The 72089-nt window shown below is 34.9% G+C and overlaps 3 protein-coding genes across 3 annotated transcripts; 2 read left to right on the top strand and 1 right to left on the bottom strand.

The window, feature by feature from the left end:
* The first annotated feature begins 11669 nt into the window (after positions 1–11669).
* LOC108994372 (ankyrin repeat-containing protein At5g02620-like) lies at positions 11670–17807 on the top strand. Its single transcript, XM_018969540.2, has 5 exons — positions 11670–11696; positions 13815–13878; positions 14845–15514; positions 15769–16304; positions 17158–17807. Exons 3-5 carry the CDS (start codon positions 14851–14853, stop codon positions 17788–17790), a joined length of 1833 nt encoding a protein of 610 aa, XP_018825085.1. The 5' UTR covers positions 11670–11696; positions 13815–13878; positions 14845–14850; the 3' UTR covers positions 17791–17807.
* Positions 17808–24610: 6803 nt separating this feature from the next.
* Positions 24611–25671, bottom strand: LOC108994319. Its single transcript, XM_018969457.1, has 2 exons — positions 25558–25671; positions 24611–25303 (listed from the first exon to the last, which is right to left on the bottom strand). Exons 1-2 carry the CDS (start codon positions 25669–25671, stop codon positions 24611–24613), a joined length of 807 nt encoding a protein of 268 aa, XP_018825002.1.
* Positions 25672–59531: 33860 nt separating this feature from the next.
* On the top strand, positions 59532–60170 carry LOC118349432 (ankyrin repeat-containing protein At5g02620-like). Its single transcript, XM_035693852.1, has one exon. It carries the CDS (start codon positions 59532–59534, stop codon positions 60168–60170), a length of 639 nt encoding a protein of 212 aa, XP_035549745.1.
* The last annotated feature ends 11919 nt before the right edge of the window (positions 60171–72089 follow it).

Consider the following 72089-nt stretch of genomic DNA (forward strand, 5'->3'; position numbering starts at 1 on the left):
ACTTGCGCTGATATGCCGTCTCAAGGTAGTTCAGCGCCATCAACATGCAATCTGACAGTTTAACATTATCTGACTCGAATCCTCCTGTATAAAATTTTATATACTATATTCTTTTCCGAATTTCATTCTTTGTGTAAATGTGATATATTCCATCTATTTTTTATCATCTTTTTTAAAAAAAAAAAAAAAATTAATGACTGATGGTGGGATGATGGTGACTATAAAGCATTTTCCTTTTTTATATGTACCTATTTATTATTTGTAGAGTACTATCACTTTTCATTTTAAATTTTGTCATTCTAGTCATACTATTAATGTGGCATCTATTAAGTAATTTTATATGTCTATAATTAATGTGGCACCTTGGTCACTGCCTCTCACATTGGCACCATATCTCTTTGATCTTCTCTACATCTTACTGATGTTTTATGTGTTCCATCATTTACATTTAATTTAATCTTAGCCAGTAAGCTCATTTCTACTGATTCTTGTTGTCTCATATTTGTCTCTGATTTTTGTTTCATCCAGGACCAACTGTCATGGAGGACGATTGGTTTGGCTAAACGACATCATGGCCTTTATCATTTGCTGCCACCCTCTTCATCTTGCACATACTTTGCTTTTGTTTCTGCTTCTTCAACAACTTTATGGCATAGAAATTTAGGCCACCTTTCTTTTTCTCGTTTATTATCTTTGAATAATGATGTACTCAATATTTCTATTTTAAAACATGAGCATTATAATGTTTGCCCCTTAACAAAAGAACAATGTCTTTCTTTTCCAATCAGCAAAATTTCTTCTACTTTCTCCTTTGAACTATTGCATTGTGACATATGGTGACCAATGCCACTTGCTTCTCACGATGGTTCCAAATATTTTTTAACCATAGTGGATGACTTCACACGTTGTACATGGGTCTATCTCATGAGTCACAAATCACATACTCATTCTTTATTATCTTCTTTTATTAAACTCATTGAAACCCAATTCTCTTCCAAGGTTAAGATTATTCGTAGTGACAACAATCTTTCTTTGCTGACAATGGTATCATTCACCAACGTAGTTGCACTGCTACACCACAATAAAATGGTATAGTCGAATGTAAACATCAACATCTCCTAAACGTTGCCCATGCCCTTCGGTTCCAATCCCACTTACCCATACAATTCTGGGGTGATTGTATCCTCGCAGCTACTTACATCATCAATCGTGTTCGAACACCTCTACTTTCTAGTCGTTCACCCTATGAAGTTCTTTTTAACTCCAAACCAAGCTACTCTCATATTTGAGTCTTCGATTGCCTTTGTTATGCCCCTACCATTGCTCATAACAGGTCCAAGTTTGACCCTTGTGCCCAAGCTTTTGTCTTCCTTGGATACCCATTTGCTACTAAGGCTACAAGGTTCTTAATTTACAGACCAGACAAACATTTTTATTAAGGGATATACACAACAAGAGAGGCTCGATTACCATGAGACATTTTCTCCGATTGCCAAACTTGTAACTGTCAGATGTTTACTTGCTATTGTTGCTACACATAATTGGCACCTTCAACAACTCGACGTCAACAACGCATTTCTACATGGGGATCTTCATGAGGAGGTCCACATGACTCTTCCTCCAAGGTTCACTCGACAGGGGCAGCACTCAGTTTGTCGCCTCAAGTTTAACTGAGAGTAATAACTGTAATATGGTAAGAATTAAATATTGCTCCACAAAAAATAGAGTGATAAATCAAAGTTTTTTTAAAAAACATACAATAAGTTTTTCTTTTCATTGAAATATGGCATTTTCACCCTCTAAGGAAAAAAGAAAAGAAGAGCAGGAAAGGCAAATATTCGAAGTAATAATTAAAAATTATCGGGTTATATTTGGTAACAAAAGGCTTTCAGAATTATCTTTCAAGTCCACCAAACTTTAATCAAGTAATGGGTCCAATTTGTATGCTTGTTTGTTTATCGCAATCGAAAGGGAAAAAATAATTGTAGTCGTGAGTGCGCCGTGCAATCACTTTGAAAAAAATAAATAAATACGGGAACCGCATGAAAAAAAAAAAATTAATAGTAGACCCCACTCTTTTTCAAAGTGACTGCACTGTGTATGCGCACTCTACGATTGTATATAACATTACTTATGTAAGATTTTTTTCTAGTCTTCTTTTTCTTTCAAATCGTTATTTTATTTTTCACAATGGAATAATTTAAGTTCTATTGTAATTTAAATTATATTTCGCTTTAGTAAAAAACTAATATGACTTTACACCCATCCACCTCCAACATAATTCACTTACCTACAAGATAATACTTAAGTGCCCAATAACTATTAGCGGGAAGGAAATGCTAGCTAACCTAATAGTCTTGCTTATGATTGGGTTTGATGCAATTTTGGGAATGAATTGGTTAGCTTCCAGTTATGCTAGTATTGATTGTTTTAAAAGGGAAGTGGTGTTCCCTCCTCTTAAATGAAAGTCTTTCATCCTCTTCTAACCACACCTGCCGAACCCTCTATTCCCAATCCGGCCTTTACAACATGGACTATGAAAGTCAACTTATTCTCAGTGCCATAAACTCTTTGTCAGAAACCATTCTCACATATGTTACGAAATGCACAATTTCAAGGCAAGTATGGACCTCTCTTAAATGAATGTTTACCTCCTCCTTTGTACTTGCTCCATGAATTTACACTATCAACTCGCCACCCTCAAGAAAGGAAACACCTCAATCTCTGACTATTTTTTACAAATTCACCATTCTTGCCAATACTTTCGTTGTTGTAGATCAACCCTTAAATGATTTTGAACTTGTTTCCTTCTTGTTGGCGGGTCTTGGACCTAAATATGACTCATTTGTCATGTCGGTCACCACTAGAGTCGATCTGATTTCATTGGAAGATCTTCATGGCCATTGTATGAGCTTAGCTTGGAACATCACGGGCCGTCTATTGATCTATCCCTTGCCGGTGCTAATGTTGCTACTTGCACCAATGGTTCTTGTGGTGGTCAAGATGGTCAATTTTCCAGCGCTGGTGGTCGTGGCTCTCACTTTGGCTCTGGTCCTAGCTTCATCGGTTCTTCTCGAGGCAAGGGGTATATCCTCTGGTCTGAAGCTTGTCTACCAAGTGTGCAACCGAACAGGGACACTGCCCTTCGGTGCTATCACTACTTTGGTGAGTCCTATCACAGTGATTCTCCCTCCAACACGTAGGTCTATTTTACAGCTCCCTTGCAACAATCAAATAATAATTGGTATTCGAAATCAGGTGCATCTCACCATCTTACATCTGATTTGGCCAACTTGAATGTCAACTCTAAAGAGTATAATGGATCTGAGCAGATCTGCATCGATAATGGTAATAGTTTACCAATCAAGCACTATGGCACAACTTGGTTAACCACACCTAATATCTCTTTCCTTCTCCATAATGTCCTTCATGTGCCTTGCATAAAGAAAAGCTTACTCTCTATTCAAAAATTTACTACTGATACTAACATTTTTTTTTTAATTTCATCCCCACTGTTTTTTTTTTATAATTTCATGTGCCTTTTTGATTGTGAATGACCAGGCCACTAGGAAAACTCTACCACTCAGGCCGAGTAGGCATGGGTTCTACACATTATCTAAATCCAGTAAAGATTGTTCCCCTGTTTCCTTTGTCTAGGAACGTACTTCTTTTTCTCAATGGCATTCAAGGATGGGTGATCCAGCATTTTGTCGTTTCTTGTCTCAATTTTCTCTTCCTATTTTGTCAGATAATCACAGGTTCTCGTGTCCCACGTGTCTTAGTTCTAAGAGTAAACAACTCTCATTTTCTGAGTCATGTAAAATTGGATCTCGTTATTATGTTACCTTTTTGGATTTTTGTACACATGGTTTTATCCTATTTCTTGAAAAAGTGAAGTCACCAATGCTTTTCTATAGTTTCAACTTTTCATAGAACATTTTATTAAGTGCAAAATTAAATCACTTCATTCAGATTGGGGTGATGAGTTTCGTCCTCTATCAATAATACTTGCCTCCCTTGACATTTCAACCAAACGCGTCTTGCCCACATACACTTCAACCAAATGGTTCCATCAAACGCAAACACTGTCACATTGTTCAGACGAGACTTGCTCTTATTTATTACAACCATACTCTTCTTGAGTTTTGGGACGTTGTCTTGCATATTGCTTCTTATCTCATTAATTGCATGTCAACACCTCTTCTAAACCATGTCTCTCCTTTTGAAATTTTGTTCAAGTGTTCTTCGGACTACTCATTTCTAAGGGTTTTAGCTGTGCATGTTGACTTAATCTTCGTTCGTACAATAAACACTAACTCCAGCCCCGTTCCACTTTTGTGTCTTTCTCAGGTATAGTTTGAAACACAAAGGCTATAAATGTTAATATCTTCAAACAAAAAATAATAATTTCCAGAGACATTGTTTTCAAGAGTATGACTTCTCTTTCCAACTCAAACCCAAATCTAACTTTAACCCAAATCTTGACCCATCTGCCATCTCCATTCCATAGGTCCAGCCCATGCAACTACGGTAAGCCCGCGTGGTACGTGACTCTGTGCAAGCCGAATCATCAAGCACATCAACAGCTTCCACTGATTGATTCCTCTACGCCTCATATCTCTGTTTCTCCCCAAACCAGAAAATCCCTAAACACTTTCGCACCTTCAGCTCCCATCACTACCACTTGACATCACATGATCATTCGTTCTAGAAACAATATTTCTTGACCCAAAACTATACTGATAGCTCTATCTGATACTCAATTGTCCAAACCTCTCCTTGCCGAGATTGAACCTACTAATATCGAACCAATGTGCTACATGACAACAACCAAATCACCAGAGTGGCATGCTGCCATGAACAAGGAATTCAAAGCACTCTTAAAAAATGGAACGTGGTCTCTGGTTCCACCCCATGCAGATCGAAATGCCATTGGTTCAAAATAGTTTTTTCCATAAGAAGCAAGGCCAACAATGAGATTGAACGGTACAAAGCGAGGTACAAGGGCTTTTTGCAACAATCAGGTATTGACTGCTCGTAAACATATAGTCCAGTGATCAAGCTAACAATGGTACACCTAATTCTCACTATTACTGTTTCATTTGGAAGGTCAAAAGGCAAATTGATGATCAAAATGCCTTTTGACATGTATCTTTGTCTATAGAGTTTTATATGACCCAACACCCTGGATTTGCTCATCCTCAATGGTTTTATCATGTGTTCAAATTACACAAAGCATTATATGGTTTAAAGTAAGCCCCTGAGGCTTGGTTTTCTCACAACTAAGCAATAGATTATTGAACCTTGGTTTTCATGGTTCTTGGTCTGATTCATCTTTGTTTATTCATATTTCAGGTAGCAACATCATATATTTTTTAATCTATGTTGACGACATTCTCATTAACGGGTCAAATAAGAATGCAATAGATAGTTTTCTACAAGCCTTACATTCTAAATTTGTAATTAAAGACTTGTGATCTTTGAATTTCGTTTATTACTTTTAATTAAAGATAGTTTATTACTTGTTTATATTCTTATTATAAGGATAAGCAAAAATAAATGAGAAGCAAAAATAAGACTATAAAAAAACCCAGTTTAATCTTCTTTCTTTTCAAGATTAAAATCCAAAACTTTAAAAATTTTGAAAACATCTCATCTTATCATTACAACTTTTCCAAATTCCCGCACAAAATAAAATAAACAATTCAACTTTTTCAAATGTCAAAACAAAAATAATATTAAAAAATATATTCTAACAATATTTTATTCAACTTTTTAACTTTAATCTCAATTCATCTCATCTCTAAAAAAAAACGAGGTAAAAGAGTCTACATCATTGAAATATTCCATTTTAGTTATCTTTTCTTTTAATAATACATATTGCATAGCTTCAAGAGAAGCCTAATTGAGTTACAAAGTTGGGGACAATAACCCCGTTTGGATGTTGAATTGAGTTGAGTTGAGTTCGTTATGAATAGTAGTAAGTTGAGATGATGGAGTGAGTTTTGTGGAGCCCACCTAAGATGAGTTTAGATGTGTTTGGATGTTAAGATAAGTTTAGATAGGACTAAGCTCTGACTCTGATGGAGTCGGAGGAGTAATTTACGACCTTCTTTGGTTGGAGGAAATTTTTTTGACTCCGACTCCGAACGGAGGTCGGAGCTCCGACCGTTTATTCGTCTAACTCAAGGCCATTTTTCAACTTCTGAGCTCACCAAAGCCCAATTCCAAACCTAAAAAAAAAAATACTGAAAAAATAATAAAAAAACCTTAAATACAATAGTTCAAAAACTAAATAACATGTAGCCATAAGTTATAACTGTCTCATTTATTAAAACACTGAACACTGACTTAGAAATAACTACATAAATACTAAATAGTAAACACTGTAACAGTTAACAACATGTGTACTTGTGCTGCAAGGATTTCACTCAATGGTTCATTGGTCATACCTGAAATGAAGATAGAAAGTTGCAATCAATACAAGGAAAAATATTGATAATAAAAAATTGAACATAGTAAAAGTAGAATTTGATTCTCACCAATAATGGGGGTTCTCCATAGTCCATAGTCCCTCAACTTCATCCCAACTCTCAAGGGGTGTCCGTCTCAAACTCTCAATCACCGGCAATTATGTTAGGATTCACGTTGGACGATATTCTTCGCTCGTCTGAAGGATCAGTGCCTTGAGAATCTTGCGGTGGGGCGCGTGGTGGTCACTGGTCTCTAGAGAAAAATAGATCGGCATTTTGCCCTACTTTAAAAGAAAAACACACAAAACTAGAACAAAAATAAAAGAAAAAACTAGAGAGAAAAGGGACGAGGGATGAGGGAGGGAGGAGCTAAAACTCCAACCTCCCTCCTCTGGTCTGAGTTTTTTTAGAGGGGCTGCTCTAGAGAAAAAAGGGAGAGAGCGAGAAGTGTGCTAGTAATGGTCAGTCGTTTCTTTTCAGAAAGTCATTGTTTTCAACTTTCCAAGTTTTTGCCTCTAAGTTTGTTCTATCTATTTCTTTATTTGGGAGACAGATTTAGATCAAGGATGGTATAGTGACTTATGTATTGTCTTTTCTCTCTCTCTTTTTTTTTTTAATTTTATTTAAGGGTTAGTATACGAGTTATATAAATGGTTCTTTTTTGGGAAGTTTTATAATATAAGGATTATATATGATGAGAGTGGCTAAATGAACCGATAGTTCTACCGATTAATTGAACCGATTATTTTTTTATTTGTTTCTTAATGGTTAATGGAATGATTATTAGTGAATTTATGTATTTTTTTTAAATATTTAAAGATGTTTAAAAAATATGTGAAAGAAGAAAAAAACAAACAAATTGCAGTGATCTGTCCAAACTATCGATACCTTTTATCAGTATCAACTCATATATGATTTCAAGTGAGAAATTTAATTTGGGTATTGAGGAGATAAAGTCACGGTCAAATATTGTCTTTGAGAGAATGTAATTAGTTGAAAATGATCATGATTGATTGATGAAAGAGTAATTCTACTCATCATCCCAACTTCCATCATCTTATGATGTGTCATTAGATGATTAGAGATTATTTATTATATTTCACTTATAAACCTATCATCTAATGCCACATCATAGGATGATGGGAGGATGATGGAAGTTAAGATGATGAATATATTTTTTCTTAATGAAATGAACATGGATTTTAAGGTTGTGTTTGATTGTTGAACTCAACTCAACTCATTTCAAATTAATAATTGATAAGACCCACTACTTTTTCAACTTCCCATAAAAAGTTAAACTTATCTCAACTTACTTCATACATTTCAACTCATCTCAATATCCAAACATAGCCCTAAGTTATCCGTTCTTTATTTCAATATGGTTCAATACATAAATAAGTTGAAGAGTAGCAATGGATGGATCAAATAAATGAGTTTAGGATATTGTGCGTTGCTTTATTTGAACTTTTGTTTAAACTTGACATTTATTGAAAGCATGCAGAATTTATATCGCAGTATTTGTTAGATTTCATTGCGGAAAATGTCGACTTTAATATCATAACTTGAAAAAAGCTATAATCATCTTTACTCAAAAAGTTAGGATTCCAGTTATATATTTTCTAACTTGCAATTAGTTATCAGCTAGCCCATATCAACCTAGAACCCTACATGCATATACTTACCTCTCTCTCTCTCTCTCCCTATATATATATGGTAAGTTGGAGACTATTAAAACATGAGAAATTCTACTTAGCCGGTCGATTATTCTAACACCACACACCGTGAAGGAGTGAATCCGATCTGGTCGTCACATCATGATTTTACACCCATCTTTCGTACACTGGAGCCATTTCTCCCTTCCATCTCTCATCTAAGTACCCAAGCCCTTTCTCCAATTCGCCTTGCCTCTCACTTCTCTCCCAGATCTACTCGATCCGTCTCTCACTTCCATCTTGTCTAAGTATCCTTAAGCCCTCTCTCCCTGTCTCACTTCCGTAGCCCTCTCTCCATGTCCCTCCATTTTGTAACATTTTCTAAAACATGAAAACTGGACATACAACAATAAGTCACATAAAAGTATAAAAAGTAAGATCAAATGATGTTTTTTGAGTGCCATGGTTTTTGTCTGCTTGGTGATATAGTTTGCAATAATTGCAGACTGGAGAAGGTAAAACTTAGCTGCTTGTACAGCAAAGTCAAGATTATAAACACATTGCTCTGCATTGTGGGTGCGCTCGCAATGAGCATAATGCACAGCACTAGGGTTACAGCAAGAGAGGCTGAACTAAAACATCCCATAACCCATATTGCCTTCGACACACAGAAGAAAATAATATTTTTTTTTAATTCAAACATATCATCTGTTCCGTTAAGGAAGATTTTAAAAATTGACCGCTACCTACCTTATTATGAGCAATCCCAGTTAGTCAAGGTGCTGCAAACTCAAGGAGAAAATGAACGAGAAAGTGTAGTGGAAGTTAAATATCAGTGCATTCTGCAGATGTCGCTTTTGAATTGTGATAGTAAAGTTATTGTGCATTAATAATTATAAAGAACCATATTAATTAATCAAAGTAATAACCTGTTCAAGAACAGAGTTTATGTCCCTGCCCCTCTCAACTGTGTCACGTCTTATTCTACGAGCAAGTCTCACATCAGCATCTATAAGGAATTATTCACCAAAAAAAACATAATGAAGCATTTGAGAGAGAGAGATGCAATAAAATATAAACTTATAACACCTGTTCTCTATTTGCCAGTTAAAAATATATGAAACATAGAACTGAAAATGATCCAAGCTGAGGCTCATTCATTTAAAAGAACAAATTAAGATTTGTCTAATGTGGGAGTATAGCTATTCTTTTTTAACAAGAAAAAGAAAAGAAATTGATCAAATAAGCAGCGTTGTTGACTATCTACCAATGAAAAATCAAGAAAAAAAAACAATTCAAAGAACAAATAAAATTTAAAATAAAGAAAAGGCTAAAGCGAATAAAATTCCAATATTATGTTGAAAATTTTGAATCCCATATCAATATTAATGGCAATAACTTAAGAATCCTCTACTCAAGACCACCAATTTTTTCCCAAAATACAATCACAAAGGAGAAAGCATCCATAATCTTGGCCATTAATCATATATGGAGAACCAAGAAATCGACTCCATCCTTATGGATGTGAAATAGTAGATGATAGTTACACTGTATAGCTCAACAGTCACCAGTTCTTCACGTACTACTTTTTTTTTAATAAGTAGTTCTTCACGTGCTATACCAGTCTGATCTTTCTGATACAAAATCTATGCAGTCAATAAGAAACTCAATTCTGTTGTTCGATTTCAACTACAACACACTAAGATATATGTTAGGATACCCTTACCAAAACCAAACTTTTTTTTTTCCATCTCAGATATCCAACAAGTACATCATACACAAGCTTTGGAGCCGATAAATTTGCCATCCTTGGTGGCATCCGCACATCACTCTACCCATTGCAATGTCGTTACCCACATTCCAAAATCAGTTATTCTATTGCTTAATCTATAATATTTCTTTTTATCCAGAATCCTATTTATCAAAACCTCTTGTAAATGATGAGATCTTCACCTCCATGTGTCGTATTACATTATGTAGGTGATAATAGTAATAAGATTACATTTTTGTCCACAATTAAACTTTCTATTATTCTAAAATAATAATAGTAATAAGATTAATGAACTTACAAATAATCTAAATTGAAGATTTTGGTTTATTGAACTTTTGTGGAACAAATTAACAACTTAGTATTTTTTTTTTATATTTTTTCTTAGATTTAAAAATAATAGTATTTTTCGTATATAATATTATATGAAAAAATTATAATTACATACATATATATATATATATATATTTTTATATCAATTACAAATTTAAGATGTCTGAAGCACAGAAACCCCTACCCGATCCAAGATTAATAGGCCTTTGATTTCTCGTGGGGCTAATAATTGGCGATTTTGAAATTTGATCCATACTTTCTCCGTCGTTCCATTTTTCCACGCATACAGTACATCATTGATTGAGGTGGGTAATACAACAATTACAACGACGACGACGACGACAATAACAACGATAACAATAACAATAATAACAACAATAACAATAATAATAATAATAATATTTTAATCATAAAATTATTATATAAAAATTATTATAATATAAATTTAATAAATCATATAAAATCACATCAATTTATTAGATTACTTTTATATAATTTATTTGTAAGTATAGTGCCTCTTTAATCTCGTTTATTTTGATAGATGAGATGAGTGAATTAAAAAAAAAATTAAAAAAAAAATATATAATTAAAATAAATTTTTTTAATATTATTTTTATTTTAAAATTTTATAAAATAAAATTATTTATTTAAAAAAAATTAAAACCATGTCACATTTTTGTAAAACCAGCATATGGAAATACGAAAATCTAGGATGGAAAGAAGAAACCGAGGCATGAAAAATGAAACAAGAGAAAATGTGATCTGATGTTTGTCAGTGTGGGCCCAAGATGAGTTGAAAATTAAACTACATTCCATAAAAGCTCTTCACCCAAGATGGCAGACTTGTCAATTGACCCAGACATGGTTTTTGCCGGCAAATAATTGCATTTTTGCTATGGATGGCAGACTCGTCAATGCCGTCAACTCTCTTCAAGCTTAATCCCTGTTCCTCACAGATGTTAATCATAGAGGAACCTCAAACATTATTATTTGCTAGCGGGAATGAGGTAAAAATTTTATATTTTAATATTATTATTGTGTTAAAATTTAAAAATATTAAATTAAAATTTAAAAAGTTTAAATTTTTTTATTATATTTTAAAAGAAAATTTAAAAAATATATAATAATTAGATGAGATAAAACGAAAATTTTATATCTCATCTTACTCTCAAACTTATCTTTTTTATCATTTTGAATTATGCTTGATATTTAAATAATTTTATATGTCAATAATTTAAATAATAACGGCCTAATATATATTATATAATATGTGTAATTAAGAATAAAAAAGTTATAAGATGGAAAAAAAAAAAATATTTTCCACGTAATTTCTTCATAATTATTGACTTGAAAAGTAATTTTACACCAGACACATGACTGCCCAATATATATATGTAGACACACTACTCCCAATTTACTCTCCAATCTTGAGTTCAAGGGAAAGGTCTTCCTACAAGCACAGCTCGTAAGGTACTACTCCACTGGCTAGCTTTACTATCGCTCTTGTTCTTTTCCCTGCTATTGTTCAATAATCATATATCTTACATGATTACATCCATCCATCTATCCCCAAATTTACAAGCCTTTCTTTTGAAGTAACTGAAAAACTCTGCAGATAGTAGTTGTAGCTCTAAATAAACTTCCACAAATGTTCATGTAGTGCTCCGCTTCTCTTGACTACATGCATTTATATATACTTCCATCAATTTCCACTCAATTGCTGCATGCTAACATCATTTTCATTCAGTTGCTGCTTAATTCCAAGTAGGGTTTAATTGCTCGAAGTACCACTTACACAACTAGAAGGGCTGTAAGCTTTCTTCCAATTCGAAGAGATTGAAATAAAATGCCGTTTGTTTTGAGTTTCAAGAAGAAATCAAATCACATATTTTAAATTTATAAAAAGAAAGAGTAACATATATAGGACTTGGGCTTATATAGTACTCCATTTTCATCTTCAAATATCAAGTAGTACTGCATCTGTCTCGATTTAGTTCTTGAAGAAAACAATTCTGTATTCTCCATAATTTGTTTTGCAATCAGTATACCAAGTGATATTTTTCTCATCAAGTCATTGTACTAAATAACTTAGCAATCAATATGCTTCTAACTCAGGTATTTGCTATGAGAAAATTTATTTACAAATCTAATTTTTTCCACACCCAGCACCTTGTTGATGTAGAAGCTTTCCACATCAACTATGCTAAAAATTTATTGGTATTTTGATTTTTTAAAGTTATACTATAAGTGGTGTGTTAACGCACCGACTTATGTGTAGCAAAATTCATTTGCTATATATACATATATATATATATATCTTTTTCTTCTTTTTTTTTTTTGTGTATATTCTAAGTATGAATTTGATGCAAATTTAAATTGATATGGGATATCCAGATCCAAATTCTATGTTAATTGTATTGAATTGTCATAAGAAGGTGAATCTGCGTAAAAGTTATGACAAGAAAAGCTAAATATTTCGATTGGGGCAATATAAGTTGTTTTTTTTTTTTCCAAATCTTCTATTTACATCCATTTTTGCCTTCTTAGGATATATTTCGGTTCATGTATTGGATCTGATTTTGATTTCAATTTTGGTTAAATGTTTTGTAGGATTTTTGTCTACTTACATATTTAATTTATCAAATTATAAAATTATATTTATTATAAAATAAATATGACAAATCATATAAAACTATATCAATTTATAAAATTATTTTTATATAATTTATTTAGAGGAAAATTATATTGCCTCTCTAATTGTACTGCTTAAATGTATCGCTTGATAATTTTTTTTATTTAGTAATTAAAGAAATAATTTTAAGTGTATTGATATATTTTTTAAATTTTTAAAAAATATTTAAATACATTAAAAAAATTACAAAAATTACAAAAATAACTAACGGTAAACCGAGCACTGCTCATTTTTTTATAGAGTGGAGCTACTCTGCCATCCCACTCTTACTGCTGGACGTACTGTCCAGTAATTTTTTTTTCACAAATGTTAATACATTTAAATATTTTTAAAAAATAAAAAAATATATCAATACATTTAAAATTATTTTTTTAACTATTAAATAATTTTTTTTTTTCAGCGATTATATGGAGCGGTCAAAAGTGGAAGACAGTAATTTTATTCTTCTTTATAACTACCGCGCTTCTCTTAATTAATGGGCCTCAGGTTGACTGCCACATACGTTTTTCTTTGGGTTCAATATTCTATTCTTTCAGGCTTGCAAATAGCAAAATTGTTCTAAAAATGTTTTCTGTTGTCAACAAAGCATCATACCTAAATTCTAGAGTAATAATAGGCGCACAATCATTTTCATAACATTTTACAGAAGCATATTTTAATATAATGATATTTTTATAAAATAATGACATTTTATAAATTATTTTTGTAAAAATATATTTAATTTAAAAAATATAATTTTATAAAAGATTGTGAAAAAAAATTGCTAGCTGGATGGCACTAGGCAGATTATATTTTCCACGTAAGATGAACAAACAATATTTTCCACGTAATTTCTTCATAATTATTGACTTGAAAAGTAATTTTACACCAGACAAATGACTACCCAATATATGTAGACACGACTCCCAACTCTTCAATCTTGGGTTCAAGGGAAAGGTCTTCCACAAAGCAGCTTGTAAGGTAACTACCCCACTAACTTTACCATCGCTCATGTTTTTCCTGCTCTTACATCCATCCATCTATCTATCTATTTATCTATCTCTCTCTCTCTCTCCAAATTTACAAGCCTTTCTTTTGAAGTAATTGAAAAACTGATCTGCAGAGAGTTATAGCTCTAATTAGAAGCAGACCAAGATGTTGTAGTGCTCGCTTCGATCTCCTGACTGCAGTGCACATATACTTGCATCAGTTTTCAGTCAATTGCTGCATGCATGCTAACCTCGTTTCCAGTCTATAAGCTTTCTTCCAATTCCAAGAGTTTGAAATAAAAAAACATTTCTGGTTTGTGTTTTCGGTTAATTTGAAGAAGAAATCAAATCACATATTTCAAGTTTTTTTTTTATAGAGTCTGATCCATGGATGGTGTCGGTTATAAGCTTTGGTTTATATTCCATTTTCATCTTCAAATATCAAGTAGTACTGCATCTGTTTCAATTTAGTTCTTGAAGAAAAATTAATTCTGTATTCTCTATATATATATAATTTTTTTTTCCCAAATCCTCTATTTTCGTTAATTTTTGCTTTCTTAGGATATATTTCATTTCAAATTTTGGAAGTGATTTTGATCTTGATTTGGGCCAAATGTGTTGCAGGATTATTGTTTACTTACATATTTAATTTTTTTTATAATAATTTGGATTTCTCCTTTTCTGAAAAATTCTCATAATTTCAGGGTATTTGCTATATGAATACATACTATATATATATATATATATATATATATATATATATCATCTTGTTCTTTTCTTTTATGTTCTAAGTATTAATTAATTTCTGCGTGATCTGATCACATGCCCCTATTAAGTCCTTTTCAAGCTACTAGCCAGGGTTGAATGAACAAATGAATGCCATTCATAGAATTTATAACAAGATGAACAGAAAAGGAAAATATTTCCATGTGATTTTTCATGCAGTTTTATTTTTCAGATTTCCATGAGTACTACTCCTTTGTGTGGAAACAGAGAGGCCATGACCATCACTCGCATGGGTCCGATTCTCTATAATGCTGCAGCACAAGGCAACATCATGGTTTTCAAAAATCATAAATTCAAACGGCCACTAGAAGCCCTATTAACACCAAACAAAAACACAATCCTCCATATTTTTATCACAACCCTAAAAACTGGGATAGAATCAACAGAGAAAAACTTCGTCGGAGACATACTCAACATGTGTCCTTCACTTTTATGTCAAGTCAATGTCAAAGATGAAACTCCATTACATATCGCAGCAAGGTATGGGCATGCTAATATCATTAGAGTTCTGATCCAACAAGTGAGATATGGACATAATCAAGATCTTGGAAGCGGGGCTGAAGCAATCAGAGAGATGCTTAGGATGGTGACCAAGGAGAAAGACACAGCCTTACATGAGGCTGTACGTTATAATCACTTTGAAGTGATAAAACTTTTAATTAAGGAAGACCCAGATTTTTCATATTCTATTAATGATGTCGGGGAGACTCCACTCTACATTGCCGTCGAGAGGGACTTTGAAAATTTGGTGTTGGAAATTTTGAACACCTGCAATTCACCAGCTTATGATGGCCCCTTAGGTAGAACGGCTTTGCATGCTGCAGCATTTCGGGATAACACAGGTACTGCATTTATAGCTGTATAAATGAATTTATTGGATAGCATGAAATATTTAATAAATATTGTAGTTTTTTGAGATATTAACAGAGGTACTCCATTGCATCTATCTCGATCTCTCTTCCTCTCTAAATCTTAGTGTTCAAGAAAGAATCCCAGATAATTTAAATCCCTTGAATTCTATCTCCTAATAAGTCGTTGTTGTGTCGGTTACAAAGTAATTATTACAGTACTTAACATGTATTCAAATTCTTTGTAGTAACGATCGAAGCAATTTTGGAAAAAATTGGAGGAGCTATAACTAAAAACGTAGACCAAGAAGGTTGGACTCCACTGCATTTGGCTGCATACTCGGGTGGGTGGTTGTCTACAAAGCTGCTGCTGGAACATGATTCAGAAGTAGCATACATCAAAGACAAAAAGGGAAGGACAGCTCTTCACATTGCAGCTCATCGTGGCAATAATCAAGTCATGAAAAGCATTATCGACATGTGTCCAGATTGTTGCGAACTGCTTGACAACAGAGGCTGGAATGCGTTGCACTTTGCAGTGGAGGGCGATAGGCCAGATTCTACAGAATCTACAGTGGAATTGATCCTTGAAAATTCGTCTCTCAGCAATCTTTTGAATGAGAAGGACGCCGAAGGGAACACTCCTCTCCATCACTATTCCCTCTCTTCTGGCCCATACTTGAAGGATCTCATAGATCACCCCAGAGTAGATAAGATGGCGTTCAACAAAAATAACCTCAATGCTTACCAAGTCGCTTTAAGTGCAAAGTTATCGACAGGAAAGGTAACGTCACAATAGTTCTGTTCTCTTTTATCCCACTTAAGGAAATACTATTTATTATTATCATACCAAACATAATTTATCATTTTTATTTTTTATTTAAATATATATATTTTCATATTAATATATATAAATATATTTTATAACAAAGATACATGTATTTTTAAATAAAATGATAAAAATAACAAATTATATATTAACTTGTTGAGATGATAAATAGAATGTTTCTCCTCCAACATAGAACAGTAATTACTCCAGACTTTGCTACATCCACATAAGATTCTTAGATAGAATCCCCACCGAAAAGCATTTTTTTTTTTTGGCTTTCTTTTAATCATTTTTTTAAACACCTTATACATTTAAAAATTACAAAAAAATCACAAATTCATTTAAAAACATTTCCTTAACCATTAAATAAAAAAAAAAATAAAATCTGGTAGAAGATTTCTCTAAATCTTCTGTGAAAATAGTATTACTTACTCGTTAATTTATTGGATTATTTCCCTTGGAAAATGCAAAAGTGGTACAGCTCATGTCCTCTTTGCTTTTTGTTGGTCCTGAAATTGAGGTATAGGATATCGATTCAAGCTTGATGTGGGATTTGCAACCCATGATTGAGATTTTACTGTTGCTCCCGGTCCTCTCCCCCGATCGTAGCTGTCAAATACCATTTATTTCATAAATTTTGCAGACTTAAATTGGTTTCTTGAATCTTCTATTTCAGAAATAATATATTTCATAAAGGAAAATGCAATTAGTATTATTTCTATATCTTGATTTCGGCTTTGTTGATCATAAACTACGTAACATGAAAAATAGTACTATTGCTCACATTATTCAATCCTCTTAAAATTAGATGATGGAGATTGGGCTTAAATTCTGGTCTTATTCGGGAAGGGTATTGACGGAGGACGAGGATAAATTAAAGAAAATCATACAAGATGATGTGAAGGACATGGAAAATAAGCGAAAGGCAAGTAGGATAGTATATATGGAGAAGGCGGCCGAAACACACTTGGTAGTGGCTGCACTCATCACAACTGTGACCTTTGCAGCAGCTATAACCATGCCTGGTGGTTTTGTTGGTACTGGAGATAACCCACATGATTATGAAGGCTCTGTAGTTTTGACGAGAAATGCCGCTTTTAAAATGTTCATTATCACTGATGTCATATCCTTGGTGCTATCTTGTTCTGCTGTTGTTACCCATCTACTCACATCACTTTTATTCAAGTATTCTAAATCTGATGAAACTCGCAACATTTTTCTCAGATTAGCCTATGTGTTTATTTTGATGGCCATGGGAGCAATGGTTCTGGCATTTATCACAGGTGCATATGCTGTGTTAGCTCATTCCTTAGATCTTGCCATTACCACTTGTGTTATTGGTTCGTGCTTCTTCGTCATCATCTCTTTGATATGTGGATTGTATAGGAAGGATCTAGGTTTATTATATATAGTCGATAAATTAAAGTACATATATAGTTGATATGTGGACTAATGAACTTTATATTCTAATGCCTTTGTTTTTTTTAGTTTTTTTAGTTTTTTTTTTTAATTCCGAAAGGTTTGATTTATAATTTTCAATTTTTTAAGTCCTTTCACCTTTTAAAGACTTTTTATGCCTTTATTACTTTTTAACATATGGCATGTCCTGCATTACGAGTATGATATAATGGCTATTTGCTGACATTTCACATGGAACTTCCTTTCTTACCCAAACATGTTGAAGCAAATTTCACATAGCATTCACCAATTCTCCCAAACAAAAACATCCCCAAAACACTTTTGCTATGTTGCAATACCAAAATACAGCGAAGTATCAAAATTATTTCTAAAAAAGAGAAATAATATTTATAGTTGTGAAATGCGCAAGCATTGCTTAATCCTTTTGAAAAAAGTGAATAATTACGGAATCTACGTAATAAAAAATTAATTTTTTAATAGTCGATCTTACTCTTTTTCGAAATAATTACGCCATACTTGCGCACTCCTCGACTACTGTATCTAGTTGTTTAATTTCTAAAAAACAATATTCCAAATAATGAAGCCTAAGTTGGTTACAAATGTTCGCATGGGCTGAGAATTTGTTGTAAATCTTAATTAGTGGGCTCTACAACATAGAGTAATTGTAATATGGTAAGAATTAATTGATCCCCTAAAAATAGAGTGATACATTAATTATTTTTTAAAATCATACAAGAAGTTTTTCTGTTCACTGAAATATGGCATTTTCACCCTCGAAAAAAGAAGAAGAGGGAAGGCAAATATCCGAAGTTTTAAAAACTGGGTTATATTTAGAGGTGTAACCGGTCCGGTCTGGTTTTGGACAAAATCTACGACCGAACTGGTATGTACTGATTTTGTATTTTCTAAAACCGATTACGCATCGGTTACCCTTCTAAATCGATACTTCCGGTTTTACCGGTTTTCTGTCCAGTCCAGTCTGATTTTTAAGTTTTTTTTAAATGTAAGTTTCACAATTTGTCATTAAAAGTTTGTTTATAAAAAAAATGATTTAAAAAAAATTGTTTTATACTTTTATTAATATATTAGACTATATAATAGTATTAATATTAGACTATTGGTATAGTTATAAGTTATATATTAGTATTAGTTATAAACTATATATTTAATATTAGTATTAGTTGTAAACTTTTAGTAAAAACTTGTAGTATTAATTATAAGTATAACTATAGTCATTAGTCTATATTAGATTATTAGTATTAGTTATAAGCTTTTAGTGATTTAGTATTAACATTTTATGTAATAATTTATAAATTATAATAAAAAATTACATATATAAAAATTTCACATAAAAATTTATAATTATACATAATATATAAAACTTATATATATATATTAATATATATATAATATTTTGTATAAAACTTATATATACAATAATACAAATATTTTTTTTTATCAACCGGTCCGGTCCAGTCTGAAAAATCCTAAAACCGAAACCAGACCGGAACCGGCCAGTTTTCACATTCTAAGAATCGGTCCCGGACTGGACTGGTTCAAAACCGTTAAAACCGGTCTGGACCGATTTTCCAATTTGAGTTTACACCCCTAGTTATATTTGGGAACAAAAATCTTAAGAAAGCAACCAAACAGAACAGCTTTCAGAATCATCTTTCAAGTCCACCAAGCTGCTTCATCATGTAAATCATGAAATCGAGTCATGGGTCCGATTTGTTTACTTGTTTGTTTGTCGCAATCGAAAAGAAATTTGACAGATCTTACAAAACATATCTAATTTTTCATATTGATAAACAAATTCAAATCATATTTATAAACAAAAGTTTTATAAGGTGAGCCTTTAACTAGAGCACCAAAATTGTGACAATGAGAGAGACTTACTGAAAGGTCCAAGGAGAGAGAGAGCAAGGCGATGATTGAAAGGTCTAATGGTAGTCTCATTGACAAAATGCGGATGACAGAAGCTCGAGTTCACTATTGGAGAGAGAATAGGGTACCCAAGAGAGAGACTAAGGTACGGTTTCGATAGTGAGATGAGGTGAAATAATTTTAAATAAAAGTTGAAAATTTAATAAAATATTGTTAGAATATTATTTTTTAATGTTATTATTATTTTAGAATTTGAAAATGTTGCATTATTTATTATATTTTGTGTGAAAATTTGAAAAAGTGTTAATAATGGAATAAGATGAGATGGAACACTTTTAGTATCCAAATTAGGCCTAATGAATGTCGAAGCGGAAGGAAGAGGGTTAACATCAACTTCAAAACGACGACGTTTTAGTATGGAGTAATGTTAGGTATAAGTCTCAAATAAATAAGTCTCATATAAGCCTTTTGTAAAAAGTGGGTCTCACCGATAAAAAATAATTTTTTTTTACACTTTATTTAGGTGAGGTTCACTTTTTTATAATAACTTGCATGTAACTTACCTATTTAGAACTTGTACAAATCATTTTCATTTTACATCTAACATTTAAAAAAAAAACAATCCGGGTACCGTACTGTATCTGTGCCCATACCGTGGTAGAGAAATCCGGTTATTGGACCATATAAAAGCCAGCCCGATAACTGTCCAAGTTAACCCAATTACCTAGATTTCGAGGCGGGCCAGAAAAAACCCAGCCCACATGAAGGATACTACTTTTTAATGCAAGTTTCTTGCTAAGCATATAAACTCTCGCTTCTGCATGCCCACCCCACCTTTTAAAGAAAAGTACTCTGCTGGCGCTTGGCAATTATGGGTTTTATTCAACACACAGGCAACATTTGTACGACCCATATTGTCTGAATGTCCAATTCTAATCCCTTTTTCTAGCTATTTTGTGTGGCATTCCCATGTGTTTTAATCCATCATCGGTCAATACTATGTATTGTCTCGAGTTTTTCAATTTGTAAGTCGATGGAAAGAACATATGGTTCATATTGCTGAGTTTAATTCGCAAAAGGAAATTAAAATTAGATTTTCCCGGAGATGAAATCTTGCTATATCAATGGCCTTGCAAATATAAACTTTTATAGTCTACCGGCATGGAACAGCAGCCAACCAAACTAGTTGCATCGATGTCCTCTTTAACTGTCAGAGTTGGCATGAGGTTTGGTTTAGTGTGCTTGCCAGTAGACGAAAAGAGAGTAAAAATGGAGAAGACGATATTGATTCCTTCTGTAAAATTGTATATCAACTATTGTGCTGTACAGTACACTATTTATCTAAGAAGAAGGGAAAATTATGTACAACTGAATATACTAAACTACCCCTAAACAACTATACAATGCAGATAGTTTATTAGGATATTCGGGAGGCACGCAATGTTGTTGTATAGGAACGAGTGCTTTGTTTTGCTGTGTTCTGTTGTGCTCCTTTTGTGTATTAGTAGCATTATCATCTGGTAATATCCCATCGCAAGATGGAGAATAGATATTTTCTATTCCAATCTTGGAAAGAAGAAATGTAAACTGAGATGAAGGTAATGTTTTTGTGAAGATATCTGCAAGCTGTGAGGCTGGACGAACATGACAGGTGCGAAGGAAACCACTTTGTATTTTATCCCGGATGAGATGACAATCGAGCTCAATATGTTTAGTGCGTTCGTGGAAGACGGGATTCGCAGCAATGCTGAGTGCAGCTTGATTGTCACAGTACAAGTCAACTGGTAGTGAGAGAGAGAGATATTCAAATCTTTGAGGATATAAGACAATCATTGTAATTCACAAGAAGTGGTGGCCATTGCCCTATATTCCACCTCAGTCGAGGAGCGAGATACTACTGATTGTTTCTTCGAACGCCATGAAATGAGTGAAGTGCCGAGGAAGATACAAAAACCCGTGATAGAGCGTCGAGAATCGGGGCAAAAGGCCCAGTTTGAATATGTGTAACCTTGAAGTAGAAGTGCAGAATTTGAAGGAAAGAGAAGACCTTGGCCTGGCACATTCTTGATGTATCTAAGGACCTGCTGAGCAGCGTGGAGATGTGAAGAGCTTGGTGTAGTCATAAATTGGCTCAAAACATGGATGACATAGCTGATATCTGGTCGAGTAATTGTGAGGTAAATTAAGCGACCGACTAAGCGCCGATAGGGGAGAGGATCAGAGAGAACCGTGCTGTCATCTTTTCTGAGTTTTAGATTTTGATCCATTGGTAACTTGAGGGGATGAGTGCCAAGGAAACCAGCATTAGATAAAATGTCCAAAGAATATTTCCGTTGGCAAATTGAAATCCCTTTGGATGATCTGGCGACTTCGATGTCGAGAAAGAATCTAAGGTCACCAAGACATTTTATGTGAAAATGATTATTGAGAAAGCTTTGAAGATCATCAATGGAATCCAATGAGGAGCTGGCCACGATGATGTCGTTGACATAGACTAGAAAGGCCGTGAATGAACCATTGTGTAGGCGTGTGAATAGGCTGTAATCTGCCTTGGATTGCTGAAAACCAAAGACAATTAAGGCATTAGAAAATTTAGAGTACCATTGTCTTGAGGCTTGTTTCAAGCCATAGAGACTTTTGTTGAGTTGGCAAACTTGAGTCGGAGAGCCTTTCAAATAGCCAGGGGGCTTTCGCATGTACACTTCCTCCTCTAAGTCACCATGGAGGAAGGCATTTTGAATATCAAATTGCCATAAAAACCAGCCTTTAATAGAAGCCACTGCCAAGAGAGTACGGAGGGTGACCAACTTGGCTACGGGTGAGAAGGTTTCGTTGTAGTCAAGACCTTCTTGTTGGGTGAAACCTTTGGCGACTAGGCACACCTTGTATCTCTCAATAGTCCCATCAGAATTATGCTTAATTTTGAAAACCCATCTGGAGCCGATTGAATGTTTGTGAGGGGGTAGCTCAACTAAAGTCCAAGTATTGTTAAGTTCGAGAGCTGATATTTCTGAAGTCATAGCTTTGCACTAGTTGGGGTTCTTAATTGTTTCACCATAAGAAGTAGGTTCAAAAGTAGTAGGAATGGAAGATGCAAATGCATGATAAGAAGGTGATAGTTTATGAAAAGAAAGAGAAGATGATAGAGGAAAAGGTTTACCTGAAATACAGGGCATTGCCGAGGACAATGATGGGGAAGAGGTAGTACTAGTAGCATGGTTATCTTGTCAAGAAGAATATTGCATGGTCTGAGATGGTGGAGGGCTGGTAAGAGAAGGACAAATGAAATCATGGAGATGATGTGGAGGGCGATGCATACGTCTGGAGCGTCGAAGAGGTGACTCTTCAAAGGGAGTGGGGTTGACGAGTGTTTCGGATGAAGCTAGGTTAGAAGTTGGAGCTTGGTTAGTGAATGTGTCGGATGAAGGTGTGGTTTATGCAGGAGCAGGAATTGAGTCAGGGTCAGGAAGTTGGATGTTGGAAAAATTAGGAGTAGGAGAAGGGATAGAAGAATGGGGGAGAAGAGATGGAGTGTGAAATGGAAATAAATGTTCATGGAATATAACATCCCTAGAAACAAATATTTTGTGTGTGTCGAGATCAAGTAGACGATAGCCTTTGACGCCAAAAGAGTACCCGAGAAAAGCACATCGTCTACTTTGGGGGGTCAAATTTGTGTTGATTTTGAGAAATGGTGGAAGCAAAAGCAAGTCATCTAAAAACTCGAAGATGTGAATATGAAGGAGGTTTATGGAAAAGGACTTCAAAAGGGGACCTGTTTGAAGAAGTGGAGTAGGAACCCGATTTATTAAATATGTTGTGGTAAGTATGCAATCGGACCAAAATTGTAAAGGGATGCTAGATTGAAATCTAAGAGCCTAAGCTACTTGAAGAAGGTGTCTATGTTTTCGCTCTACTAAACCATTTTGTTGAGGGGTCTCGACACAAAATTTTTGATGGATGATCCCGTGATCAGAATAAAAATCGTTCATGGAAAATTCTAAACCATTGTCGATACGTAAAATTTTGACTCGAGTGTTGAATTGAGTAACAACTAAATTGCAAAAAGTTTTAAGACAAGTTCGTGCATCGGATTTATTTTTCAAAATGTATACCCAAGTACAACGAGAGAAGTCATCAACCATGGTAAGAAAGAAACGTGAACCATCGTGGGCTGAGATTGAGTGTGGCCCCCATATGTCACAGTGAACTAAATCAAAGCAAGCAAGAGTAGAACGAGTACTAGAAGGAAAAGGCAAACGTGTTTGTTTGGCGAGAGGAAAAATTAAACAAGGTAAATTTTTCTTTGTATTCAATTGAGTAAGTACATGAGGATCATTGATAAGTTGTAATCGGGAAGGTGATGGATGGCCTAATCGACAGTGCCATAAATCAAAGGTGTTGTCTATAGGTTGTACAACAGCTGAAACAAAATTGTGATGATGGAAATTCTAAGATAGTGTATGCACCAAGGCATCAGGCGAGACATTTTCGGTGTGGAGGTGATAGAGTCCATGCGCCATGTTACCCTTCCCAATCGTTGTCCAAGGAGAAAGGCCCTGTATAAAACACACGTCAGAGAGAAATATAAGACAACATTTAAGTTGTTTGGCAAGCTTTCCAGCAGATAACAAATTAAAAGAAAACGTCGGAACACATAAAACATTATGGAGAATAAGAGTGGCTGTTATTTGTACAATACCAGCGTGAGTTACAGGGGCAGAGTCGCCATTGAGGAGTTTGACAGAGTATGAGACTGAGGATGTTACGTGAGTAAAAAGGGAGGGGCTACAAACCATATGGTCAGTAGCACCCGTGTCAATAATCTAAGGTATAGAAGAATGAAAAAAAGATGATAAAGAATAAGAAATACCAGCGGTGTTAGAAGTATGTGGGTGAGGGGAGTGAACTGTTTGAAGATGATTGGCAGAAGGAGAAGCAAGTGAATTCCTGTTCTACAGCAAAGCCATGAGTTCATTATATTGCTTCTTAGTTAATGCCATGTTGGATTCAGAAGAGCCTAGGGAAGTAGAGGACTCAACAACAGCAGCATGGATGAGTGGTTTATGAAGCTTGTGACCGGGAGGGTAACCGTGTAACTTGTAGCAGCGTTCAGCTCTATGTCCAGTCATCTCGCAATGAGTACAAAGAGGGGCCTCAGCATTGCCCGATTTGAAACATTTTGCCCAAGTATGGCCTGTAATCTTACAGTAGGAGTAGTAAGATTTGTCTTTCTTGGCAACAAAATTGGAAGGTTTGGGAGAGAATTTTCGAGCAGCCAAGGCAATTGTATCAATACTAGGAACAACCAAAGTAATGTGTCGATGTCGCTCCTGTTGTTGAATATAGGAGAAAACCTTAGTAACGGGTGGCAGTGGGTCAATGAGCATAAGCTGGTCCCGAACGTTGGTGAAAGAGTCATGAAGACCCATGAGAAATTGAATCACGCAGTCCCTTTGATAGCGGTCAGAGATTACCTTCGTTGAGTCACAAGAACAAACAGGTAGCGGGTCATATATAGACAATTCATCCCAAAGAGATTTTAACTTACCATAGTAGATGCTGACAGTATCAGTGTCTTGGGATAAATTGGCGAGGGCCTTCTTCAACTCATAGATACGAGGTCCGTTTTGGGGAGAAAAACGCTCCTGCAACTCATCCCATAATTTATGGGCATCATCCACGAAGGCTACTAAGGGTCAAAGAGGCAGACTAATGGAGTTTTGAAGCCATGATACAAGCATGTCATTGCATCTTCCCAAAGACTAAAAAGAGGGTCAATGACTGAAGATGGTTTGGAAATGGTTCCATTGATAAATCTGAGCTTATTTTTGGCCCGAAGAGCTCGTTGAATGGCACGAGACCAGGTAGGGTAATTTTTTGTGGTAAGGGGTTCGATTACAAGCAAAATGCCTGGGTTATCAGAAGTCTCAAGTCGGTATGGGTTGATTGGGTTGTTGAGGTCTTCAAATTTGAAGGTGGGAGGATTGGTGGTGGGAGGATCGGTGGTGGCCATTTTCACCTCTCTGATACCATGTCAGAGTTGGCATGAGGTCTGGTTTAGTGTGCTTGCCATTAGACGAAAAGAGAGTAAAAATGGAGAAGAAGATATTGTTTCCTTCTGTAAAATTGTATACCAACTATTGTGTTGTACAGTACACTATTTATCTAAGAAAAAGGGAAAATTATGTACAACTGAATATACTACACTACCCCTAAGCAGCTATACAATGCAGAAAGTTTGTTAGGATATTCAGGAGGCACGCAATGTTGTTGTATAGGAACGAGTGCTTTGTTTTGCTATGTTCTGTTGTGCTCCTTTTGTGTAGCAGTAGCATTATTATTTGGTAATATTAACTATTGCATAGTAGGCAATGAGGTTGTTGATGCGGTGTCAGAGTTTTTTTGAGGTAAGAATTTTCCGAGGTTTTTCAATGCTACTTTCTTGGTTTTAATTTCGAAAGTGGATAATCTGACGAGTTTTGATAAGTTTAGGCCGATTAGTCTGTGTAACGTGTTTTACAAAATGTGCACTAAAATTATGGTTAATCGCCTCTCCCCCATGTTGGCAAAAATTATTTCTCCTGAACAAGGAGCTTTTCTTCCGAGTCGAAGCATCTTTGAGAAGATTAGTGTTACACAAGAAATGATCCATTCTATTAACAAACCGGCACATGGTGGAAATGTAGTTTTGAAGATTGACATGGCTAAAGCATATGATAGTGTAGACTGGTCTTTTCTTTTGCATGTTCTTAAAGCATTCGGGTTCTCATAATTTTTTTGTATGTTGATTCAACAATGCATCACCAATCCTTGGTTCTCTGTGGTCATGAACGGGGTACCCAAAGGTTTTTTCAAAGGAGGTCATGGGTTGAGACAAGGTGATCCTATCTCTCCTTATTTATATTATTGTTGAGGAAATTTTTACAAGGATGATAAAAAAGCAGGTGGAAATGGGTAAGATTACTCTGTTTTACCATCCAAGGGGTACCCCCAATATTTCTTATTTACTCTATGCAGATGATATGGTGCTATTTTGTAATGGGGGCAAAACTTCATTAAAAACTATTTCTGATGTGTTGAAGATGTACGAACAATGGTCGGGGCAAGTAGTTAGCAAAAACAAGTCCTCTATATTTTTCTCTTCGCAAGTTCCTATCTCTAGACGTCGGGCTCTTCTTTGCTTCACTGGTTTTACGGAAGGGACTTTCCCCTTTAAATATCTGGGAGTTCCTATTATTTCAGGAAGACTGAAAATAACTCATTTTGATGACTTGATTGCTAAAGTTCAATTCAGATTGGAGGGATGGCAAGCCAGAATGTTATCCAGTGGGGCGCGTCTAATTCTCATTAAACATGTGCTTCAAAGTATTCTCGTTCACAGTCTTTCTATATTAAGGATGCCTAAAGCTGTTCTTGAGAAACTTCAAAAAATCATCAATACCTTTTTCTGGGGTGTAAAAGATGGGAAAGCTAAGAAAAAATGGCATTCTTGGGTGTATATGTAAGCCTGTCTCGGAAGGTGGGATGGGTATTCGGAGTCTTCAAGATGTGCAAACATCTCTACATATGAAGTTAGCTTGGAATCTAATGAAAGGTACATCTCTTTGGTCTAATTTTTTTCATGATAAGTATGTTGGTGATAGACATATTTCTATGGTAGATCCTAAGAAAGGGTCTATTTTTTGGAAGATGATCTTGCAAAGTATTCATTTAGTGCAAGCTAATTCTAAATGGAGAGTTCGAGAGGGTAAGCTTCTTTTTTGGCATGATAAGTGGGCTGATGATGGCCCTCTTTGCAATAATATTCAGATTTTGGGTATGCCAAATCTTAAGTTGGAAGATTGTAAAACTGGGTTGGGTTGGAATATGAAGATTTTTGCTCGGTTGGTTGGGCATCAAAAAGCTGAAGATATTATTTTGCAGTTGGGTAGGGTTAAACATGGGAAAGATATATTGATATGGCTACCTAATGATGACGGAAATTTCTCTACTAAGAGTGCTTGGAATTGTATTCGTTTGAGGGGACCAGATTTCCCTTGGGCAAAATGGGTTTGGCATTCTGCTCTTCCAAAAAAAATTTCAATCACTATGTGGAAGGCCATACATGATTGTCTTCCTGTGGACGACAGAATTTGCAGAATTGGTATTCCTATCGTTTCCCGTTGTGATTGTTGTTCCAGTTATGCTTATGAAGATCTTAATCATATTCTTGCGGGAGGAGATTTTGCTGAAAAAATTTGGCGTATCTGTTCGGTGGTTCTTGGAATTCCTTGGGTGGAAGGTTGCTCGTGGAGACAGAGGGTGGAGTGTTGGTATAGGAGGGCTAAGAATTCTAATCGCCCTGGTCAACTGTTGGGACTTCTTCCGACGATCATTACTTGGCGGCTATGGGGGCGTTGCTGTAAGGTTCGGATGGAAGGAGTAATGGAATCGGTCCAACAGGTTTGGTGTTCCATAAAATATTGGGTTTCTTGGATTGCAGTTAAACTAAATAATGTTAATTTGCTCAATCGGCGTGATGAAGGTATTTTAAAATGTTTTAATATGCCTTTAAATGTCATGAGGAAAGAGATTGTCATCCCGGTCAAGTGGAAGCAGCCTAAGCAAGGTTAGGTAAAGCTGAATGTTGATGGTTGTTCTCTAGGTAATCTGGGCCCTTCAGGTGCGGGAGGAATTATTCGAGATGAAAAAGGTAATCTGGTTTGTGGGTTTGCAATAGCAATAGGGCATCATTTGAACAATTATTTAGAGCTGATGGGTTTACTTCATGGGCTTCGACATATTGGCTTGATGGGCTTTTTATTTGTGGAGATTGAACTAGATTTCAAGTTAGTGCTAAACTGGTTGAAGAATAAGAGATGTGGCTTGTGGTACATGGAAGATTATTGGAATGAAATTCAGAGTCGACTAGCTGAGATTAATGTTTCATTTGTTCACTGTTATAGAGAATGTAACTCGGTTGCGGATGGCTTAGCTAAAATGGGTGATAATGGTCTTACGAGATCATGGGTTTCTCTTCCTGAGTTGCCTCCTTCTATTAGAGGGAACATTAGGCTGGATAGAGGGGGTTTCCCTTACATACGGAAAACTCGAAGTAGTTGATAGAAAGCTATGTGCGCTGGTTTTACGAGAGGTATGTCTTTTTTGCATTTGATCATTTCATTTCTTACTCTATGTTCGTGCAGATTTTGTCTTGCAGGTTGTTATATTGAAGGTTTTTTTGGAGGCATTTGTATAGTGGTTGAGATTATTTGGTTTTTTGAGGCTTGGGTTTTGGTTTTATTATAATATTTGTAGCCCCTAGGCCTTGGGTTGTAATCACGGTTTTCCTCCGCCACAAGTGAGCGGCTAATCAATAAAATTTGGGACGGAGTCACAAATGGACATGTGACCTTCGGCTTTTTTGTAAAAAAAAAAAAAAAAAAATTAAATTTTGACCATAAAAGAGTGACATATATGCAATTGGAAAATGAGCATGTAACTCCGCATGGGAAAAGTCTATCCATGTCATGCATATTGGTCAATTGGTGACAATGGCTCCAGCTTTGTATTTTGTCTTACTATAGATAAGTTCGGGGTTATGCTATTCACAAATTAATTTGATATATAATAAATCACTTGTTTGAGATTTATGATATTCACAGAGAGAATCAAACTACTAATAATTTTTTTTATTTTTTATTTTATGTAAAATAGCGTGACATGCTTCTACATTAATTAGCAATGCGTTTGGTATGTTAAGAAAAGAGATTTGCAAATAAAATTTATTCGGAAGTTTGGAAAGGTTGGTGGTAAAGGAAACTGTCTAAATATTATAACTTCGGATAGATTCTCTTTCCAAGGAAGTAAGACTCTCTTTTTCTAAGAAACTCTTTAACCATCACCCTCTAAAAAAAACCCACCTGAGTAGTACTGTTGGGATCAGTGCAGATCTAGAGATGAATTAGATGTAGACAAAGTAATAGCAAAAGCAAATCAGAGTCAAAATATAAACGAAAATCAGCAATCAAAAGTCAGCAATCAATGGAGATCTTATTGATGCTTTACCTGGCCGTATAACTATTGCAAGTGGGATCTTTACAGATAAAGATAGCCCTCATGGTTCTTTAAGTAGCACTTCATTTGCTATTCTGGCCTATTCATTTCTAAATTTGCTTGAACATGTAATGGAAAATGGTTGTTTGATGTTTCTACTCTTGCACTACAATGTCTTCATTAATTAACCAGTTTCAAATTGACTTCTATATATTCTAGGTTTCTTTTTCTAAGCGTCTTTGGCTTCCTGGGACTTTTGTATATGCTATGCTAAAGGACTTTTGTATATGAATATTTTTGAAACCGTCGTTATGATATTTTGATAACATGTTTTGTTCTGCATTTTAAAGTTAAAAATATTTTATTCTGCATTATGTACTCTATATATGTCTTATGTTTACATATTAATATATGTTCTTTGTTTGTTGAGTTGTTGATAACTCATCCCTTATCTCCACAATATTTTTAGATGTTTCAGATGAGGATAAAAAATGAGAAGCATGGATAAGGCTATGTCAACATAGTGGATTCAGTACATAAAGGGTATTGTGATTATTGGAGAATTTTGTTCTGTTAACTTGGTATTTTGGAAGACTAACTTTTATTTTAAGACATTGCGGTGTCTTAGATTAATTATATTGAAGTAGTTGATTCGAAACAATAAATTTTATAATTTATAGAGAATTTGGAGTATATATATTGTGTTGTTGGCAAATGATTTTAAGTGTTAGGAACCTGACCCTCCAGATAGCCGGCGTTATGTTGGTATCCCCAAATTCTCACTATATATATTTGTTAATATGAACACATCCAACGAGAAAAAAAAAAGTTGGTGAAGGGGTCAAATTCAATCTGATAAGATCAAATCATGCATGATGGCCTGAAAAAGTGTTTTCCGTGAAAAATCCGCCCAACAAAGTTTAAAATAAAACCAGTATCCTTCAAATTTATTATACGTAATTAATGTATTAAAACTAGAGGAAAGTTCTGTAAGGCAATTTATGAACTTCCAAAAGGTGGTAAAAAGAAAAGGTTAATGCCCAGATGGGCAAGGTCTATATTGTCACTTGCCAGCTTTCCCCACTCATGATCACGCTTTCTTAAATTTTTACCGCTCTATAGAATTAAATAGAAAGGAAAATATATATATATATATATATATATATATAATTTTATACCAAAAAACCATATTTTTGGGTTGTGTGTGCTTTTGGTGAAGGCATGCTTGTCACCTACTCCTTTTAAAGTTCCTAATCTCTCAATGCTTCTCAAAGTCTCTAAGAGAGAGAGGGAGAGAGAGAGTAGTAAAAGCTTTGATCTTTGCTTGCTCTGTTTTCCTCCGTTTTGTGCCAATGGAGAGGCACAATGCAAGCTCTGGTCAGGACTTTTGCTAATGGCAGAGTTTTGGGTGGATCACATGAAGGCTCATTTGGCCACCCTGCCTCTTCTTGCAACTGTTTATGATGAAAGTGTTGTAACTTTTTTTAAAATCTTTGGATATGGTGATGAATGACAGGCTAAAACATCCTTGATGGGTATGGTTATGACTGCCGCTGTCCAACTAATTCAATATCGCAGAATTGATATTGGTTGGACACTTGTGAATGTCAGAGACTTGATTGCTTTTTCTCTACTGGTAAATATATATCACCCTCCCTAGCTCGATGCTTCTAAAGTATATTCATTGCTCATTCATTTATGTAATATAAACCTTGTAAACATTTGGATGTTTATGTTCATGCAGCTTTACTGGCATGTTCCTTACGTTCATCGGCCTTTACTTTGTGCTCTGGGCTAAAGGGAAGGAAGGTTGCTATGCAGAAGATGACATAGAAAGTGAGTTCAATGCAAAGAAGCCTCTCTCAAGTTATTATGCCATCAGTAAATATGTAATTTTGTTCATCTTTAAATGTAGAAGGAAAAAGGAAAGTAAGCAAGAAAGACAATAGTATTTTTGAAAATTTCTGATTAATGCAAACAACAGTATCTTTCATAAAAGATATGAGAGAGCAGGCATTGCATAATGCTCAACAATGTTCAAAGATGCATTAGTTCCACCATTTCTTCGGAGTTGTTCTCTACTGAAAATGTTGGCGAACTCCATCATCATTCTTCAGGTTGATGTGTGGTATACCAGGATATCATGTCTAATGTAATGTACAATTATCAAAACAATGATAGATGAAATAGAATTTATGTATCAAATAAGTTCTCTCAAACCTGCTTAAAAAGAAGAAAAAGGAATCCATTGTAAATACCACGGGTTTTGTTAATATTTTTCTTATGAAGTTCCTTTTGTGTTCCTAACCTCTAAAATTCTTCCTGCCAAATGGTTGTGGCTCAAAAGATTTATGCTGGAGAAACATTCTAAGCAAATTATAAAAACAAACTCATAAATTGATATAGCTTGATCCGCTACGTGAAATTATAAAATACTTTTGAGCATGAAGTGGGTCTAAGAGATTATCTCAAACTACATCTCTTTACATAGATCTAACACTTTTTAGAGAAAGTCTGGCTTTCAATATTAGTATCTGTCCCAAATATTTTTGTATTAGAAAGTGCTAGGTTGCTCCCAAATGTACCCCTAAGTTTGTCCCGTCCCATGGATCAAGCTCCAGTTTACAAGCAGATATTACCATCCTCAGTCCATGCGGACAAGTAGCTACTATTTGTATTTATATATTGACAGATTCTCTCCTTTAATCATGTTGGTGCAAAATGCTTTGCAAAATAAAAAATAGTGAGAGAAAAGTTTGTTTTAAGACGCATTACAAATATTGATTTCCTTTAAGACTATTTTTGACACAAAGATTAAACTTAGTCTAATGGTCACGACTGATCACCACGCTTCTCCACCAAAGAACTCGCACAGTTCAAAACCAAACTCGTGCGACTTTTGGCAGTGCTTGTGCACAGCCCACCCGCATAAATCATAAAATCACTCTCTTTATGCGTGCTTGAGGTTTTGAACCTCTTCCCACTTGTTCTAATCAAGCATTCTATACAAAGGCAATCATCTACTTTGAGTTGTACTGTAGATTCATTTTATTATAACTATAAGCCATAGCTCATAAACTTTTCATAAGTCTTCTTTTTTTAAAATAATTCATAACTTTCAAAAATAAATTCTTAAAATATTATTAATAATAAATATAATATATATTATTTTAAAGGATCGTGGTTGGCTTATACTTGTATATATTTGCCACCACATATCCATTGTAATATTCATTCAACAAAATATGCAAACATTATTTCAATATATTTTAGTATATAATTATATACTAGTTGTATTATATAATGAGGCTTTCTAGAAGTTTCTTGAAAAGCAAAAGCCAAATATTATAAAGAACTTCTACGCTGGTTGGCAGAAACCATCCTGGCTTTTGGTTTCTATCCCATATAAGTCAATGCCGTGAATCCTAACTCTCCAATCTTGGGTTCAAGAGAAAGGTCTTCCTCCACAACCGACTCCAACTCCAAGTAGATCTTTAACTCTCATTGCACAGTGAAAAATGTGAAGCTATTGACTGTAAAAAGATAATGGATGGAGAACCTAAACCCGATGAGAACTCGTTTCAAAAACCTAGATTATATTAAAATCTAGACCCGTTGAATAACCCGTCTCACGAACCCAGATTACAAAGGAAGAATGCCACAAAGGTTGTGATTTACCTTTGATAAGTTCAATTAAGAACAAGAAGAGATAAACTCAACTCACAATGAATAAATTCATCAAATATCATAAAACTTCTGAAAATGAGGCTACAAAGAGTATTTAAACCAAAACCTAATTAAAATCCTAGCTAAAATAAAGTCCCTTTTACCCAAAACGCCCCTGGATGAACAGTGTTGCGGCTATAGTAATGCTACAGTAACCTCTTGTAACCCTAGTTCAATAAAATAATAACTTTCCCAACATGCCCTTGCATAGGCCCCCTTAAGTCCTTCCCGTAAGAAACCCAATTATTCTAAACTAATAAAATAAATTTTTTAAATGATTTAAATAAGTTGAAAGCCTTCAAGTGCCCAAAGCCTTTAAGTCATGTTATTGCTCTTTCCATATCTTATCAAATGAATCAAAACTGAATCTTCATCCTTCAAGCCCTTGATCATGTAATTGGCTAATCTGGAACTTGCAACATATCTTTAAGACTAGGTCCACCTTGGTTCCCATCACATATTACAGTGGAATCTCCTCTCCCTAAACCCTTGTAGACGTAGGTCAAGTGTCGAACTACGTAATTCTGTGTTCATCTCTTCTTATTTTCTATGTATTTAAATACTGTTCACCGCTATGGATGTATAGAACAACACCGTACAGTCGCACCGGACCACTGCCGGGGGCTCCGCACTTCACAAATTGAGGCCTAGCCCATCTTAGCGTGTCCGAGAATGGATCTTTCTTCCCTTTCGGGCTGTGCTATATTTGGGTGTTAACAGTGGTGCTATCTGTGGGATCGAGATTGTTTTTCGAAAGCGGAAGAAGGACAATTTCTCAGCACGCTAAATATTCTCCGAAGGAGCACAGATGAAAGTTTTACCCTTAATGAAAAAATAAAGATTGGTATCTCACATGCTATTGTTAAGTACAAGAGATTCATATAAAACACTGAAGTCGCAAATTGAGTTTGCTAAATAACATTTTAAGGTCACCTTGTAGATTCTTAAAAGTTGCAGTAGAACTTGTTGACTAAAATCTAAGTTTTATATTGTGAGTTTGATCTTAAATGAGATTCGCGATGAGTCGTCGCTAACTTCATAGTTGTTCAAAAGACTTTTATATATAAAAGTATAGTCTCTTGGTGGGTGCATGTTTTGTAAAGTTATTACACATGAGAATGTGCACGGAGAGAAATGGTCCTAAAACTTCACTTGAGAGTTGTGGTTTGATTGTTTTTTAGTTGACCATGTGATTTCTTTTTGTCATGGTTTTGCTCGTCGTGCCACATGACACTAATGTGTTTTATGATCATGTGGCGTGGCTGATTTTTTTATTTATTTATTGTTTTATGTAAGCACGCACATTCACTATAGATTTTGGAGTTATGGTGGAAAATGTATGTCGACAGACATAGATCGGCTCACTAACATGAGTGATCGCCTTTGGTGCTATAAAGAGATAGTGAGCAAAGATGAGTCAATGTGTCACTCGGTACATGTCCAGAGAGGGATAAGTTGTAAGTCACAAAAGATATGTTGCCTTAGTGAGAGCTAAGATGAGGTCTATCATATTTAAAAGAATCTTGCATGGTTACCCACAATCCATGTAGCCTCTGGTTTAGCCAGATGCGAGAATCTCTTTTGCACTTAGGATAACAAGCAAATGGAGAGATTCGGGTTAGGCGTTGAGATAGCGACTAGACAAAGATCTGTACAATATATTGATATTAGATTTACGCGCTTCTTTTTTGGAAAAAGAACTCCAATGTAATATGTATTTCATACTACATGTGTTTTTGCAACAAACAATAAATGTGAGTGAATGGATCTAAGCTTTCTCATAGTGTGAATCCTGTAGGTCATAATTGATGAACTTAATTTATTTATATCCTTAGGAGACTTTTGACTATGTCACGAGGTTGATGTTTCAGTATCTACTATTTTGGCATGTTATCTATGACCAGAAATGATACAGTCTAAAGAGAAATTGTTGGAAAAGTGACTGAGCTGAAACTAAATGACATGAGGGCGAAGGGAAGACTCTTTGGTAACACATCGACAATGGTGTGTACTCACTACTGGCAAGTTATTTTGCTTTTTGGAGTTGCATTATAGCTGTGAGTATATCATATTTTATAAAGATTGAGCATTGCTCTGAGTCATTCAGACTCGAGAGGTATTAGGAATGCTTAGTCAGATGTGACTAAATGAGTCAGGTCATAACGAGACACTTTTAGAGATGTTGCTATGCTGGTCTTTTCTTAGAGAGGTTTGGTATATTGCTCCCATTTTTCTTTTACATATGTGCTCGATGGTCGCACGACTTATTTGCCAGTATGAACAAGATTGATAATATATTGAAAGATGCAAGCCTAGGGTCTTGCCCATTATGTGTGAGTGAGAGAAATAAGATAGGGGCACCTATATTGGGCACCCATTCCCCTTCTCTTGGGGGTCATGAAGTGGCTCTTAAGCCACTTCATGAGCTTGGATGGTTGGCCCTTAATGGTCAGCCGTGGGTTACACACATAGAGGGCCCCCCCTTGTGGATTAGATATGTGCATCACAAAACAAGTTCTCTCTCTCAAAAGGATAATTCATTAAGTAAAAGGAAGACTTAAAATGTTAGTACGTAAAAAAGAAATGCTCCAAGAAATGTTGCAGCCTTTTTGAAAACTCTTCTTGAGTTTTCATTTTCTGCATAGTTTTGTTCCCAGATTCACGTAAGGCTGCATGGCAGCCGCTGAAGAAGTTGGTAGACGTTTTGTAGATTTAGTCTCGGTGGTCCCTCAGCCTCTTCCTGAGTTGGCTGTGTCTCACCGTGCGCCAAAAACCAAGGATGGAGAACTTTTCTTTCAGTTCTCCAAGGAGGAGATATCACGTTCGGTAGAACCATTCAGGTTCTCAATAGTTCTGAAGTTCCTCCGCAATCGGCCATCTTTGGACGCTATCCGTAGCTTCATTCGGAATCGATGGGGCCTGGAAGGTACTCCAGTCGTTTCATACATGCTGCGTCCGAGAAATGTTTTTGTTCATATGGTTTCAGAGGAGGACTGCATGAAAGCTTTATCAAGGGAGGTGTGTGATATGCACGGTATTCCATATCGTGCTTTTCACTGGAAGCCAGAATTTAAGGAGGAGGAAGAACCATCAATTGTGCCGGTTTGGATTGTTTTACCAGATTTGCCTCCTAACTTTTATCATGAATCTTTGCTTAAAATCTTGACAATTCCAATCGGTAGATTTATTAGGCGTGATAATCCCACACGTTGTGTGACTCGCACTGATGGTGCGCGTCTCTGTGTGGAGATGGATGCGGCCATTGAGCCTATTTCCCATTTTTGGATTGGAATGCTGGGGTTGGGTTCCAGTTGAAAGCAAGAGATTGTGTATGAAACACTGCCTGCTTTCTGTTCTATATGTAAAATCCAGGAGCACAATGTGCATACATGTCGGGCTGGAAAAAAAAATAGAAAAGAAAGTTTGGGTTCGGCAACGACCAAAAGATGGTGATCAAGAACGAGAAATGGAAGAGCCTAGAGAACTAGTATTGGAAGAGCCTAAAGAACCAATTATGGGGGAACCTGGGGTGGAAGACCAATCCAAGTTGGTTCTTGGGTCTAAGGTTTTAGCATTACCAAGACTGAATGCAGAACAAGTAGATGCAGAGTACGCGGATGTATTAGGGGCCTCTGCCTCTACTTTGAGGATAGAAGAGTTAGTAGTGGAAGCAGAAATTGGAGAGGCAGTTAATACGGAGAGTCTTGCTGAGGTGAGGCAAAATGATGCTAGTTTGCAATCGGATGCAATGAGGCGAGAAACAGAGCAGGCCATGGAAACAGAGCCTTTGGCGGAGGTGGAAACAGTGTTTACGGAAGAGGCCCAGCGGACTGATGAGGCATTTTGTTTGGAAGAAGGGTCTTTATCGGATCCGAAACCTAATATTCATGTGGAAGTTTTTTCGCAGGATAAGGAGTATCACTCGGACATAAAGGAAGAAACGGGGAAGAGGAAATATAGGAAAAAAAATTCCAGAAAATTATGAGTTCTAATCGAGTGATTACTCGAGCCACAAAATTGTCCCTATGATAGGTTCTATTTTGGTGTGGAATATTAGGGGACTAGGGTCCTCTATGGGACGTTTAAAAATACTGCAAAGAAAGTTGAATTGTAAGATGGTAGTCTTAATGGAGCCTTTCCAGAATTTTGTTAAAGCTCAATCCTACATGCGGACTCTTCATTTTGATAATGTAATTTCTAATGAAGAAGTTGGTGAGAAAATATGGGTCTTATGGATGAATGATTTAAATGTACAGATTATTCGGATGACCTCACAGTTTTTGTCTCTAAGGATAGTTGAGGGTCAATTTCAATTTTTGGGTAATTTTATTTATGCAAAGTGTAATTTGATGGATAGGCGGGTTCTATGGGAGGACTTGAGGTGGAATAGTATGAATGAGGATCATTGTTTGTTTGCTGGCGATTTTAACATTATTCGTACGAATTTGGAAAGGAGGGGTGGTCGTCCTAGGCCAATAGCGGGCGATGGATGATTTTAACCAATGGATCCATGAGGGTGGTTTAATTGATTTAAATGCACAAGGTAGTAAATTTTCTTGGTGTAATGGCCAGAGTGGTTTAGCTAGAGCTTGGGCTAAGCTGGATCGTGTTTTATTGGATGCAAATTTACTGTCTTTGTTCCCTACGGCATCTTGTTCGTACTTACCAAGGACGACTTTGGATCATTGTCCTATGTTGGTTGAATTTTTTAAGGATCCTTATTCCTATGGTCCTCCTCCATTTCGATTTCAGCAAATGTGGGTTGAGCACCTAGAATTTATTAATTTTGTAAAGCAGGTGTGGTCTGTGCCGGTGGTTGGGACGGGGCTTGTCATTCTTGCTTGTAAGCTTAAAAAGGTGAAAGTGGCTCTTCGTGAATGGAATAAGTGAGTGTTTGGCAGGACCAATGCCCATATTGAATCTTTGGAAGTGAAGGTTGAGGGTCTTGAAGGGTGTCTGCAAAGAGAGTGGGATATTGATGCCGAGAGGGAGCTTGTGGTGGCTTTGGATGAATTGTATTCTTGGAGATGTAGGGAAGATATCAGATTAGCTCAAATGGCTAAAATAAAATGGAATATGGACGGTGATCATAATTCAAAATTTTTTCATGTATGGTTAGCTAATAAAAGACGTAAAAGAATCAAAGGGATGAGAACTCCGAATGGGGTTGAGTTTAATTCACCAGAAGAAATTCATAATGGAGCTATTGAGTATTTTGCGGACTTTCTTAAAAATACTAACCAGTCACGAGCACTCCCGGATTTATCAGATTTGATTTCGCCAGTTATTGATGTTGAGGATTGTACATGTCTTTGTCGTATCCCTTCTTTGGATGAAATAAAGGAGGCTCTTTTTTCGATTCCTATAAATAGTTCTCCTGGGCCAGATGGTTTTGGAGCAGGTTTTTTTAAAACTTGTTGGGAGGTGATTAAGATGGATGTCTTGGCAACTATTTCTGAATTTTTATTTTCAAAAAGCTTTCGAGGTTCTATTTGGCTTCTTTTATTGTGCTAATTCCGAAGACAGATGTGCCTATTGGTTTTGACAAATTTAGGCCTATAAGTCTGTGTTTGGTATTTTATAAAATTTGTTCAAAATTATAGTAAATCGTCTGGCAAATTTTCTTCCCAAATTAATATCCCTTGAGCAAGGAGCTTTTATACCTAGGAGGAATATTTTTGAGAATATTAGTATTACTCAGGAAATGGTTCATTCCCTGAACAAGGACTCTCATGAAGGAAATATTATGATTAAAGTTGATATGGCTAAAGCATACGATCGAGTAGATTGGAACTTTTTGTTGGAGGTTCTTCGTTGTTTTGGATTTTCTCCTTCTTTTTGTGATTTAATTCGTGCTTGCATTTCGAATATTTGGTATTCTATCATGCTTAATGGAACGATGAGAGGTTTCTTCCAAGGTGGTCGTGGATTACGTCAGGGGGACCCATTATCGCCTTATCTTTTTATTATTATTCAGGAAGTCCTTTCTCGTCTTTTGGAGCAGAGTGTGTCATCACACAAGATTGGGAATTTTTCCCAACCTAGAGGTACTCCTCAGATCTCCCACCTTATGTACGCAGATGACATTGTGATTTTTTTGAATGGGGGTAAGAAATCTGTTAGGGAACTTTTATTGGTATTTGAAAAGTATGAAGCATGGTCGGGTCAGATGATTAATAAAGAGAAAACAACCATATATTTTTCTTCAAAAATTCCTGTTGCTCGTAAGAGAGCCCTAAAAAGGCTGACAGGGTTCTCAGAAGGCTCCTTCCCTTTAAATATCTAAGGGTTCCGATTGTATTGGGGCGTCTAAAGCATGTGCATTTGGAGGAAATGGTTAACAAAGTTTGGAAAAAAATTAGTGGTTGGAAAATGAAGTTACTCTCATCGGGTGGCCGTCTAATACTTCTTCGGCACGTGCTTTCTAGTATGGCTTTACATTTATTTGCTGTTTTGCAGGTTCCTCAATCAATTATTAAAGTTTTAAATCGCATGATGAGTACATTTTTTTGGGGGGAGGTTAATGGTAAAAGTAAAAAAAAAATGGGTGTCGTGGGAAAATATTTGTAAGCCAGAAAAGGAAGGGGGCCTAGGTTTGCGTAAATTAGAGGACATGCAAAAAGCGTTGCATATGCGGCTTGCATGGAATTTAATTCAAGGTAAATCCTTATGGGCAAATTTTTTTAAAGGAAAATATGTGGAATCTTATCGTTGGTCTCTCATTGATACAAAAAAAGGTTCGAGATTTTGGAAAATGATTATGAAGAGTATTCCTGATGTGCTTAATAATTCAAGATGGAAAGTGAGGGAGGGGATTATTTTTTTCTGGTATGATAAATGGAGAGATAGGGGTCCTTTATTGGAGGAATTCCAGATGGTGGGGAATCCGCGGATTACAGTAAAGGAGTGTATGCTGAATAATAGTTGGGATATGGACCTTTTGATTTCTTTAGTTGGTCAGGATAATGTTGATGATATTGTTGAAGCTTTGGCTGGTTGTAAGAAGGGGTCGGACGTGTTATCTGGACTAAACACGAGAGTGGAAATTTTTCTACTAAATCAGCCTGGGATTGTATTAGAATTAGAGGTTCTAATTTGGATATGGCATTGGTTGTTGCCTCTTAAAATTTCGGTTTTTTATGTGGAGAGCATGGAATATATGATAGTCTTAGAAGGATTGGGGTCCCGATTGTCTCTCGTTGTGATTGCTGTGAAGAAGGTAAGTATGAGGATCAAAATCATGTTTTGTTTGGAGGAGAGTTTGCGTTTAATATATGGTGTTATTGTGCTAATATTTTTGGTTTACCTCTTGGTCATACTTGGATGGAGACAGTGACGGCTTGGTTAAGACGTGCGTCAACTGATTCTCAAGTGAGGATTCTTATGGGTTTACTTCTGTCGATTATTAGTTGGCATCTTTGGCGTAGAAGATGCACTGCCCGTATGGAGGGGCGGATTCAATCTATTAGTGTGGTTTGGCATATGATAAAAAATTGGATGAGCTCTTGCAGCCAAGAAATGAAAAAGGTAAAGAAATGTTCTATGTATGATCTGCAGATTTTACATGCTTTGCAAATTACTTCTAAAGTTCCCGTGAGGCAGTTTTTAAAAATTGTGGCTAGGCAAAAACCTGCTCCAGGATGGTTTAAATTGAATACAGATGGTAGTAGCCTAGGAAATCCAGGATCTTCGGGGGTGGGTGGTATTATTAGAAATGATCATGGCCATTTGGTTCATGCTTTTAATTTTTATATTGGCTTTGATTCTAATAATAGAGCTGAGTTGTTAGCACTGCTGCAGGGTCTTAAAGCTTGTAAAAATCTAGGGATTATCTTTGTGGAAATAGAATTAGACTTTCAAGTGGTAATCTCTTGGTGGAATAGGTGAAGATGTGGTATATGGTATTTGGAAGATTTCTGGGAGGATACTCTTGTTCTTATGGATTCGATGGTTTGCACAATTAGGCATGTTTATAGGGAAGGTAATAAAGTTGCTGACTGGTTAGCTCGGAGTGGGGTAGCTGGTCTTAATATGGAATGGAATATAGTTGGAGAACTGCCTAGGATCCCTCGAGGTTTACTTCGGTTGGATAAACTTGGGTTACCATCTTTGAGGTGCTGTTAGAATTAAGAATCTTGTCCTATTTGGTTGTTGTGTTGGTTTGGTTAGATCTTATTGTATATGCTTGTTGTGCTAATGGTTTTTTTTTTTTGCAGGTGAGGATTTGTTTTGTTTTATTTCTCTAGAAATACTAGGTTTTTTAAATACCTAGTTTTGGATTTTTTTTTTTTTATATTGTAACGCAAGGTATTGGTATGTAATCACGGTTTTCCTCCGCCATAGGTGAGGGTTTATTAATATAATCGGGGCAGGATCACTCATGGATAGGTGATTCTCGGCTCTTCATAAAAAAAAAAAAAAAAAAAAAAAGTTCTCTCTCTGATATGGTTATCTCTAGTCCCGACATCTAGGCTGTGAAATTTGTGAGTGCTGCTCTGGTCTTACCACATAGCACACTCTACCATCAATACGGCATATTACGGATGAACAACAACAATGACGGAGAATCCGTGGAACAACCGCATTAGATCCAAGATATTTCCAGCGAGATAATATTCCTTCCGCTGTGTGCTTTGATATAGTATTTCTAACAATTTTCAAGGATGTGGCCTCACTAAGATTATAAACTAAGCTTAGGAGAACTAATAAATTTATTACTATGGATTCCAAAGTTTTTGGTTATACAATATTAGGCTTCTTAATATGGAATCTAAAGTGAAAATATAAGAAAAATTATTTAAGGTTGATGATCTATATGAAAAATAGTTGAGTGGTTTTATCGTCTAGACTTCATTGATTAAGAGTAAACTTATTTAAGGTCTTAATTATGTTATTATATGTTTAATGTGATGCAAAAATCTCTAAATTTTACATGAAACTTAATAAACTAGATTACACCCTAGAATGAAAGATTGCATTCTAAAAATCACTTGATAGATTTTATGAAAAAAATAAATTCTAAATATTTCATTACAAAAATAATAATGGATGAATATAATTCCATGAAATATTATCATCATAAATTTGAAATGTATATTAAGTTGAGTTTTTCGAATTTTATTCTTACGCGTATGTACCAAATTATCGAGATCTAGTTTTATATAATATAGTTACGTTTTCTGAATTTTTAATCTCTTTTTTATTTTATATAAATGTGTCACACGATAGAAAAGTTGTCCCCCTAAAAAAAATTGATGGTTCCGCCTCTGCTTCCCCATTAACAATCTATTTGGTGCATTAAGAAAGATATTTGCAAATATATTTATTCATATATTTGAAAAAATTGGTGCATTTTGGTTGGAAATTGTCCAAATATTATAACTTTGGAGAGATTTTTCTCTTGAAGGAAATGATCAGACTCTTTTTCTAAGAAACTCTTTTAACCATCTCCTCTAAAAAAACCCATGCACCTGATCGAGCACTAGTCCTCCTTCCATCTCTCCCCCCACTTCTATGGTTGAATGCTGATCGACCGCTTTTGGGTCTCCAACCTACCATGCATCCCCAAACATCGATCTGCAATATCCAAGTGGCGCAAGAGACTCAAATACTGCCTCATCTCCACTCCGACGACGACGTGAGTTTTTGGCATTGAAGGAAATTTTAAGCCTATAAACAATGAAGGAAAGTCAAAGAGTTCACTCGAGACAGCTAGACAGACCGCTTGAGCAAGGCAAGTTAGAGAGTTCGCTCGACAGACCACTCAAGTGGAGGCAAGTCAAAGAGTTCGCTTGGAGAGCCGCTCGATACATGGCTCGAGCTATTGAGGGGAACAAGTTGGCTCGATGCTAGCTCGACACGCCACTCGAGCAAACATCACTATTTTTGAATTCATTAGTGTTTCCGCCGCATGAAGTATAAATATTATTTTGTTTTGACTTGTGACAATACAAAGTGAATAGTAGCCGTCCCACACTATTGTATTGTGATTCCTCAACAAATAAAATCCTCTGCACCTCCCGTGGACGTTGACAATTTGCCGAACTACGTAAATTACTGTGTAGTGTGTGATTGTTTGTTCTTTCGTGTTTACTTTTACTTTATTGTCATCTATTTTTCACAACAATTGGTATCAAGAGCCAATGTTCGGGTCTGAGGAAAAACGATGGCTAGAGAGGAAGTGAAGGTATCGGGGATCTAGAAGTTCGATGGCACAGATTATGGATACTGGAGGACATAGATAGAGGATTACCTCTATGGGAAGAGACTTCATCTTCCATTATTGGGGAAGAAGCCGAACAACATGTCAATTGCTGATTGGAACCTGTTGGATCGTTAGGTTATGGGGGTTATTTAGCTAACCTTGTCGAGATCTGTTGCACATAACATCATCAAGGAGAAGACGACAACGGATCTCATAGCGGCTTTGTCAAATATGTATGAAAAGCCGTCTGCAAATAACAATGTACATTTGATGAAAAAGTTATTCAATTTTAAGATGGTAGATGGCAAATGGTACATCTGTTGCACAACATCTGAATGATTTTAATACTATCACAAATCAATTGTGGTCTATTGAAATTGAATTTGATGATGAGATATATGCATTGATACTATTGGCATCACTGCCATATAGTTGGGAAGCCATGAAAATGGCTGTTAGTAATTCTACCGATAAGTCAAAGTTGAAATATGATTATATTTGTGATTTAATTTTTGGCTGAGGAGGTGCGCAGGAGAGATTCAGGTTAGGTCACGGGTTCGAGGTCAACACTGAATGTTGACTCTCAGGAGAGAGCACAAGACAAGAACTCAAACAGAGGCTATTCAAAATTAAAGAACAGGAGCAAGAGCAAGTGAAGGCCTGGTCAACAGGCAACTTGCTAGAATTGTGGCAAAGCTGGCAACATAAAGAAGAATTGCATAAATTCCAAAAAAATCGAGAATGATAGTGCTAATGTGGTAACTGAAAAAGTATAGGATGCACTATTGTTTGCAGTTCATAGTCCAGTTGATGACTAGATACTTGATTCAGGGGCTTCCTTTCATACATCTTCACATCGAGAGATAATACAGAACTATGTTGCATGTGATTTTAGGAAGGTGTATTTGGCTGATGAAGAGGCTTTGAACGTAGTAGGGATGAGAGACATTGACATTGCACTCCCTAGCAAGAACAAATGGACCTTGCAAAAAGTTAGACACATTCCTGAGTTGAAGAATAATCTCATTTCTGTTGGGTAGCTTGATGATTGTGGCCATTCAGTAGTATTCTCAGATAGCACCTGGAAGGTCACCATAAGGGCATTGGTACTGGCTCAGGGTAAGAAAATCGGTACACTCTATATGACTATTGGTTTGAATAAATACTATTGCTACTACCATTGCAAAGAGCACATCAGATTTGTGGCATTGTAGGCTTGGTCATATGAGTCAGAAGGGAATGAAAGAACTTTTGGCTAGTGGCAAGCTACCAGAACTGAAGTTAGTTGATTTCAGTATGTGTGAGAGTTGCATTATGGGGAAACAGAAGAATGTCAGTTTCTTGAAGAGTGGCAAAACACTGAAGACAAGAAAACTGGACATTGTGCACACAATGTGTAGGGACCTTCCCCAGTGGCATCCCTTGGAGGTTCTCGTTACTATGTTATGTTCATTGATGACCACAGCAGGAATGTATGGGTCTATTTTTTGAACCATAAATCTAGTGTATTAAATGTGTTCAAAACTTGGAAGGCCATGGTTGAGATAGAGACAGACTTGAAACTGAAATGCTTGAAGTCTGATAATGGTAGTGAGTATATTGATGGTGGGTTAAAGGAGTATAGTGCAGCTCAAGGTATTAGAATGGAGAAGACCATTCCCGGGACACCACATCAAAATGGAGTTGCTGAACGCATGAACAGAACCATAAATGAGCATGCTAGAAGCATGAGGCTGCACACTGGGCTACCACCTACTTTCTGGGTAGATGTAGTCAGCATTGCAGTCTACTTGATAAACAAAGGGCCATCAGTTCCGTTGGATTGTGGATTGCGGATTGCTTGAGGAGGCTTGGAGCGGAAAAGAGGTCAAATTTTCTCACCTTAAAATTTCTTATTGTCTTTCTTATGTTCTTATTAATTCTGATGCTAGGAGTAAACTTGAAGCTATGTCAAGTAAATGTTATTTCATTGGCTATGGAGACGAGGCATTTGGCTTTCGTTTCTAGGATGATCAAGGTCGAAAGATTATAAGAAGCAGGAATGTGATTTTCAATGAGAAGATTGTGTATAAGGACAAGTCCAGTACAGTTTCCGAAGCAGCTCCTCAAGAGTCTGAGTTTGTGAGATTGGATGACCTACCAGAGGCCACAGTGAAGTGCAGAGATGTGAGTGATGGGGTGAGTGGGTCCAGTACACCCATTCCTATTATTCCGCAGTCAGATCAAGAGTCGTCCACTCCTACAGCTGCAGCTCGCAAGTAAGTTGGGACTATTCATCCTCCACAGCGTTTCTCACCTACTTTGAATTATATTATGTTGACAGATGGTGGAGAACCGCAGAGTTACCAAGAAACCTTGCAATATGAAAATTCTAGAAAGTGTGAGTTGGCCATGAAGGATGAGATGGATTCCTTGTTAGGGAATCAGACATGGGTGTTGACAGAACTTTCATTAGGGAAGAAGGCATTACACAATAAATGGGTGTACTGGGTGAAGTCTGAGCATGATGGCAGTAAGAGGTACAAGGCCAGACTTGTTGTAAAGGCTTTTAACAGAAATAGGGTATTATTACTCTGAGATCTTTTCTCCTTAGGTAAAGATCACAACCATCAGGTTAGTATTGGCTATGGTTGCTACTGAGATTTATTTCTTTAACAATTAGATGTGAAGACAAAATTTCTTCATGGAGACCTTGAAGAAGACATCTACATGCATCAACCTGAGGGGTTGTAATATAGAGAAATGAAGGTTCAGTTTGCAAACTGAATAAGAACTTGTATGGCCTGAAGCAAGCTCCTAGACAGTGGTACAAGAAATTTGACAGTTTTATGTGTAGTGCCGGGTATATTAGATGTCAGGCAGATCACTGTTGCTATGTCAGGCAATTTGACAATTCTTACATTATTTTGTTACTATATGTGGATGGCATGCTTATTGCAGGGGCTAGTATTAATGATATGAATAATCTGAAGAAGTAGATGTCAAAGTACTTTGAAATGGAGGATTTGGAAGCTACAAAGAACATCTATGGCATGAGAATTGTCAGGGGCACGTTGAGACTCTCACAGGCTAAGTATGTGAAAAAGGTACTCAACATGTTCCATATGGACAAGGCCAAGTCAGTTGGCACACCCTTGGATAGTCACTTCAGACTCATCAAGGATCAATTACCAAAGTCAGAAGAGGAACAAGACTACATGAGTAAGGTTTCTTATGCCTCAGCTATTGATTCACTTATGTATGCTATGGTTTGCACTAGACCAAATATTGCTCATGCAGTAAGAGTTGTGAGTAGATACATGAGTAACTTGGGAAAACAACATTGGGAAGCAGTGAAGTGGATTCTAAGGTACCTAAAAGGCTTTTAATAAACATACTTGTGTTTCTCAGGAGAAAGCTTAGAGGTGCAGGACTATGTTGATGTTGATTTAGCTGGAGATATTGATAGCAGAAAGAGTACCACAGGGTTTGTTTACGCTCTAGGTGGTACTGTAGTTTCATGGAGTTCCAATCTACAAACGGCAGTTTCTTTGTCTACTATAGAAACTGAGTATATTGCAGTTAAGCTGCAAAGGAGATGGTTTGGCTACAGGGCTTCTTGGAGGAATTGGGTAAAAAGAATCAGAAGGGCACTCTCTGCAGCGACAATCAAAGTGCCATATTCCTTGCCAAGAACCCAGCATTCCAGTCAAGAACTAAGCACATTTAGATTAGCTATCACTTTATACGATCATTGTTAGATGATGGATAGTTGTTACTTGAGAAAATTTTTAGAAGTAAGACCTGCTAATATGTTGACAAAGGGTGTTACACTTGAGAAACTGAAGTTGTGCGCAACTTCAGTTGGTCTTCTAGCATGAAGACAGGGGTAATGAGTTGCAGAGGTAGAAGATATCATGTTTGAGGCAGAGGGCGATACTGTGGGTGTAACAGTCTCCAAGTGGGAGAATTGTTGAGTATTGTGGAGTTTGGTCCATACTGCTCGAGCGAAGACAAGTCAAAGAGTTCGCTCGAGATAGCTCGACAGATCGTTCGAGCAAAGGCAAGTCAGAAAGTTTGCTCAACAGATTGCTCGAGCGGAGGAAAGTCAGAGAATTCGCTTGAAGAGCCGCTTGACACATGGATTGAGCTATTACGGGAAATAGGTTCGCTCGATGCGGGCTCGACAAGCCGCTCGTGCGAGCATCACTCTTTCTGAATTCATTAGGGTTTCCACCCCATAAAGTATAAATATTGTTTTGTTTTGATTTGTGACTGTACAAAGTGAATAGTAGCCACCCCACACTATTGTATTGTGATTCCTCAAAAAATAAAAATCATCTGCAGCTCCCGTGGATGTAGACAATTTGTCGAATCACATAAATTACTGTGTCATGTATGATTGCTTGTTCTTTCATGTTTATTTTTACTTTATTGTCATTGTTGTTTGACAACCATCCACCAAGTAGCTTCATCATGTAAATTGTAAATCATGAAATCAAGTACTCGTGTGTCCGATTTGTTTCATTTGTTTGTTTATCGCAATCGAAAAGATGTTCTAATTATTACTATTAATTACTAATCACCAGTTAGCACATCCACATTTATTACTACTCCACTGGCTTTACGATCGCTCTTGTTCTTTTACCCACTATCTCGAGCACAGTTCTTGTGAAGGTAGCGGTAGAAATTAAGTATTGTGTATGACGATTGCATACAAGGTTGAAATGAAATCACCAACTTGGCAGCAAGGTTGTTATTTTTCATTCAAATAAATTACTTAAGAGGCAGACCAAAATTGCTGTGTGACTACTGCATATATACTTGCATCATTTTCCTGTCAAATTTTGATTATTTAGATCGTATAAACAATATTAAATATTTTTGTTCAAAAAAGCTATTAAATATTTAATAAATATCATAAAACCTAAATTATAAATTTATCTCTTTTCACTTTACCCGTAAATTCAGTCAAGAAAAACTATGGAGAATCCAAAATCTTAAAGAACTTTCTGTTGTTAATTTTCCTTATGATAATAACGAAGAAATGTAAGCATTGGCTCGAAGGAAAAAAAAAATTGAAAAAATAAAAAAAGTCAAAAGAAAAATAGGAAAGATTTGCATTCATGGAGAATCGTACTTTCATAACAGTAACCGTTACGTGGGGACAGCAGTGAGCGAACGCGCGCCTGTTCTTTTTCTTTTTCTTTTTCTTTTTCTTCTTTTGAAACACTTTTATTAAATTAATTAAAAACTAAATTTAATGAATATTTAATTATTAAAAAATAAAATATACTCAAATTAGATTAGTTAAAATTTGAAATTTAACTACAGTAATTTAAAAAAAAAAATTCAAATTTAAAGATTACTGTACATACATCAAATACATATTTTATTAATTATTTCTCTCTCAATTTCTTTTTATTACATATTTTATTACAATTAATATATTAATTTGACTTAGTAATATATTAATTTAATAAGAACATGATTATTAATTAATATATAATAAGTAGAATTGTAAAATATGATAAAATTAAATAAATTAATAATTAAAAAAATTAAATATTTTTAAAATTATTAGTTATTCATTACCATATAATGAATAAATGTATACTCTAATGTGGAGATTTAATGTGAATAACTAAAATTAAATTCATCTTATATTATTTTTTTATTATATAATGAAAAAATAACTATTCTAATGTGGAGATTTATGTAAATGGAATAATCAAAAGTTAAAATTTTCTTATATTTATCAAAATTGTCTTTTAATTTTAGCTAATCCAATGAGAGTGTTCTTAGCGGTACTACTTTACCAATTTGATCGATTGGTCTATTTTGTTTTCATTTTTTTTTATATTTTTTTATCATTTTAAAATATTTTAAAAAATATAAAATAAAATTTTCTTAATTATTAAGTAAAAAAATTAAAAAAAAATTAAAACACGTGAAATGTCGAAATAAAGAGATAAATTGAATGAACAAAGCAACAATTTTTTTTTCTTTTCCTTTTTCTTGAATCCTGTTTTTTATCTTCTTCAACAGTCCAGAATGTGCAAAGTTGACTCTTTCACTTGTAAAGTTGACTCCATAAGATATTGGTCGCTCCATGCCGGTGACGGAAGTTGCAACTTGCAAATGTGTCTCCTCGGCGCGAGACTCGAGCACGTGATGGAGTCTTCTTCTTCTTCTTCTTCTTCTTTTTTTTTTTTTTAAGAAAAATAATTTGTACAAGTTTTAAATAGACAAATTTCATACAAACCTTTGTAAAAAAATAGATCTCACTTTAAAAAAGTATAAAAAAAAAATTATTTTTTATTAGTAGGACTCATTTTTTTATAAAAAACTTGTATAAGATTTATCTATTTAGAACTTATATTTAGCATTACTCTTGTTTTAATAGTCCAGCACATGCGCAATGGACTCCATCACATGCAAAGTCGACTCCATAAGAGCATGTTCATTGGATTAGCTAAAAGCTAAATCCAATGAGAATTTAGCTATTAAGTTATAAAATAACTCACATTGAAATAACTATATGGAATATAGCTACAGTAATATCTAAAATAATTTTTAAATTTGAAACACACTATATTTATTCATCAAATATATTTTATATTCTTTTTTTTTCTCTCTCACGAAGTCTACATCAGCTACGGTATTCTCGAGTTATCCCTTCCCATGGTTTTCTTCTTTCCCTCGCAAAACCCAGACGCCCTTCGCACCAAGACCCCGAGTCGACCATAGAGACCCACCACCGCACCACAACCGCACCACCACCCCACGTATCGTCGACAACAACGGCACAGCACCACCGCGCCACCGCACTCCTGCTCTCGACGGAAACGACTAAAACCCCTCTTTCTCTCGCCGATCTGCTTCTCCGAAGGTAAGGTAATCTCTTTCCATGTATAAAATTCGATTCTCTTGATGATCCCTAACTTTATTCCGCACCTCGCCGTCCCTCGCATTCCTCCTCTCGAAACCCTAATCTTTGATTGTGGATGGGTTTAGCTGTTTGTGTATCTTGAATTCTGTCTCTGTTTATGATTTAGGGGTTACATGTAAATCTGTTTCCGTGAGGATTACACATCTGTTTGTGTACTGCGAGAAAAATAAAAAATTTATAGAAATCTATTTGTGTAAAAATTCGGTACTATGTTTCTGTTTGTGTATACACAGATTCTTCTATCCATTGTGCTGATTTTAGTGTAAATGGATGGAAGAATCTGTTTGATAGATTACACATGCAGCTACTAGTTTTATAGATTATAGAAAAAATGCTTGTTGACTACAAATCTGTGAGGATTGCACAGAATTTATACAATACCTGATTTTAGTGTAAATGGATGGAAGAATCTGTTTTTCTTTTTTTTTACACATGCAGCTACTAGTTTCATAGATTATAGAATATTTCCTTGTTGACTACAAATTTGTGAGGATTGCACAGAATTTATACACTTAAGACCTGTTGTAATAGAATAGCAATAATACTGACTTCAAGTTTACATTTGAATAAACTACAACTACGGTAGTTCTCTACTTTGAAATTTCAAGTTTGTGATATTTCTAATCGGTAAACTTGCTTATTTGGTTGCTATTGCATTGCATAGCATGCTACCTCTAGGTTAGAAAAAAAAAAAAAAAACAGATTCTTCCATCCATTGTGCTGATTTAGTGTAAATGGATGCAAGAATCTGTTTGATAGATTACACATGCAGCTACTAGTTTCATAGATTATAGAATATTTCCTTTTTGACTACAAATCTGTGAGGATTGCACATAATTTATACAATACCTGATTTTAGTGTAAATGGATGGAAGAATCTGTTTTTTTTTTTTTTTTTACACATGCAATTACTAGTTTCATAGATTATAGAAAAAATGCTTGTTGACTACAAATCTGTGAGGATTGCACAGAATTTATACAATACCTGATTTTAGTGTAAATGGATGGAAGAATCTGTTTTTTTTTTTTTTTTTTACACATGCAGCTACTAGTTTCATCTGTTTTTTTTACACATGCACTTTAAAAGGAAGTTTATGAAGAATAGATCTACATCCACATCCACATCCACATCCACATCTCCCTCCACACCTTTTGGAGGAAAGTAACTCATGTTGTTGGTGTCTTTTTTTTGTGCTGATTTTAGTGCTGTAAATGCAGAACAAGGTAGTGATTTTAGTGGCTGCCTAGTCACATATACATATACTGAAAATATGTTACTGGGCAGCCACTATGTGACTGGGCAGCCACATAGTAGATGACTCTTTTGTGCTCCTTTTGTGGATGATTGACATAGATGTATTTTGTGAAAATACGATAGTCCTACGAATGTATTTTGTGGATTAGACCTGAATGTATTTTGTGGGGATGTGTATAAGACTTGAATTTATTTTGTGGGAATGTAGTTAAGATCTGAATGTATTTTGTGGGAAGTGGATTAGACCTGAATGTATTTTGTGGGAATGTGTATAAGACTTGAATTTATTTTGTGGGAATGTAGTTAGACCTGAATGTATTGTGTTTTGTGGATTAGACCTGAACTTATTTTGTGGAAATGTGTATAAGACCTGCATTTATTTTGTGGGAATGCGTATAAGACCTGCATTTATTTTGTGGGAATGCGTATAAGACCTGAATGTACTCGGCTTGAATAACAAGGAATATAAAGCTTCAACAGATGAGGTAACAAATAACAATCACTTGATTCCCGTAAAACAGACCATTTGCACATCGACCATCACTCAGAACTACTCAAATCCACCAAACATGTCATTGATGTCAACAATGCTTTGATCGACCATCACAGACACAAAAATGGGTTTTAAAAAAATACTGACTACATCCTAGACCCCCAATCAATGCATCGATTGAGCTAGTGAAGAAAATTTGGTAAAAAAACTTTAGTACACATGATTATTAGATAGAAGAAAATTTGGAAAAAAAACTATATGGTAGAAGAAAATTTGATAAAAAAAAAATATAGTTGGATGGAAAATATTAGATTGGTTTGTAAATTAAGACATTTATATAGAATTTTAGATAAGTTCAATTAGACGTTTGTGGTTATAGCATTAAATGACAATTGAAAAAATATAATTTTTTTAATCCATAATTTAATTAGAATATGATTAATATATAATATTATGAATAGTAAAATATGATAAAATAAAATATTTACATAATTAAAAAAATTAAAATATTTTTGAAATTATTAATTACTCATGAATAAATAGATAATCAAATATAGAGATTTAATGTGAATAGCTAAAGTCAAATTTATCTTTAATTATTTTATTATTATATAATGAAAAAATGATTATTTCAATGTGGATACTTATGTTAATGGAATAGCTAAAAGTTAAATTCATTTTATATTTATAAAAAATGTACTTTAATTTTAACTAATTCAATAAGAATGCTATAAAAGATTTGCTCGTTCCGTGTTGGTCACGGAAGTTGCAACTCGCACGTGTGTCTACTTGGCGCGACACTCGAGCACGTGATGGAGTCTCTTTTTTTTTAATAGTTCAGCATGTGCAAAGTGGACTCCATAGACTCGAGCACGTGATGGAGTCTTTGTTTTTTTTTTTTAATAGTCCAGCATGTGCAAAGTGGACTCCATAAGAGATTTGCTCGCTCGTGCTGGTTAAGGAAGTTGCAACTCGCACGTGTGTCTCCTTGGTGCGAGACTCGAGCACGTGATGGAGTCTTTGTTTTTTTTTTTTTAATAGTCCAACATGTGCAAAGTGGACTCCATCACATGCAAAGTTGACTCCATGAGAGATTTGCTAGCTCTGTGCTGGTGACGGAAGTTGCAACTCGCACGTGTGTCTCCTTGGCGCGAGACTCGAGTAAGTGATGGATCCCTTTTTTTTTTTTAGTAGTCCATTTTTTTTTTAATAGTCCAGCATGTGCAAAGTAGACTCCATAGAAAGTTCTAAGAGCATTAATATTGGTCTATCCATATACATATATAAAATCATCTATTTTGCATATCCACTTTACTATTTAAGCAAAATTTTCACATTAATTTATGCATATTTGAGACAAAATAATAAGTAATTTTTTGCTAAAATTAATTTTTTTATATATATTTTACAATTAGCATCCACTACATACATTTGACATTAATAATACAAATACAATAATACAAAAATATAATTTTTTTATATATTATATTAAAAATATAATAAAATGAAAAAAAATATATAATATATTATAATAATAAAATAAATGTACAAGTGAAGGTTTGTTGTGTTGTTGATGGAGGGAGAAAATGAAAGGGTTGTGAGAGAGAGAGAGAGGGAGGAGAGAGAAATAATGATTAAAATATTATTTGTAGGGTGAATAGTGATTATCTAAATTTGGATAAGTACTATTTATAGGTAGCTATATATTTAGATATTCATAAGACAATGTGGAGGATTTTAGAGTCATATTATGCAAATATGACTTTGCATATGCATATGCATAGATTAATGTGAATGCCCTAAGACCATCCTAGTTGATTTGGTCAAATTCATCTTTAAAATTTAGTGAATATCACATTTTTTTATATTTGTCTATTCTATTTAAATCCAATCACTACATTAGATTATCCATTTATTTTTTATATAATAATAAAATATTATTAATTTAATAATTTTTTATTTAATTGATTTTTATCACATTTTGTAGATCTATCAATTAAATGTTAATAATAATTCTATTCTAATTAAATTAATATTAAAAAAATCATATTTTCAAAAGTAATTTAATACTAATAATAAAAAATATTTAATTAAACTCATCTAAAATTCTATTTAAATTTATTAATTACAAATCAAATAGTATTTTTGCTCAGAGTGAGAAACTAATATTTTTAATATTTGCTTGGAGTAAAAAAATATTATTTTAATATTTAATAAATTAATTGTAGTTCTTCATCTTTAAGCAACTATTATAGTAAAAATATAAATTATTTTAGATTTACACAATTTAATATAAGATGTTTTTGACATTAATTATATAAATTTTAACTAATCTTTTCCTTTGGAAACAGGATGCTCTAAGAGATTTGCTCGCTCTGTGCTGGTCACGGAAGTTGCAACTTGCACGTGTGTCTCCTTGGCGCGAGACTCGAGCACTTGACGGAGTCAACTTTGCACATGCTTGAACAGAGCGAGCAAATATCTTATTCACACATTTACCCTCTGTTCCAACTAATCCTTGCAGTAAATCAATGAGCCTTAGGTCTGATTTGGGTTAAGACTTCAGAAGAGATGAGTCGTTGAATTGAGAAGAAAATAAAAGAAAATATTATTAAAATGTTATTTTTTAATAATATTATTATTTTAAAATTTAAAAAATTTGAATTATTTATTATATTTTATATAAAATTTTAAAAAAATTATAATGATGAAATAAGTTGAAATAACTTCTCAATCCAAATAGAGCCAAGTCAATTCAAGGAATATAAAATAGAAAATGTTAGTCAGCCCTTTAATTTGTTCTTGAATTTGATTGTTAGTATTTTTTAAAATTTTTTAAATATTTAAAAAATTATCACTAATGAAATTATATATTTTTTAAAAATATTTAAAACGATATTAAAAAGAAAAAAGTGAACTAACGATAAGCCGAGCAACCAGTACTGCGGCCGTGTAGCATTGGTTTTAGGTACTACGGCTCAAACCTCTTGTTGGAATATCTCACTTAAATATAAGTTATTCGCACGGTCAGTTAATTATTTGAAAAATTTTACTTAATATTTTTACATTACACATTATATATAATTTTTTTTAATTTTTTTTATTAAATATATAGTGTATGAATGATGACTAAAATAAATATGGTGCGTGGGTTCAATTTAGCAACAAGGGAATACAAATAAAATTAGACTTGAATTTATTTTTATAAAATTTTGATGTGATAGAAATACTTTTCATTCTAAGAGCATTCTCATTGGCTTGGCCAAATAAAAAAATTATCTAAAATTTAGATAATTTATATAAAAAAACTCTATATTGGATTGACTATCTTCAAAATAATTTACATTTTTACTACAGTCATTGGCCAAATATAGAGAACCATAATTGATTCTCCAAATATTAAAATACTAATTTTTCACTCCAAGCAAACAAATTAAATTAATTAGAATATAATTAACATTTAACATTTAGAATATAATTATTATTAACATTTGATAATACTTTTTTAATATTAATTTAATTAGAATATAATTATTATTAACATTTAATAAAACTTTTTTAATATTAATTTAATTAAAATATAATTATTATTAACATTTAATAATACTTTTTTTAATATTAATTTATTTAGAATATAATTATTATTAACATTTAATAAAACTTTTTTTAATATTAATTTAACTAGAATATAATTATTATTAACATTTAATTGGTAGAACTATAAAATGTGATAAAAATAAATTTAATTAATTAATTATTAAAATAATAATATTTTAGTATTATATAGAATGTGAATGGCTAATCCAATGTGGAGATTGAATTTAAATGGAATAAATAAATGTAAAAAAGTGTGATATTAACTAAATTTTAAAGATGCATTTGTCCAAGCAAATGAGAATGCTCTAATATGTCCAAGAACAAGTGATTCTAGCTCCCAAACATAACTTAGCCAATTCATTCACCCAAGTATTAAAACAATCCTACCCAAGTAAGAGTACCACCACCAAGATTAGACTTGATTAAAAAAAAAAAAAAATGTAACTTGTCTGCAAAGTGCTATCCCGTGAACCGATTTTAATAATTCAGAAACTTTAAAACATTGAAATTCGAGAATAGAATAGGGTTAAATTAATAAGACGGTGTCATAGGCTTTATATTAAAGTTTCGAAGACTATATAACTTCGATTTTTCCCTTTCCTTTTATCAATTAACGAAATTTACCTTATTTTTTTCACAAATATATCTCACACTTAAAAAAACACAACATATTGTTTACTTTTCTTTTGAGCAGTGTTACTCTGCTGTTTGAGCAACACCGCTCCATTTGACCGTTAGGCTAATTTAGCATTTTTATTTTTGTTCAATTTTTTTAATCAATTTTTTTTATCATTTTAAAATATTAAATATCAATATATTAATAATCACTTACTTAATTATTAAGTAAAGAAAAAGATTTTAAAAAAATTAAACTACATGAGGTGTCAAAATGAGGTGGCAAATTGAATGGCAAAAATATCATTTTTCATTTTCTATATTTGTTAGAGAAATTCAAAAAGTAAAAAAAGTCTAATAATTTTGTAAAAGCTTTAATTACACGAGTATTGCAATGCCAATACTCTTTTTATTTGTGTAAGAAGTCAGCGTGAAAGTATATAAATAATTTAGGTGAATTCCCTCTTAATTATATATTTTTAATCGTCAATCACATTCATTGAAATAAGTCTATTTCAAATAGTTAATTAATTTTAATAATTGACATAAAAATTAATCAACAGTCATTTTCACATTGCTTAAGTATAATTATTGGTCTCATATATAAAAGTTAGTCTAGGAGTTAAGGCAATCCAAAATACAGCTCTAATGAATTTATATTCTTTTTAAATGTATAAATTTTAATTTATAATTTATAATGTAAATTAAATTTTAATTTTAATTTAAAAAAAAAATTAAACCTAAATTTTTTTTATAAATCCAATGAATCACTAGATTGAATAGAGAGCGGGACAATGTGCGGTTTCAATCCCACTCTTGCCTGGCTGCTTCCTAAAAGCGGGGTTAGAAATCCTCCCCGCATGGTACGGAAAGGGGGGGTGGGGAGGGGTGCCCCACACCGTATGGTGCGGGCCAACAACTCCGATTTCAGACTAATGTATATATATATATGGACACGTGGGAAACAAGTTTTCAAAGGCACGGCGTTCCTGCAAGCGCTCTTGCAGCCTCTTTGTGCTGTGTTTTCTCTGTTTTTTACAGTGCTTTCTTAGTGTTTGTGTTTCTCTATTTGTGTTGATTAATAAATGAATAAACTATTGGACTTATGTCCATAACAAGGGAATCCCTTATTTTTTGGAGGATGAGGTGGTTATCTCCTCCTCCTCCTCCTTTGGTAGATGGGGGTTTGGAAATCGATTTGGATACCCTTCCTTCCTTTGAAGGTGGGGGTTGGTTTTATCTCTGTTTTATACAGAGACTGATACTCTCTTATGAGGGTTTGGAAGTTAAGATAATGTTCGTCGCAAAGAAATTTATGTGCGGAGAGGCGTACAACAAATATATAGTTTGGCTTATATTCGGAGTTTTCTCTATATTGACTAGTGAAAAGGACCAGCATGGCGGGATGACTCCAGTGGAGCCCTGCCTTGCTCTCGCTCCACTCTACGTATATAATTTTTTTTTTATATTTATATATATAAATAAATATATTGTATATAAATATATATAATTTATTAAAGACTTGAAATTATATTCAAATTATTGGATTGTCTTCGTCTTTTAAGTCAATTTTTATACAGGATGTCAAAACAATACAATAATCATGCTAAAATAATGTGAAAAAAATTGTATATATTTTAACCATAAAGTCAAATTATATATTTTTATTTAGATTTGCCCAATATATGTAGACGCATGAGTACCAACTCTCAAGGGAAAGGTCTTATTCCTACAAGCAGCTCGTAAGGTACTACTCCACTAGCTAGCTTTACTATCGCTCTTATTCTTTTCCCTACTATTGTTCAATAATCATATATCTTACATCCATCTATCTATCCCCAAATTTACAAGCCTTTCTTTTGAAGTAACCGAAATCTCTGCAGAGAGTAGTTGTAGCTCTAAATAAACTTGAAGAAAACAATTCTGTATTCTCCATAATTTGTTTTGCAATCAGTATACCAAGTGATATTTTTCTCATCAAGTTATCGTACTAACTCATGAGGGTCTTGAAGAAAACAATTCTGTATTCTCCTTTTACTTAAAAAAAATGAACTGTAATTTTTCTTTGATTTCACACTATCCCCATTTGCACAACAACGTTTTTGCACTCGTTTGCAAAATTATATTTTTGCCCTCGTTTGAATAGATTTATGATTATCTTTACATTTATCATACTTCTTGTTCTAATTTATTTGCATATTAAAATCCATATTGACCATATCATAAATGCAGTAGCACTTTCGATAGAGAATACTTGCCTTGAACGTAAACACTACCAAGTGTTTTATATATATATATATATATATATATATATATATATATATATCCTGTTATTCTTTTCTTTTATATATTCTAAGTATGAATTTGATGCAAACACAAATTAATATGGGGTGTTCCGATCCAGATTCTATATTGATTACATTGAATTATTACGTTAAGAAGGTGAACCTACAAAAATATGAAATGAAAAGCTAAATCTTCCTTAGATTGGGACAATATTAGTGTTTTTTCCCCACATTCTCTATTTTCGTTCATTTTTGCTTTCTTTGGATATATTTCATTTCAAATTTTGGAAGTGATTTTGATTTCAATTTCGGCCAAATGTGTTGCAGGATTTTTGTTTACTTACGTATTTAATGTTATACAATAATTTGGATTTTTTCTTTTTAGAAAAAAGTATTTGCTACACACACACAAATATATATATATATATATATATATATATCTATCCTCTTGTTATTTTCTTTTGTATATTCCAAGTATTAATTTCTGTGAGATCCGATCACATGCCCCTATCAAGCCCTTTTCAAGCCACTAGCTACTGGCCAGGGTTGAATGAACAAATGAATGCCATTCATAGAATTTATAACAAGATGAACAGAAAAAGAAAGAAAGAAAATATTTCCCTGTGATCACCAATTTATTGTACAAAGGGGTAACATTATTTTTCATGCAGTTTCATTTTTCAAGTTCACTTCCCAAGAGTACTACTCTTTTGTGTGGAAAACAGAGAGGCCATGACCATCACTCGCATGGATCCGATTCTCTATAATGCTGCAGCAAAAGGCAACATCTCGTATTTCAAAGATCATAGCTTCGAACGGCCACTAGAAGCCTTATTAACACCACTCCAAATTTTCATCACATCCCTAGAAAATCAGATAGAATCAACAGAAAATAACTTTGTGGGAGAGATACTCAACATGTGTCCCTCACTCTTATGTCAAGTCAATGTCAAAGATGAAACTTCATTACATGTCGCAGCAAGGTATGGGCATGCTAATATCGTTAAAGTTCTGATCGACTGTGCAAGAGATCATCCACATAATCAAGATCCTGGAAGCGGGGTTGAAGTAGTCAGGGATATGCTTGGGATGGTGACCAAGGAGAAAGACACCGCCTTACATGAGACTGTACGTTATAATCACTTTGAAGTGGTAAACCTTTTAATCCATGAAGACCCAGATTTTTCATATTCCGTTAATGATGCTGGGGAGACTCCACTCTACATTGCCGTCGAGAGAAACTATAAAAATTTGGTGTTGGAAATTTTGAATACCTGCAATTCACCGGCTTATGATGGCCTCTTAGGTAGAACGGCTTTGCATGCTGCAGTATTTTGGGATAACAAAGGTCCTGCATTTATAGCTTTATAAATGAATTTATTGGATAGCATGAACTATTTAATAAATATTGCAGTTTTTTGGGATATTAACAGAGGCACTCCATTGCATCTGTCTCGATCTCTGTTCCTATCTAAACCTTAGTGTTTGAGGAAGAATCCCAGAGAATTTAAATCCTGTGAATTCTATCTCCTAACAAGTCGTAGTTGTGTCGATTAGAAAGTAATTATTACGGTACTCAACAAGTATTCAAATTCTTTGTAGGAATGATCAAAGCGATTCTGAAAAAATTTGGAGGAGCTATAAATAAACAACCAGACCAAGAAGGTTGGACTTCACTGCACTTGGCTGCATACTCAAATTGGTCGTGGTCTACAAAGCTATTGCTGGAACATGATTCAGAAGTAGCATACATGAGAGACAATGAGGGGAGGACAGCTCTTCACATTGCAGCTCATCGTGGCTTTAATTGGGTCATGAAAAATATTATAGACATGTGTCCAAATTGTTGCGAAGTGGTTTACAAGTGAGGCTGGAATCCGTTGCACTTTGTTGGGAAAATCAACACATCGGAAGGGATAAAACCGGTAATAAAAGAGTACACTCACGCACTTAGTGACACCAATAATTTAACGTGGTTCAGCAACTGCCTACATCCACAGGAAAGAGCTTCACTAATAAATAGTGGAACACAAGAAAATATTACAGAGGAGGAGGATCACACTCCACTCAACTCAACTCTCTTCTTTTCTCTCAGAGCTCTCTTGGCTCTCTCTCTTTTCTTTTCTCCTTGGGTGTGTCTGAGGCTCTCGTAGGGAGCTTCAATTTATAGGCGAGGATCAGTATTGTCTACATGTATGAATGCATTTATTGTTGCATTCAATAGGTAGTTGGGCGTTGAGGGTTGAGCAGCAAGCAGCCATTGTGGACTGCTTGCTTGGACAGGGATTTCAACAATTCTCCCCCTCCATGCCCATTTACCTATATGCTATCCATCTCAGCTATGTCTCTGTATAGCTCAAGCTTCTCACTTGTAACCACCTTCGTCAGCATGTCCGTTGGATTCTCTTTCGTATGGGTCTTCACAAGCTTCAACAGCTGTTGTTCCATCGCTTTGCGTATCCAATAATAGCAGATGTCAATATGCTTGGTGCGGGAGTGGTACATTGAATTCTTGCTCAAGTCTAGAGCACTTTGACTATCACAATGTACCTTATAGTCTTCTTGACTAACTCCTAGTTCTTGGAAAAAACGCTTCATCCACAATATCTCTTTCCCAGTTTCCATTGCGGCAATGTACTCTGCCTCTGTTGTGGATAAAGCAACATACTTTTGCAACTTGGACTGCCAAGAGACAGCTCTTCCTGCAAAGGTGAAGAGAAATACCGAAGTAGATTTCTTGCTATCCAGATCTCCTACCATATCTGAATCTGTATAGCCTTTCAAAACTGGTTTAGCTCCCCCAAAATACAAGCACATCTTCGATGTACTTTTCAGGTACCTGAGAATCCACTTGACTGCTTCCCAATGATCATTTCCTGGATTTGAAAGGAATCTGCTCACCATGCCTACAACATGAGCAATATCTGGTCTGGTACAAACTATTGCATACATCAGGCTTCCTACTGCTGAAGAGTAGGGGACTACTTCCATTTCTTCAATCTCTTTCTTTAAAGAAAGACATGAGCTCTTGCTCAACTTGAAGTGGTTTGCAAGTGGAGTATTGACTCGCTTAGCATCTCCCATGTTGAAACGTCTAATGACCTGTTCAACATATTTTTGTTGTGATAGCCACACCCTTTTAACTTTCCTATCACGAACAATCTTCATGCCCAAAATTTACTGTGCTGGGCCTAAGTCCTTCATGTCAAAGGACTTGGATAGTTCCTTCTTTAGTTTGTTAATCATGGACCTATCATCACCAACGATTAACATATCATCAACGTAAAGAAGGAGTATGACAAACTTGTCATCCTGGAATCTTCAAACATAGACACATTGATTTGCAACAAGTCTCTTGTAACCATGACTCATCATGAATGAGTTGAACTTCTTGTACCATTGCCTCAGAGCTTGCTTGAGGCCATAGAGACTCTTCTTCAGCTTGCAGACTAAGTGATCTTTCCCTGGAGTTTCAAACCCTTCTGGTTGCTCCATATAGATCTCCTCTTCCAAATCTCCATGGAGAAAGGCTGTCTTCACATCCATCTGTTGGAGTTCCAAATTCAAGCTGGCTACCAATCCGAGCATGACTCGGATCGACATCATTTTCACCACTGAAGAAAATATCTCGTCAAAGTCGATTCCCTTCTTCTGCTGGAATCCTTTGACAACTAATCTGGCCTTGTGCTTCATCAGCTTTCCTTGGCCATCTTTCTTCAGCTTGAACACCCATTTGTTCTTTAGGGCTTTCTTTCCTTCAGGAAGTTTCACAAACTCATAGGTCTGAATTTTCTGCAAAGAACTCATCTCTTCTTGCATTGCCTGCACCCATAGGCTTCTATCAACATGAGTTTGAACTTCATGGAAGCTCTCTGGCTCCCCCTCATCAGTAAGCAGAATATAGTCTAATTCCGGATATCTCCTCGATGGAATCAGTAGGCGGCCTCTTGCCGATCTTCTTGGTTCATCAACCAAAGGAGGTTCATCACCATCTAACCCTTGTGGTGGTACACCAGCTACTGGTGGAGAGGATTCTTGCTCCCCCTGCTCGACACTCTGAGCTTCTTCTTCTGCTTCTGGATCTCGATCCTGCATCCTCATTATCTGTGGCGGACTGTAATGGTGCAGGATTTGGAGTATCGGAACTAAGCTCTCTTGATGAAGTTTCAGTTTCTATGTTCTGGTTTTCATGGAACACAACATCCCTACTTCTGACAATTTTCTTTGTCACTGGATCCCACAACTTGTATCTGAATTCTTCATCTCCAAATCCAACAAAGATACATGGAGTTGATTTGATATCGAGCTTCTATCTCAGCTTCTTGGATACGTGTGCAAAGGCTTTGCACCCAAACACTCTCAGGTGAGAGTAAGAGACATCTTTTCCAAACCAAACTTTCTCAGGAATTTCAAATTCCAGTGGTGCAGAAGGTGATCTGTTGATCAGGTAACAGACAGCAAGAACAGCTTCACCCCAAAATGGCTTTGGTAACTTGGCCATACTGAGCATGCATCTTGTTCTTTCAATGATGGTCTGGTTCATTTTTTCGGCTACACCATTGTGTTGAAGGGTATATGGGACCGTCTTCTCATGTTGAATACCGCGATTAGCGCAGTATGCAGCGAACCTTTGGGAGACATATTCTCCTCCGTTGTCCGTTCGCAGGCACTTCAACTTCTTTCCCGTCTCTCTTTCCACTAGGGTGTGGAAATTCTTGAAGTGCTCGAAGACCTGATCCTTTGACTTCAAAACATATATCCAGACCTTTCGTGAAACATCATCAATGAATGTCACGAAATATCTGTTACCTCCCAATGACTCTTCTTCCATGGGACCACATACATCAAAGTGTACCAGACTTAACAACTCTGATCTTCCCTTCGTAGAGGATTTAAACGAGACTCTGCATTGTTTGCCAAACAAACAATACTCACAAGGGTTTAACGTTGTTCTTTTGGCAACTTTGATGAGTTCCTTCTTCACAAGCATATCCAACCCCTTTCTCACCCATGTGTCCGAGTCTCTTGTGCCACAGATTCGGTGATGCCTCGTCTTCCACTGCATTGAGGCTATCAAAACCGATCTTCACATGGGTTTTGTACAACGTGCTGCAAATATGTCCTCGGGGGACAACCATGGCACCTTTTGACAGCTTCCAAGTGCCTTTGATGAAATAGCTGTCATAGCCCTGTCGATCAAGGGCTGTCCCGGAAATCAGGTTGAGCTGAAGGTCAGGAATGTGTCCAACATCTTTCAACACCATGGTGCATCCAACATTGGTTTTTATCTGCACTTCGCCAACTCCCATGATCTTCGAGAAACTGGCATTCCCCATCCTTACAGTACCAAAATCTCCTGCTTTGTACGTAGTGAAAAATTCACTATAGGAAGTGGTGTGGTATGATGCTACTGTGTCTACCACCCACTCAACATCATGGCTTGCAACATGCAGACACGTCTCGTCACTGGTAGAGAGTATTGCCACATCTCCCGAAAGAGTGACAAGGGTTTCACCATCTTCTTTCTTCAGCTTACTGCTTTGACCTTACTCCCTTAAAAACTTGCGGCAGTGTTTCCTCATGTGGCCTTCTTTGCCACAATGGTAACATTTCATGTTATCCATCTGCTGGTTCCTGCTACTGCTGGACCTTCCACGTGATTGAGACTTCCCTCTATTTCTGCCTCCACTTCTCCCTCTATTATTACCTTGAGGCCTTTCTCTACTCTCGGTGACAAGGACATGAGTTTGATTCATGCTTGTCTCTTTTCGTCTGGCCTCCTCATTAAACAGGGCATCCTTAACCATCGTCATGGTAAGTTTGCCATATGGAGTAGAGTTACTTAGGGAGACCACCAGCGTCTCCCAACTGTCTGGTAATGAATTGAAAAGTAGCAGGGCTTGTTCTTCATTGCCAAGATTCAGGTTGACGGACCCGAGCTGGTTAACTAGGTTTTGAAACTCGCTAGTATGCTCGGCAACAGAGATATCGCTTTTTAACTTCAAGTTAACAAGCCGTCTCATCAAGAGGGCCTTGTTTCGAGCAGTCTTAGCCTGATACATATCCTCTAACTTTTTCCAGAGGTTATATGCATCAATCTCCTGGGCCACGTGGTGAAAAACACTATGGTCAATCCATTGCCTAATCTGACCAATAGTCTTATTATGCATCTTTTTCCACACTTGATTCGTAACTTCATCTGGTTTCTTCCCTTCATCTTCCAAAGGGTCAAACAGATCTATACAGCTCAAGAGATCCTCCATTCGAGGTCTCCAAAGACTGTAGTTTGAGGCAGTCAGCTTTATCATGGCGCCTGATGCTGAATCCTCAATGGATTTAGACTGTTCTAAATACAAAACACAAGTACAGGATCTTTGAGGTGGAATATCATAAAACGGACGGTGCCGTTGTGTCCGAAACGCTTGATTTTATTGGAAACGGGTCTTGTTTCGTCAAAATTGGACTCAAATAGCACAAGGAATGAGCAAAAGAACCAAAACAGGAAATCTATCGCGCGTGCTGTGCGTGGCGCGACAAACAACGCGTAGGCGCGTGTTTTTTACGCGCATAATCTCAATGTGTGCGTGGAACGCGTTGGCGCGTGTAACACACGCGCTTGCTGGAGTCAGGGGCACGTCAGGAGCGTGCACGTCACACGCAAAGGCTTCTCTGTAGCTCGTGCGGCGCGTGTACGAGCGTGGGATTCACGTGCTGGATACTCTTGGGCGTGTGTGATGCGTGTCGAGAGTGGGTCTCACTCTCCGATCTTCAGACGATGCGTGGGGATGCGTGCAACCTCAGTTTGGCCTCTGGTTTTCATCGCTTTTCTTGTCTCTATGAGACGAACATAGTGGTGTGCTCAAATTTGAAAACTGAGCTACGCACTAAAACTGACTTTTCTGTAAAAAAACCTCTTCGAACAAACGCTCTGATACCACTTGTTGGGAAAATCAACACAGCGGAAGGGATAAAACCGGTAATAAAAGAGTACACTCACGCACTCAGTGACACCAAGAATTTAACGTGGTTCGGCAACTGCCTACATCCACAGAAAAGAGCTTCACTAATAAATAGTGGAACACAAGAAAATATTACAAATGAGGAGGATCACACTCCACTCAACTCAACTCTCTTCTTTTCTCTCAGAGCTCTCTCGGCTCTCTCTCTTTTCTTTTCTCCTTAGGTGTGTCTGAAGCTCTCACAGAGAGCTTCAATTTATAGGCGAGGATCAGTATTATCTGCATGTATGAATGCATTTATTGTTGCATTCAATAGGTAGTTGGGCGCTGAGGTTTGAGCAGCAAGCAGCCATTATGGACTGCTTGCTTGGGCAGGGATTTCAACACACTTTGCGGTGGATGGCAGTTTTCCTCTTTCGACAGTGGGAGATATCCTTGAAAAATCATCTCTCAGCAATGATCTTTTAAACGAGAAGGATGCCTTAGGGAACACTCCTCTCCATCACCATTCCAGCTCTTCTGGCCCGTACTTGAAGAATCTAATAGATCACCCGAGATTAGATAAGACGACCTTCAACAAAAATAACCTCAATGCTTACCAAGTCGCTTTTAAAATGTTCATTATCACTGATGTCATATCCTTGGTACTATCTAGTTCTGCTGTTGTTATCGATTTACTCATACCACTTTTATTCAAGTATTCCGAATCTGATGAAATTCGCAATGTTTTTCTCAAATTGGCCTTCGGGTTTATTTTGATGGCCATGGGAGCAATGGTGCTGGCATTTATCACCGGTGCATATGCTGTGTTAGCGCATTCCTTGGATCTTGCCGTTACCACTTGTGTTATTGGCTCATGCTTTTTCGTCATCATCTCTTTGATACGTGGAGTGTATAGGAAGGATCTAGGTTTATTATATATAGTTAATAAAGTAAAGTATTTTTTTTAGAGGAAAACTAGTATGGATGTTGCTGCAGTTAAAGGAGGGCGGTTTAATCAATACCGGGAAATCCCCTATTTAGATGTAAGGATAAGGATATGTTTGAGGCCTCAAGATTAATGAACTTTATATTCTGATGCCTTTTATTTTTTCGGAAGTTTTGATTTATAATTTTGAATTTTTTAAAGGTCTTTTTACCTTTTAAAGACTTTTTATGCTTTTATTACTTTTTAACATATGGCATGTCCTGTATTACGAGTATGATATAACGGCAATTTGCTGATATTTTGATATTTACGAGTATGAACTTCCTTTCCTTTCTTACCCAAATGTGTTGAAGCACATTTCACAGAGCATTCACCAATTCTCCCAAACAAAAACATCCCCAAAACACTTAACGTTATTTTGCAATACAAAAAATACAGAAGGTACCAAAATCAATCTTAAAACAACACTGATTTCCAAATAATGAAGCCTAAGTTGTTTAAAAATGTTCGCATGGGCTGAGAATTTGTTGTAAATCTTAATTAGTGGGCTCTACAACAAAGAGTAACTGTAATTTCCATACAAGAAGTTTTTATGTTCATTGAAATATGGCATTTTCACCCTCTAAGGAAAAAAGAAGAGGGAAGGCAAATATCCGAAGTTTTAAAAACTGGGTTATATTTGGTAACAAAAATCTTAAGAAAACAACCAAACAGAGCAGCTTTCAGAATCATCTTTCAAAGTCCACCAAGCTGCTTCATCATGTAAATCATGAAATCGAGTTATGGGTCCGATTTGTTTACTTGTTTGTTTGTCGCAATCGAAAAGAAATTTGACAGTTCTTATAAAACATATATAATTTTTCATATTGATAAACAAAAGAAGTATTTAATGAAAGAGCGGTGCTACTCTGCCGCTTGAGTAGCACTGTTTATTTTGACTGCTAGTTCATAATTTTATTTTTATTTTATTTTTAAATTTTCTTATTCATATTTTTTTATCATTTTAAAGTTTTTTTAAAAAATATAAAAAAATATCAATACACTAATAATTATTTCTTTAACTATGAAGTAAAAAAAATTAAAATATATGAGGTGTTAAAATGAGGAGGCAAATGGAATGAATAAAGTAGTATTTTTCTGAATGAAAGTCTCAAAGGGGAAGGCAGAGGGTTAACGTTAACTTCGAAACGACGTCATTTTGGTATGACGCCATTTTGCAGCTAACATTTTAAAACAAAACAGTATGGGTACTATCTGTATTTGTACTCCTACCCGAGTAGAGAAATCCGGTTATTGAACTAGTTGAAATTTGGGCCAATAACAGCCCAAGTTAAAGTTAACCCAATTACCTAGATTTCAAGCCGGAACGAAAAAAATCCAGCCCACATAAACAGTTCTAACTTTTAGAGCTCATTTAGATTCTTCAGATATGAGATAAATGCTCTCTTATACAAACAGCCAAACAATATTTTTTCAGACGGTTTCATATTATTTTTGAAGACGACACTGATTTTTTCTGAAGAAAGAGTGATGGCAAAATGCTTTTCCAGCGAAAAAGCATGAGGGCGTCAGACTGTTTGTAGCATTCTGCCATCATATGGCGTTCTATTTTGGACATCATAACCAGAACATCATAACGACATCACAACGCAAAAGTTGTAGAGCTGCGCATAAACCAAATGTAATTAAACCAAAACCAGTATACTTCTTATCAAAAACCAGTGACAAAAAAATGCACGCAAGGGACAGTTCTTGCATCTCAAATTAGTATCATCTTCTAAACCAATATCTAAGCATCCATATTCCATTCACCCTTGTATTACTGCAACAACTGTTTGTCATTTTCCTCAATTTAGTATGATCATCTTCTAAATCATACTTCTAATTGATTGCTCTGTCCCCTATCTCTGAGACTTCATCTCACCTTCCATCTCCTTAATTGACCCTTAGATTGATAAAAGAATGCACTTTTGAAGCCACCTTACAAGAAACTCTTTTTTTTTTCGCGAGCATTTTCCAACATTTGCCAAATAGCTACAAATTAATATTGACATGTGTATACGATTGGCAAAGACTATTATCTCAGCAGTAACCCAGTACTCAAACTCCACATGACTCTCCATAAAGCTACATTACGTTGTATATTGTTCACACTCCAAAAGTGTTGTTATGTGCTTTGAAGTTGGAACAATAGCAAAAAAATACAGACTCTGCAAGTCCTGGCTAGGCACGCAAACATCATATTGAATGCAGAATAATGACCTATTTAGAATGGGATTTTAGAAAAAACAAAAAACCAGTACAACAAGGAATTCAACAATGAGAGAAAGAGCATACTGAGCATCTCCTGCAACGGAGAAAAACTCATCACTGTGCTTCTTCGTAGGAAAATTTGCTACAACTACTGGTCGTTCAAGACCATGCATGTAAGCCTCTCTCAAGCTGTACCAAGGAAAAAACATTAAAAATGGTAAGTGCATGGACAAAGCAGAGCAAGACACAAACTGGAGTTGCAATTTATTTATCTCAAATAAAGAAACTCTTTTCTTTTTCTCTTTTGGATTATAGTCACATATAGAAAAAAATATATATGGTGTATAAAAATAATGAATATAATTTTTCTTTCACTTTACCCGTAAATTCAGTCAGGAGAACCCAAATCTTAAAGAACTTTCTGTTGTTAATTTTCCTTATGATAATAAAGAAGAAATGTAAGCATTATTTCGAAGGGGAAAATTTGAAAAAAGAAACAAAAGTCAAAAGAAAAAAAAAAACAAAAAGGAAAGATTTTGCATTAATGGAGAATCGTACTTTCAAATTTTGCTCAAACCTCTGGAACGTCTCATTTAAATATAAATTATTTACACGGTCAGTTAATTATTTAAAAATTTTTATTTATCATCTTCAAATCATATATCATTTAGAATTTTTTTATTTTTATTTTCTTACTAAATATGCGATACATGAATGATGAGTAAAATAAGAATAGAAGTGGGTTCAATTTAGCAATAAGGGAATAAAAATAAAATATGATATAAACCAAACAGCCATAGACGGATGGACCACTTTGTTCTCACCTGTAAAATAAATAAATAATAAGAACCAAATATAACAACTCATATTTTTAACTAATGGATAGTATTAATTCCAATTGCAATTGAGAAATTTATGTTTTTTATTATAAGTTTCTCGAAACGACAAAATTTTTTTATAAAAATAAATTTATAAATTGATATAAACTCATATAAAAATTTAACTTTATTATAAAATTAATTTAAAATTTCATGTAAAATAACGTTAATTTATGAATTTATTTTTATAAAATTTCGATGTGACAGGAATACTTTTCATTCTAATAACATATCCAAGAAAAAGTGATTCTAGCTCCCAAACATAGCCTAGCCAATTCATTCACTTGAGTATTAAAACAATCCTACCCAAATAGGAGTACCACCACCAAGATTAGACTTAAGATTATTAAAAAAAAAAAAAAAAAAGCCAACTTGTCTGCAAAGTGCTATCACGTGAACCAATCTAAATAATTCAGAAACTTTAAAACATTGAAATTCGATAATAGAATGAAAGTTTCGAAGACTATTATTTTTTTAAAAAACTAAATACGGTTAAATTAATAAGACGGTGTCATAGGCTTTATATTAAAGTTTCGAAGACTATTATTCTGAATGAAAGATACTTCGGAGTAGTAATGAAATTTTGGTTATTATTTTTAGCGTAACACTTTAATTACAAATGAATTATATAAAATAAATTTACAAAATAATACAAGTGATATGTTAGATTATAAAATTATTTTTATTTTAAAATAGAATTAACATATTATCTGAAATCACATTATTTTATAAATTTATTTTTATATAATCTTTTCTATCTTATCTTTAACTTTTTAATCAAACTTGACCATCTAAATTTAGGTTCATACGCGGTGTATTTTTTTATGATAATTGCTACACAACTTCCTTAACCTCCACACGCCACAATTTTTTAATATTTTTTTAAAAGTTTTTGTGAGTTTATCTTTTTAAAATAATTTAATTCTTCTATTCATTATTCATATATTAAATATTTGATAAAAGAAAAAAATAATAAAAATTAAAAAAAGTAATGTGTAGAGGTTGTGTGAATAGTAGGAGGTTGTGTAGATTTTTTCTTTTCTTATATGTTTCATATTTCTCTCTCCTAAATTATTTCCCAACATCTCCGATTTTAGACTAATATATATATATATATATATATGAACTATATATAGATAGAAATAAAAATAACACAATTACATTATTAAAAAAAATTATATTTCCTCACAAATTTATAAATCATATTGCAAAAAAAGGTTATAACCTAATCGCCAAAAAAAAAAAAAAAAAAGTCAAAGAGAAATAAGCGAAATTGAGTTTTAATTTTTCATAGGAAATTTTTTAAGTGCATTTTTTTATTCTACTTTATTATGACAAAAATTAATCAGTTATGTAAGTTTATTCATACATATTTGGTTTCGGACATAAACAAAAGAGCAAATTGTGCATCACAACCAATATTGCTGCACTTTAAAGTAGAACAAAATATATAGTAAAAAAAATACATGGTACAAGTTAAACATTCGATATCACAATTTTGATAATTTCATACTATAACAAAATCTTATAGTTAATAAATATAAAATTCAAAGAAAACAATAATAAGAGGATTTTTATCAAACTGTTTATACTAATACAAAGAATATAAATAAAGAGGATTTTCATCAGAAGATAGAATAAGAATATAACAATTTCTTCTTTCATCTGAAGGTAATTGCTGCAGAAAATTATGTTAAAAAACTCCATCATCTTATGAAAACCCTCATCTAATTTTTTTTTTTTTTTTTTTAGAACAAACAGAATCACAACATTAAGCAATGCAACAAAACTGACCAATTCACATGCAAATCACAACAATGTTAAGTAAAAACATTTCCATCCAGTCCATTTATATTGAATGTATAAATAAATCTGGTTCAGAATGGTGGAAATATTGACAGCATGCATAAGTAAGGACCCATTCATATCGAATGGCTGCAAAACCTCACTTGAACCCCGATTGTTTTTTATGGAAAGTACCATAAACTACAATATGACCATCCAGGTGAGGATTACCCAGCCATATCAATGGGGCCCCATCAACACTTGTGAATTAACCTGCACTATAACACCATCATCACAGCCTAATAACAGCTCCCCTCCCCTGATACGAAACACTGCAAATGACCGAACAACACAGAACAAATTACCCAACATAGCCAACACAAATCATAACATGCAAACGAAAAATAAAATCCTAAATTCTTCTTGCCGACGCATAGAGAGAGCTGCAGATGATGAACACACTGCATATCATCTGACTCATCAAACT

Source organism: Juglans regia, chromosome 9 (genome assembly GCF_001411555.2).
Source record: "Juglans regia cultivar Chandler chromosome 9, Walnut 2.0, whole genome shotgun sequence".
Classification (NCBI taxonomy): Eukaryota; Viridiplantae; Streptophyta; class Magnoliopsida; order Fagales; family Juglandaceae; genus Juglans; species Juglans regia.

Coding starts and splice junctions, on each gene's coding strand:
- LOC108994372 (XM_018969540.2), top strand. CDS start 14,851: ATGAGTACTACTCCTTTGTGTGGAAACAGAGAGGCCATGACCATCACT. Junction 15,515..15,768: donor AGCATTTCGGGATAACACAG/GTACTGCATTTA, acceptor AATTCTTTGTAG/TAACGATCGAAGCAATTTTG. Junction 16,305..17,157: donor CAAAGTTATCGACAGGAAAG/GTAACGTCACAA, acceptor TCTTAAAATTAG/ATGATGGAGATTGGGCTTAA.
- LOC108994319 (XM_018969457.1), bottom strand. CDS start 25,671: ATGGCCACCACCGATCCTCCCACCACCAATCCTCCCACCTTCAAATTT. Junction 25,304..25,557: donor ATAACCCAGGCATTTTGCTT/GTAATCGAACCC, acceptor GATGAGTTGCAG/GAGCGTTTTTCTCCCCAAAA.
- LOC118349432 (XM_035693852.1), top strand. CDS start 59,532: ATGACCATCACTCGCATGGATCCGATTCTCTATAATGCTGCAGCAAAA.